Raw genomic sequence first — 60,948 nt, forward strand, 5'->3', positions numbered from 1 at the left:
GCATGTGTTTGTGGTGCGATGGTCAAATGTCAAATGCGACAACTTCAAAGCAACACCCAACCAAGACTCGGTTCTTCTGTGAAGCTTCTCCTCCGTACGATGAGGCGACCTGTGTGTCTTGGCAACGCGCGTCACATTTGCAACATCCTTCATGCATATGCAAATACGCAACAGGATGGGAAATTAAAGACCAAACGCTGAACTGTAACGGCAAAGCAGGCGGCGATAGAGACAAGGTCTCCAAACCTGAAAGAGAGAGAGAAAGAATGATAAAGTTTATGTGTGTTCATCTATCCGATGTATTGCCAGTGCCCCGGCAGAGGTCTGCAGGCACTTAAACTAGGACCTTATCGGAATTAAAACTCTGTCGCACCGCGGGATCGGGTCGATCGGTAGATATAGGTGGCACCACACGTCCGGACGTAGACCCATCTGACTAGTATGCCTTGCCTTGGATTGACCACTTGGTTGTGCTACACGATTACACGAGTGGCTGCTCGATCCAGCACACTGTCGCCCGGTGCCTGGCGGCAGCCGGCAGAGTCAAAGTTCACCCCGTTCGATCGCCACAAGACGTGCTGCATTCATTTAAATGAGAAATGAGATCAGATGGAACGGAAAGGGGAGGGAGGGGATGGGCACACAAACAAAACTGCGGGAGGAATGGGCACGGAACGGCCACCAACTACACGCAATAACGTGATAAAGCACTTCGGCACGACCCATATGAGCAGCGCTGCTTTGTGAGTTTAATTCCGAAGATACGCGAACACGGTATCGCGGCGCTGTTCTTAGCACACACGTATGCGGTGGCCAGGCGAGAGTTCATTAGCTTATGACATTGTGCGGCGCAATGAGTTGACAAGAAAGTGGCGACGAGAACCGGGGCGAGATCGACCCAATCATACTGCGTCAATAGATTGCGCAACCAACCACGGACGGCTGCGCTAATTTCCACGCCGTCTGTTGGCTGTTGAACGGTGTGTGCGTTGTAGCAGCATCCCTTTTCCGGTGTCGATCCTGCCGACCCGCAGCATTTGGCCGCTGCGCAAGTGCCTGTCAAACGTTGTAGATAATTTAACGGACATCGGCAGTAACGCATGTCCAGCAGGACACGTCAGGCGCGACTGACGGTTTCGGGCACCATCTGTTTTCAGCACAGAAACGGAAGTGTCTCGGTGTGGGCACGCGTCCTCTCTCGCGTCTTGACGATCGGAAGATCGCGAAGATCCAAAGGCCCACGGACGATGGGATGAAGGTACGGGTCGAGAAAGACGGCAGCGTCTGTGCGTTCGCCCGCAGCTACGCAACGGCGTTGACTTTACCGACCCTCATTTGCAGCCGGTACAGCCGGTGCATTGCAGTGTCTAGCGAGGGCAACGGATTCCACACCGACGTCCGTTGACGCACTTCCACCTACGAGCGAGCGTTTTGCTAAGGACGAAAGGGCGCGCGCGCGCAAGCGCCCGCTTACAGACACTCTCATCTTGAGAGGGAAAAGCAAAAACAAAAACGGGCGCGAAAAAAGCCAAAAAAGGTGGAAGTAAGATAAAGGAACGCACCATAAAGAAACATCGACCCTAATCTTCTTTATTCCTCTATCGTAACCACGCTAATTGTAACTTCGTCGTTGCTTTTTTATCCCCTCACTACCCTGTTTCGCCCTACGCTTGCTATATTCCGCCGTCTGTATATCCTTCAGGTTTCACCTTTCTTGCGATCCATTTGTTTTTATTTTCCCTCTGCTTTTTGCTGTTGTTGGTGATCACCATCCATCTCTTTACATTTAGAGACACGGGCTGTGTGTGTGTGTTTTTTTTTGTTTCTCTTCCTTTATTGCCCTATCTTGGGATCGCTTCCTTCCAGAACTGGTGGACGATGCGCGTCGTTAAGCAAACGGGCAAACACACCGGGTCCCGGTCTGGCGAAAGGTGAAGGTGAAGTGCACGTAGAAAGGGGTTGCTCACACTCACACATGCGTGTATGTTGTGCGTTAAGGGGTAGAACATATGGCTCTAGCAGAGGCTGACTTTCTGTGGGCACTGATGGTGCAATAGGGAAGCGAGCGAGACAAGAAAAAATACAGGAACAAGCACACCGAAACACGCGATACATCTCCGCACTAACCAATTTCCTACCGATTGATACTAGACCGATTGTTAATCGTAGTACGCGGAGGGGTCAGTCAGGATGTGTGTTGAAAGAGAGAGAACAAGAATGAAAGAGAAGGAGAGCGCGCGATAAAAAAACGCAAGCGACGTGAAAGGTCCGGCTGATCCCCGGATCCGTTCGAGTGATTTCGATCCTCATCTCAACAACAGCTCGTCTCCGACGACTAACAGCTGCCCGCGGTAGTTACAGCGTCCGCGTCTCCTCCTGTGCGTATGTGTTACACCTCGCGACGCGTGGACCGCGACGACAGTCTGGGTTGCAAACCTAACATGGGTAGAAGTCCATCTGTTTGCTTTGGGGCCGTAACTTCGCTGCTTGCTGGTGAACTACGTTAGCAATTTATTGTCGAATTTACAGTATGCGAGAGTATAGTACTAGATGCCTTCTAAGACTCTACCGGTACTGAAGAGCGAGTTGCTCGAAGAGTTGTGGCCGTACAAACATAGGATGCTCACTTACAGGCAAACGACGTCCAGAAGTTTTTCGTGCCGAGTTCTCAGATAACATGTATCTCCGGCTCTAGTGTACCAACCATTCCAATCAGCCACCAGCCAGGCAAATATTGACTCCGATCTGGGCAAAGAATGATGATAACACTGAGAGAGAGAGAGAGAGAGAGAGAGAGAGAGAGAGAGAGAGTGGCTTCCCACTGGAGATGATGGAAGATTTCGATCTTATGCAAACAACGAAACAACACACTGCATCAAACATCCAACAGTGTTGCGGAGTGATTCCCAAAAAAACATAAAAATCAACATTACTGGAAGAATGAGATATCATGCGTCTGAAAATATGTATAGGTAATATCTGGCCATGGCACCCATGGAGAATGAAAATAAGAAAGAAAGAAGAATGTTAAAACTCAAACTCCTGATAAGCACTGATGTAAGCGGTTGGAGGGTTGGGAAACATTTTGCCGTCCACACGTCGATTTTTCGTCTTCCGTTTTTATTGCCCGGGTGACTAATCGCTTGAGTGGCTTATGTTGTTTCTTGCGTCAATGCAAACAGAGAGACACTTGTATGAGACAGAAGAGTGCCAAAGAGACGTACGCGCACATTGTCTATTACTTTTGCGCATCTTCCGCTCTATCCGGAATTCCAACCGGATCGGAAGAAGCAGCCAGCCGTGTTGGACGAAGCGGATATCGATTGCGCTCCGTAACCTTTTGGAATGATCGGGTCGGTCGAGAAACGATCTCGGAGCAATCTAGAGTAAACACTCTAGACAGCCTCGTCCATATCCATCGGGTCCGACCGAGCCTTTTCCGGTCGCATCAGACCCAAGGTTCGTTATCGAGGCTCGAGCCGGAACGGACGCTGTGTTTGCAGACGGCGACCATCCCGTCCGCTGCAGTGCCGCCAATTTGTTGCTCGGCTTGTTGCCGGTTGGTGGAATGTGAAAGATATGACCTTCGCGCGGTGACCGGATCCTTTGTGCAAGTTATGTCGTGGAGTTGCAGCTTAGGTTTTCTTCTTCTTTGGCACAACAACCGTTGTCGGTCAAGGCCTGCCTGTATCATTAGAGGGCTTGGCTTTCAGTGACTTATTTATTATAGTCATAGTCAATCCTACATATGGGGACACGGTCTATTCGGGGCTTGAACCTATGACGGGCATGTTGTTAAGTCGTACGAGTTGACGACTACACCAACATGCCGGCAGCTTCAGATCAAGGGTTGGTAAAACTCAGCCAATTGTGGCCCACGAGAGAATCTGTTTAGCCCGTCAAAAGCCTCAGATGTTGGGACTTAGTTCGGACTAAACGGCCGCTTGGGGTACCGAACACAAATAGGGCCAAAGCTCAACGTCCACAATATTTCACAAAAATATTGTATATGCTTCAGAATTGTTACTCAAGTAGACATGTTATTAAACTACAGAATTACTTTATACCTTCAATGATCCTCTTCTATCCTGTTTCAGGTTGTTTAACCACTTTTACTATCTCTTTGATTTCGACTCCTCTATTAACTCTTTCCGTAACCGTATTTTTTCTTCTAATTCTCTTTAATTCTTCTTCTTAGTTTTCATTTACTCTCTTTTTTCATTAAGTTTATGATAGTCTCTACGCTCTACCTATGTTTTTTTTATTTTATTTTTTTGCTAGGTCAATACTAGTTTAGTTAGGCTTAGTTTTTCATGTTTATTTGTTAGTGTTTAATTAGTTTTAAGTCTGTTTTATTTAGCCTTGATGGCGGATATTGGATAAATAAATGTAATGAAATGAAATGAAATAACTATGTCTTTTCCCGACAGTGCGGTTGGATGATACGATTGGCGGACACCTGTTCTGTGAATGCTGTCTCTTGCTAATGATCGGGAATAAAACTGCAGTATAGCAGTGAAATAAATTGCTCCTATAGAAAATTATTTATTTTTACATTATGCAACTCTATGAAAAAATGCGCTTGAAATACCACATAAACATCCGAACATCCAATAACTCTATCATCGGAAACCATTCAAATTTAATCAATCTTTACAGAATGGTTTTCAATTTTTGAAATTTTAATCTTTTTTTCATCTGCACAAATGACGACTGCGTTACAACTACTCATAACTTCTAAATAAGGACAAAGCATAAAGCTTACTCATTTAAGACAATAGATTAGTTTGGACAAAATCTAGGAAAGTAATATTATTTGATTCTTTCATATTCATTTCATTTCATTTCATTTATTAATTCAATATCCGCCATCAAGGCTAAATAAAGCAGACTGAAAACTAAATAAACCCTAACAAATAAACAAATAAAAATAATTCATGAAAAACTAAGCCTAACTAAACTAGTCTTGACCTAGCAAAAAAAAAATTAAAGAAAAAAAACATAGGTAGAGCGTAGAGACTATAAAAACTTAATGAAACTTAGAAGAATAATTAAAGAGAATTAGAAGAAAAAATACGGTTACGGAAAGAGTTGAAAGAGGAGTCGACATCAAAGAGATAGTAAAAGTGGTTAAACAACCTGAAACAGGATAGAATAGGATCATTGAAAGTATAAAGAGTATGACGTGTTTCAATCGACAGAGGATCACGAGGACGAAGGGAACGAGAGGGAACATACAACGAGATGGACGAGAGTAAATCAGGAGCATCAGTATCAGAAAGTAATAAGCCACCAATAAAACATGCCTGAGACACTTGGCGGCGGAAGCTTATAGAGTGAAGATTGAATAACTGCAATCGCGTTTCATAGGGAGGTAGTGAGGTAGCACCGAACAAACGACGAAAAGCAACCCTGGTAAAGAGGCGCTGAAAGCTTTCAATTCTCGAACAGCCATCAATAGTAGGAGGATTCCAGATGATACTAGCATATTCAAGAAGAGGCCTTACCAGGGCACAATTCAGCAATTCAGCAATTCAGTTTAAATGTTTATAAAAAAACCTCTGTCTTGGTGTACAGAACAATAATATTCATTTAAGTTTCATGATTTTCTTGCATTAGTTAAATTCAGAAAGTATATTAAAGCCTAGGTTATTTCTAAAAATAGGCAAATACAGTTTATAAATTATTTGAGATAACTTCACACCGCAATAAAATAAAAATATTTTTGCACGAAACATATATTACTTCATATGGTAAATGTCGACAGCGATTTTTTACTTTTGGCTGAATAGAGCTGTTTTCGACATATATTAACTATATTTTTACAAATTTATCATTTACTAGTTTTACTGGTTTGTTCGGGAGTAGTTTCATTTCAGCAAAATGCTCAAAGAAAGGTTTCATGAACTTATTGAGAGAATTTTGAATTGCCCAGAGTTTATTTTCATGTGATGTTTTGGTTGATATGGCATCCAAAAACAACCCTAGTATTACATATCTTATCCCAAATTTTTATTCCAAATAGGCAACTCGAACACACTTGTTTTACTTCTTGTAAATTATTTAAGGTAAACGTTTAAATTATTTTTGAATATTTTTGCAATGGCTGGTTTTCGAGAACATATCTGAATTCTCGAGTTTATCCACAAATATACTTTCAGCTCCTCTTCTATGGTAAATAGATTAAAAGTGAACAATGAGAAATTCGTGAAAATAATTGAACAATACATACTGCTATATGCATAGAGTTTTTTGTATTTTATTCGTTGGAAGCACCATTACCGTATTAAAGCATCACATGTCTATGCTTTACATAACAAATAACAAAAAGAGAAAGTTTTCTGTACAAACTATGACCTACACGATTTATAAATTTCCTCAATCCAGCTCAATACAGTAAAGTTTTCCGACCCCTGCATTAGATCGTAGCCAGTTTTTTTACATATATATATATATATATATATATATATATATATATATATATATATATATATATATATATATATATATATATATATATATATATATATATATATATATATTTTTTTTATAGAGACTTTGAAGAAAAGTAGATAACTCGATAAACAAGCATTACAAGTATGCGGCAAAGATGTACCTTGAACCGTTTCCGCTCCAGAAACGGATGACATTGCCGATGGCGTTCGTGCTCTGCGGGCTGTCAAAGATGCCCGACCAAACACACGGCTCTGTTAAAAAATGTTGCTAACTTTAATAGACAAAATATTGAGCAGCTTGCGAGTGAAGACATTGTCTACAGCTCACAAAAGCTCACAAAAGACAAGACGCAAGGTTCAGGGACGCGTCCGTTCATCCACACTAGCTCATTCTGCAGAGTCCGTGCTATCGTTGCAGTACGCTGGTGGGTTTGTTGTGATAATATAGCAAAGTAGAACAGACTTCAAAAACATGCTACCTGTGACCTTTATAGGAGCGTTTTGTGTGTGCAATGCAATGAAAAGCAAAAGAGAGGTAGCATCCAGCGAGATGGTTCGCACACACATCCATGCAAAAAGATACAGCACCTTTTCCCCCGGATGGGAGTACTTTCCGGTCTGGGACATAGAACGTGCCTAAAGCCATGGCCCGGTTTGTCGCTGGACGCTTACCAGCAGCGCCTACGCGTGCGATGTGCGTTTCCTTCAACCTCGCCACGGCGACCGTTCTCAGCGCTTGCATTCCCCATTCTAGTGCGTCGTCCATTTGCACTGCTCAGGCCAATGCAATAACATAGGGTCGTTGTTTTGGCAACAGCGGACAAAAAGCAGCACGACTACCGTTTTCCCGCCGGAAGATGTTGCTTGTTTTGCATAACGTGCCTGTGCGCACCAGAGAAAATCATCAGAAGGTCTCGAGGCATGGCGTTGGATGTAGCTGTTTCTCCGTCGCCCAATAATGTTTTACCTCGCGCTACCATGCAGGCATTAATCACGCGACAAAAAGAAAAGAAATTTCACTTCACTTCGGCACGCATCGGCTCGTTACATCAGCCCGTGGGTGTGACGCAGCCGTTCCTGGGGGAGAAATGGTGATGATGATGATGACATCCGCCCTTTCAATCGGGCGTTTCGATCCTCGGCCTATGGATTTCTCCAAACCCAAGTGTGGCAAATCGCGAGGAAGATGGGGGCGGAGGAATTCATTTATGCAGCGAGCATCACATCAAACGGTCGTTTTCGATCGTGCCATATCGTAAAAGCTCGCATCCACCACCCGCTGTCTGAGCCGCGTTAGACGTGGTCCATGGCCTGCCGTTCGAAGCCGTCCATTTTCGGAGACTGCTTACGGTTTTTCATCGCGGAGGGGGGGGTGTATGTTTGCGCGCGCACGGTGTCCACGACCTGGCGGAGAAAGAAGCTGAGGAAACGTGCGTTCGAAGACATATACAGTGCATACCGTGCAGCACCTGCGCTACGCACCTGATCCGGTCGGGGCCGGTGCGAGGCGTGGAATCTGACGCCGTCGCCATCGGCGGATCATCCTTATCCGCCGCAGATTACACCAACCGAACGGGGAATTTCGAGGGGGGAGGAATTAAGGTGACCAAAGTAAGCAAGTGGTAACGAGGAACCGATGAAAATAAGCGAGAGAGAGAGAGAGAGAGAGAAAGAGAGAGAGAGAGAGAGAGTGCGAGTGGAGAAAGGGAAGAAAGATTGAAAGAAGCCAACACTCTCCCGAGGGCGACTCATTGTGTAGGCGGCTCACGTGTCCCCAGCCTTTTCTGGGCTTCTGGGCCGCCATCATCACCATCATCACCGGCTCCTACAGGCAAGGTGAGCGAGGGTGGGTTCAGCCGCGGTTTTATGTCTTTAGTGTTGCAGCCGATTTCCCTTCCAGCAAATATTCGCGTCGGTGAGGGTGGGGTTGTTGCGTACGGCTGTAGATGGTCTTCAAACGTCTCCGCGTGTCTGGGATTTGTTTCATATTTCAATTACTTCTGTAGCCTAAATATCTGTCCTACTAATGTACTAATGTACCTTACTTTGGCTGAGGTTGACATTTGTGAGCTTATCGATCATCTTCAGATATCACATAAAGCTACACATTAACAAATTAAGCTAATCTTGAAATTTTACCGACTAATTGAACAAGTATTTGGAAGAGCTTCAATGTTAAAGTTTCCACTATTATCCAATTTCCAGTAAAGGTAGAGGAGCTCCACGATTTTAGGGACTCACCGATTCGGCTTCGGAACAAATCGATGCGAACCTGCATCAGTACGTTTGAGTAAAAGCATCACGCAACTGTCGGCTTTCCCGCAAGTAGCTCCATAAAACACAAAACAATGAAAACGAACTCCACGGCGGGGGTGAAATATTCATCGTTGACATGATCAAGCGGAGAAGTAACGAAACGAGCGTAGTACTGTACCTGTCAATGACCTGATCGAAAGGAGAAGATTACCTCAAGCAGCTTAGGCAGACACTGCAGGCTGTGCCGAGGCCGGGAGCTGGGGCCGTACGTTCCGTGCAGGGAATAAAATACACAGCACCCGAAGCACCAGGAGAGGGGCAAGTGACGACAGGACCATTCTCATTTAATGCCATATCCTTCCGCTCTGTGCGGTGCGGTGGTGTACCTTGACGGTCTTCTCGTGTCTGCCAGTTCCAGCTCAAGTGGCTTCCTGTTGGTCCGGGTTCTCTCCCCCTTTACTCTGACCACATGGACAGCGCAATGGGCGATAAACAGGGGAAGAAGCGATGGTAGAGAAAGTTTGACTAGCGACTGGGAGAGGATTGTCCCCGCGTAGTTTCCCCGGGACACGATGAAAATGCAGGAACCGTGATGATGGTAGAGAGATGGAGAACGGCGATGGGTTCCCGGTCTACCCTGAGACGATGTCTCCGAGCTTCCGGTCGAAACACAGCGAAGACAGCCATGCGAAGGTAAGGTGTGTGCCGTAATAAATTCTACACGTTGTACGGTTTCGCTTCTACCGTGGAGGTTAGATTTTTTTTTTTGAGTGTTTGTGACGTACCTTACCATTCGAATTACTTACGAGTACCCATGTAGGTGTGTCACTTACAGGAAGAGGAAGCGAGAGGCAGATCCAGTGTCCCTTGTATAGCTCCCATTGCTACAAGCAGCTGTGCCCGGTGCACGGTCGGCAAGATTTGCATACCGAACGTATTGGGCCATTACGTCAGGAGCTCAGACGCGCACGAAATGCTCACTCAACCCCGTTGGCCGGAATTATCAACGAGACGCTCGAAACGAAAGGAGAAGTTTATTGACTTTCTTCATGCGCCGATTGATTTGGTTGATGCCTAAAGGCTCCTGCAAGCTCCCAACGGTTGAATCCGTACCATTGGAGTACCAAGGTACAAGGTACTTGTGTACTTGTGGTACTTTGTGTTTTGTTTCTATCGTGACGCATGCACAACGTTGATCCCTTTCTCTATCTGTTCATATCTACCTCGGCACCTCACCCCGCTCACTACACTCTCCTACATCGGCTCTATCGGATCCTACCATGCAAGAGTTATGCTCGGTAGCTCTAGGCTGCGATTTGACGATTAGCGAGTTAAATGCACTTTTAACGCGCCCAAATGTGCAATACACAAGTAACTAAATGAAAAAAAAACAAGGAAGGTTCATCGTCCGTCGCCACAGGTAATCGCCCTCGCTCAGCGTCTCTCCTTACTCGCCGAGAGCGCACACGTGACGATCACGCTAACGCCGTATGTAGAGTTGTGTGCTATTGATGTTTGGCAGGTGGCGTGAGTGAAGATGTTGGTCGGGAGGAGACCGGGGGTGGGATTTGCGAAAGAAGGTGAGTTATGCATGCATGCATGCATACCTTGGAAGGATGTGTGAAATGGACGTGGGCTGTAGGAGTTAACTAATTGTCTGCTGGACCTAAAAATCGAGAGCAGTCCGGCAGGTCCTCCACCTCACGCCTACACCAAGGGGAAGGAGAGGTTGTTGGTGCAAACAAGGAAAATGGTTTGAGATTGGCTTTTGTGCTGGTGGCAAGTGTACGAGAGCTCTGCAGCAGCAGCAGCAGCAAACACCAATCGAATACTTGCAGCTCGGAGTAGGGAGTTATGCTCAAGCGGTAGTTAGGCGATTGCACCGCAGAGTTGGAGTTGGATGCACTTAGAAGGCTTACCAGCCGAAGTTGAGGAGGGGCTAGGCAACGGTACAGCCGTGCGTTCGTGCATCGTTGCACGAGCCCATCAGCTTCCCAGTGGCCCTGCCAGCGTGCCTGGCAGCGTGAGCATTGGCGTCCTCTTCCCTTTCGCTCGATGCGCGTGGCCGGCTTTTGCGTGATGAGCGGCGAAGGGTGAGCAGCAAAGCCTCGCAGCAGCGACATGAAGCTGAGCGAGGCAGCGGGTCCGAGTGAGACCGCTAGATTAATCGAGGCGAGCGTACGGGGGCAGGCGAAGGCCGCACCATGTTGCAGCAGATCTGCGGACAACTCGCGAAGGGTGTAGGGAGGTAGCTGGCACCAAAGAGCAGCAAGAAGTTGGCCGACTGTTCGAACAACTCGAGCGTGCGATATGCGCCCGAAAGCGAAATTCGAATTCACTTTCACTTCGAACAAGTCGGCGGGAGGAGCGGCCATCCGCCGCTCACCCCCTCTGAGGCCTACCAGTATGGTTGCCCTCGCACGAATCTGCGGTAAATTGCAAAAGTGCATCATCCGATCCGATTCACCGATCGAACGGATCGATCACCCGCGCACTGAGGGGGATGAGCATGCATGTGTGTGAGTGTGTTTGCAAAATCGCCACAAGTAAAAGGAAAAGCGAACGCGCAACAACACGAACTACGGGCGCGCATCGAACATCGAACTGCGCCTAACTGAGGCACAGTAACGTAGCGCTGCGATGCACACACAACGCGATGCGAATGAAACCACACACAACTAAAAGGCACTAAAAAATGGCCTCATGATATCAAGACCGTCCCAAGTTGGCTATCGAAGCTCGCTCCCGGGCAAGAAATTGGAGGATGTGCACAGCCCCCCGCGCCTATGCGAAACGCGACTCCTGGAGACGTCCTCTAGCGGCGGCAAATCTTGCTGACGAGCACCATCGGAGGACGCACGCTCAGAAGGTCCAATATGTAACACAGCTCTTGCTGCCGCTGCTCCCATTTCTATGTGCACTGTGCCGCGCGTGCACGTTACCTAGTGCATACTAAACTTGATGCCAATTGCTGGAAGCATTTGCTCTCATACGTCCGTTCAGTAGAAGGATTTGATGTTTCTGGTGCGCTGGTACGAGCTTTGCCACTATGAAATTTTTCGGGATGGCTCTTACCTTGGGCAGTTAGCTCAATCAAGCCAATGAAACGTTAAACCATCAATTTAAGACACTCTCGGAGGCAACTCTGATTCAAAAAGTCTTACCCACTATTTTAACCACACGCTTCACTTCAAACTTTAAGCCAAACTGTTGACGTCTGCGTACGCTAGTAACGGTCCATGATTAACCGGACAGTTCCCCGTGTCACCATTACCGAAACCAGCGGCTGTAATTTAACGCCGCTCTCTGCCCAGGATTGTTTTCGGTCAGGCAGACCCGCCAACAGATGCGCAATGCTTGCCCGATTTCGCGCAGGTTGTAATCAGATCAGATCCAAAATCCCAGCTCATGGACTTGGAGCGTTTAAAGAATGCAGGTGAAAGGTGTTACAGTACAGTCTTTTTTTTTTATTTGTTGAGGTGTATCTAGCACAATAAAGACACCACATGTACTCAAAACAGCCGCAATCGTTAAACTTCAGGCTGTTGTTCGTCCTTACATGTAGCGCGTTTCTAGTACCCGTGGCTAAAGTAATTAATTTTCAATTTCGGTTCGTTTGAGCGAGTTGACTGTATATTGAGCATGCTTATTAAAATCCGATTCGGCTTCGGGGACGGTTTTTTCCGTCTAGGCCTTGCAACCGTTTGCGTTGGTAACTGCTGACTTCTTGGGCCTCCTATTGAATTGATCTATGACGGTGGTGATTTATAAGTTCTTTATCGGATATCCGTTCATCTCTTACTGCGAGTAGAACCGTTGGTAGATATATCTCTCATCTTCAATTACTGTCGAAGCTCCACAGCTTCAAGCGTCACGAAAAGGCACGCTTCCAGTGCACTGCGCCGCGCAACAAAAGACCAATAGTAGCATCAGATCGGCTCAACACCAGGAGCCGTCGGCCTGGTGCAGCAAATGGGCAGCGGGCGATAAACTGGCCGACGTTGTGTACGTGACACCGATCCGGGTGATGCTTGCCGCGCAAATCATGCCGAAATGAATTCTTAAATTCCATTCACCACGAGCGAGTAGTGTCCGTGCTGTACCGCCCTGCTCCTGACCCACAGTGCGTCACCATCCAAACTCTTACCCCGATGACCGGGAGACAGCAAAGGTGTAGAAAAGGTAAAGAAATGCGGAAGAAGGGGGCTAGAGATGATGGTTTTAATGGTATGGAGAATGGGAGGCTAACCGATTGGACCAAAACCGTCGCGAGATGTGAATCCGTCTCTCCGAACGGGAGACCGGGCGCGACGGGCGGCTTCCATCCAAAAACTGTCTCTTACGATACGTGCACGTGATTGCGTATGCCGGTCACGGCCTGGAAGCTACCTGGCTTTTCGTGCCATCCATATGGTGGGTAGCCGAGAAAGTACACACTGCCAGAAAACGGCCTGGCATGAACGGCTAACCTCAAATGCGAACGAACCACTCAACGGGAATCTTAGCAGGGGATGTGTGTGTATGTATGCGTGCGAAGCTCATAAAATAAGGCAACTCAAAGAAAGCATCGAACGTACTCCCGGGCGTTTGCGCCCGTTGGAAGATCACGATCGCGCATCACATGGTAAGCATAAACGATCCGGCCCGGGGGTCCAGTATGCGCTCGAAGTCGTGGGAAGACCATCCGATCGGCTAACGCGGACATTGTGAAGGCTTCTTCGTAATGCAAGTCCGATCGCATCCGGAGCGGAATGTTTTATTGAAAAAAAAAACAAAAAAGAAACTCCAATTCCTAGGAACTGCTCCGCCAGGAGCAATCTGAAATCCAACGTGCCCGCGTTCCCGCGCAATGGACACATTCCGCCAACGGTTCTGCATCTGCCATTTTGTGTCCGTTGCGTACGGCCGCTGACCAGTGTCCAACGGGCGAGTTTTGCATCAGCAGCGTGCGGCAGGCGGAAGGCATCGGCATAATCACATAAAATAGGGCAAACGAAGACGACCGAACCATCCCGACCCAAGGCATCATCTTGCACAACAACTTCCCGAAGAAACATCCTGTAAGAGTGAGTAAAAAAGTACATCTTCTTTTTAAAAAAGGGGTCCCGTATACCAGGCCAGAAAAGGTCCCACTCTCGCTTTCCGGTGATTTGTACACCTAACCTTACTTCCGAACCGGAAAACATAGCGAGACCAAAGCGGACCAAAAAAAAATGCGGCCAAAGATCCCGTCGCTCAGGTAGTCCTGTAGGACAACAGGGTGCATGGCGCAACCTTTGCCGCGTCCTCAAGCGTCTAATTCTAATTGCGATATAAATAATTGCCGCATCCTCGCGGGGAACTGTTGGCCCGGGCCGCTCGGCCGTTTCCGACTGACCCCGACTGGTCAGGCAATTCGGGGCCGCGACCCCTTTCGGCTTCCATCCGCTTAATCCGCTGTTTCTTTACATGCACTCTATCTCCCTCACTCACTCTGTCTTTCGCTGATCCGCACGGAAGTTTGCCGCGCGGTTGATCGGGAAGAGGGAAAAAGTGCACACAAAAAAGGTACACGGGATTAGACCAGCAACGAGAGCATCTCTCGGGATCCCTAGTCCCTCGGGGTCAGCCGGAGGTCACGCCTGACCCCGTAGTCGGCGAAGGGTGATTGAGTGCTGTAAACGACCAAGTTTAAGTACGTGCGTAGCAGCCTCGACCCGCGTTGGAAAAGCTGGGAAAACTGGAGCAACCGTGGACAGTGGACAGTGTCCGGCTCGTAGGTTTTTTTTCGACGCCCAAAATTAAAAAGGTCCACGAGGTCCGAAATGCCGACCCCTTTTTTTTTTTTTGTTGGTTGGCTGTCGACCAAAAGGTATGTGAAAGTATTTTGTTACGGATGGCTCGGGAAGTTCAAATTAATTTAAATTTTGATTGAATGATCTGTTGCTTGTTCGTCCCCTTTTACCGAACCCCGTTCCCGCACGTCCCCTCCCCGTCCTGGATGTTGGATGGCGGGGAATGGGCATGACGCACTGCATACTGAGCAGTGGAATGTTTTGGTCGGCGGCCGAACTCATCGGTACGCGCCTCATGCGATATGGAACAGATTTCATATTAGCATTCGCAGTTATAAGTTAGTTTTCTTTCGTGAAGATGATGTTTTGGAGCATTCAAGTATAGTAAAAACTGTATTTTTCATGGCATTTTTAAGAAGAATTGTATATGGTTTGGCTATTTATTCTTTGCTATGATTAGGCCACACTGCATCAAGATTCATCTACCTAGTTGCATCAATGACGCCTTTTATTATTACGCGACGTCTTCCCAGTCGGAATAATCAAGGTCCAGGAATCCATGCTAGAAAGGGTTGCCCTTTTTACCTACCTGCGCTCGTCGTCCGCACTCTACCTGAGCCACGGGACGCGTATGCAAATATGCATTTCTCCGTCCAACGAGCACATCTTTGCATGGCTTCGATCCCTCAGGATATACGACACGGCATTAGGAAACGTCGCGGCGAAGCTGGTCGGGTCCATTACTGGGACAAAGGCAACTGCCCAAAAAAAAAGGTAGTCACAGCTCCGCTGGTCAGTTCTGCCGCTGACCGATTGGGACCACAGGCGCAAACAAGACGGGTGCGCCCAAAACCGTTTACATTAGCGCCCGTCGTTTTTTGGGATTCTGCTACCTGCGTTGCCGGATTCCGAGCCGATCATTGCGCGATTTTTCCAGCAACAACAACCCAAAATAAAAAGCAGTACGCGTGGAAAAAAGGCTCAACCGTCCAGTGTTGGGCAATTTTGGGAAACAAAAGACACCTTGGACATGGCTGACCCTGGCGGAAAGCCTGGGAAACGGTATGTTTTCTCGAGGAAATCAGCTGATTTACTGGGTTGGTGTCAGTGAGCGGCCAGAACCGTTGGGAAGGCTTGTAGATAGACACACACACACACGAGGAGAGAGAAAGAGAGGAGATGGTCACAAAAGAATGTAAGGCGAAATTAAAAGAAACTGGACCACGGCGGTTGGTGCGATGACCAGTGATTGGACACACAAACGGTCAAGGCATGGAGGCTTGGAGAGGGCGACAACGTGGTAAGGAAGCATTTAGCCGTTACACTTTTTGGCCGTTACAGTTTACAAAGGTGTACATTTAATCTAGAACAGGAGCAGCCTGATCGCGGCCTTCAGTTAGGATCCGTTTTTTCTAAACGCGTTGATGTCGGGGCTTCAGAATGACCCTGAGGAGCTGGTAGTGGTGCGAATCAATCAGCCAAGGAGCAGCGAGTGGCAGGGTGTAGAGTTAAAGGTACTGGGTGGTCTAAGAAACAGCTGGCTCCGGTCCGGTGTAAAGGAAGCCGTTTCGCGCGCAATGCCCACCAACAGATTTGCCTAATATCCACATAAACTAGAACGAGATGGTTCCGTTGGGTTTCACGAAACATCTTCCTGATGGCTAGTAGGATGACCCTTGGAGTTGATTTGTAAAGCACCCCGATGACAGCTACCATTGGTTGGGTTGGTTGGGAGATGGTCGAAGAAGAAACTTTTAACGAATTTTAAGATTTTTTATTCTAAGCCGGAATGAGGCTTCTAAAGATCAGTGAGATCTTTGAAATAACCTTATTGTATTTAGTACGCAACCTAGACAATATTACATGAAAACTGGAGGAATTTCTCGAGTTTGCGCTGTTGTTCTTTGCACAATCAAATGAACCTTGAGTGAGATTGATTTATTTGTCAAGTTTTGCCGTTTGGCCGTTGCAAATAAAATGCTGAATGTCAGCGTTTTTGTGTGTGTGTTGCCCTTCCATACGCTTCGTGTCTGCCATTACTTCGCCGAAAACTGGGACCTACTTTTAGAGTGAATCATATCGCGCTCAAGCAAACGACGCATTAACCCCCCCCCCCCCCCCCCCGGGTGACAATCTAGAACGGAAACCGCGCAACGGGGTTCGGGCGCCTAATGTAGATCACAATTTCGCCAATGCGGCGAGGTACGCCAGTGGATAACTGATACTCCGCGGTAAGAGGAGAGTTCACGTGTGTCGGCCTGTGTCGGTGTAATCACTCACAACTTTGTCGTCATCTTCTGCGAGCCGTGAAGACAAGAAACAAAGAAACACTCCCTCATCCAGCTGTCAGTGGAGCCGTAGGGAGCGGCAGCGGTGTTTCAGCCTGGCGGGATCTTACCAGCCCGCTTCTTTCCCTTTGCACATCTGTTGAACAAAGGGGGGGTTGAAGGGGGAAGCGGGAAGAGTAGTTCGGTGAAAAGGCGGCTTGCCAGGTACCAGGGCAGCCACCGGAACACCGGAACAGATACGGAACAGCTCGGAGCACGCGGAGTAGAACCGGCAAGAGAACGCGGCCTTATCAGCGATTCTCCCACGGGAAGAGAGCATTGGGCCCGCACCCACCCAACAAAACCTTTCACGTTGCGGGTGGTAAGACCCGAGGGGGAAGAAGAATGTATCGATAGGCAGGTGCGAATGGGGAAAAACTAAGTAGACTGAACCAAAAAAAAGGAAAAGAAAAGAAACACCTCCACATCGTATCTTGCTCCAGCGCGCGCCGGTGGCCTAAAAAGACAGTTTCCTGGGGCCTAGGGTCGAGAAATCAGTCAGCCAGCAGCAGTGCGAGGCAGGCGCTGATGGGGGACGGCAGAAAGCACCGAAACGAAGGGTTAGTGGGCTTATCAAAGCAAATGTTTGCATATAATAAGACATACACCTTCACCTTATTATAAGTGTGCACTGGGAGGTAGAGGAAGCGAACAGCAAGCAGGGGACGACTTATCTACGTTGCGCTGTTGTGCTGAGTGTGTTCGGGGACGTCTTCTCTTGTCCACACACCGACGCTCACTCGCTCGCCCGCTCTCATGGGTAGGGGTTGCGGTGACATATTGGGTCACTTCACGGTGCGCAACCTCAAGAAGCCTCAAGAAGCGCGAATAACGCACACTGTTATCAATTCTAATTCTCCCGCTAACGGTGTTGCGCGTTGTTCCGCACCCGAGGACATCCCGCCAAGGTAATGCCCACTTTTACGAGGGGGCATGAAAGGGGGGGGGGGTTGCCACCAATCAGAACATTAAAATGCATCTAATTAAGGGCGACCAGCAGCAGCACGCCAGAATGGGGTTCTGCACGGTTGCATTGCGGAATGCGCGCTGCCCCGCAAGGTGCAATGCTTTATCGGCGTTGCTTGCAAACGGAAGGAAGGTCTCGGTGCAGAGGAAAGTACGGCACAGCCCAGCGTGCGATATCTTGCGCGAGAGCTCGCGCAGGACTTCTCGCGCAAACGGGGCTGTGGGAATAATGCTTGGTAGCAGACGCGTATTGCGCGTGGCAAAATGTCTGATGTGCATATTATCGCAAACAGGTTACAGACTGGGTGTAGGTGACACACACCTATCACACAAACGCGAACGCAAACGGTTCCATCGAAGACATTCTCTGCGCAAGGCGAATGGAAATCATCTCCCAAAGTAAACCAACTTTTTACTGGCCGTTTTGCGTGTGTTGTTTTTTGCTGACGCTCCTATTTACACACGGTTCGATCGACCCCGATGACCATTCAATGGGGGTCGGTGCCCTCACTCGGTGCTTCTGTACATCTGCGTACAACCTTCCTATAATGTAATGCACGTTGATTGCGCGTTTGCAGCGACTCCAGCTACACCAGCGCGCCCGTACCGGGTCGGTTTTCGATTTCGACACCGTGTACCATTGACCAGTTGGCAGGCTGCGGCTTGCTCACTCACTCACCCCCTTCCCTTTCCACTAGTGTCGGTAAACGGCGTGCTAAGATTTGCCTGCCACATATCATCCATAAGTTTCCAACTTTGCTCAAAGAGACCGTTTTGTTTTTTTTTTTTTGCGCTTAAGTCTGATTTCTGTTTCAGGCTACTTCAGCTGTGGAAGGGAGCTTACTTTCGTTTTCTACACACAACATTCAACGCGAACCCTTTCCATCCCCTGCCCTTTCCGCCCCGTCCATTCGCTCGCACATCATTCCGCGCATGCTCAATCATAACAAACCAATAGATTGTTTGCGCATGGTAATTAGTTTTATTACCCCTGCGGCAGGCCATAGCGCTCACCAACACTCATCAAAACACAGCAAAACTCACTCGGGTGCAAATCTGGTGTAGGGTGCCGGGATGTGGTCGGTGTGCCAAATGGAAGTCAAGATGGCCGCACTCCACGAAGAGGATCCGACACTGACTCCAGCAGCCCGCTATTGCTCGCTACTAGCAGCTGCACACTACTACACCCTTGCGCTCGGGGTGGGTCATCTAACCGTGCAGGAACTGGACATGCCATCGCACACAGACACATACCAAGACCGCCAGAGGAAGGATGCCACCAGTAGCGCGCTCGGTCCACCCCCACCCCCTGCCTGCGATCAGCTTTCGAGCCACCGCCGCTGGCCCCGCTGGCGGCCGCCACAGTCACGGCAGGCGATTATGATAGATGGCGGCCAGTCACTGCAGGCGAACGATTTACCACGAACGCTGCTGTACCAACACGGAAAGAAGAAGAACATGAAGAAGAAGATGGGGAGTTTAACAAATAAGGGCCAGCTCGGCAGGAAAGGGCAGGAGCGCGTACGGGCAGATTGAGAAATACGACTCGCGCCAGCAAGTGAATGTATCGAGCGTAAAGGGGGGAGGGAAAAACATCAGGTGCCTTGCAAAAGGTGTGCGCAAATACAAATCGGCGAGTAAGAAAATTGCTTTAACTCCATAAAAGAAGGAGAGGATGGAGGGAAGGGTAGGAAAATCGCGCAAATCAACGCAAAAATTGAAGCACCGATCGCAGCCCATCATAGAGGGAGGCGCGAAGATATTGTCGGTGGCAGTGGCGAAACCAAACAACGAGACGCGACGCCCAGATATTAAGGGGGCTAGAAGGAGAAGGGTGGAGAGTGGAGGGGGGGGGTGTGGAGGTGAAGGGTGGTAGGAGCGGTGGCACACAGTGACTGACCGCCAGGAAATGCCGCAGTCAGCGCGATGCGAAACGAAATCGAGAGCGTGTGCAGCACAAACAACTCCAACCGGGCAGCGGCCACAGGGAAGGGCTGGTCCTCCTCCCCGCGTGTCGGCAGCCTCTGGCACTCCAGGCTGCCTGGGCGCTGGACATGAAGGTAAATTCGTTTTTTTTTCTTCCTCTTCTTCTGTTGTAGCCGTTTTTTTCCCATCGAACCCGAAAAGAAGAGGTAACAGAATGAAGAGCGATGGCTACCGGCCACCTAACACACACAGGAATCAGGACAGCCGACCCTTCAACGAGAGCGATTGGCAGCTTCAAAGTGTCGCGCAACTGTCCCGCGGCTGTCACAAAACAAACCTACCTACCCTTGCCCTTGTCCAGCTCCCTCATTACGAGTGATAAAATGATCCCGAATGTCAGCGGACGGTTTGCGACAGATTGAGCGCTCGGGAGATGGAGAGCGAACGCTGAGCGGCACACGCAGCACGGCACGGCGGCAGCTCGTTATCGCTCGTCCCCGGGATCGATACGGCAGGTGATGAGTTCATGTGATGTTGAGGTTGCACGCTCCCAAGTGGGTGTGGGGGATGGCGGTTTGTGCGGTTCGTTTTTATCAAATGATTTCATCATGTTTCGACGTTTGCAGCGAAACCGGGCTACCTCCTTGATCTCCCCTCCTCCCCACACATGCACATAGTGGAGAAAAACGGGGTGGAAGGGAGAAAGAGAGAAAGAGAGAGGAGGGGGGGGGGGACTGGTGACAGATTGGTACAGGGCGTGACATACTCCACTCTTGTAACATCTAGCGGGCTCAGTGATTAGAAGATAATGGCATCGATTGGGAGCAACACCCTTCTCGTGGACATCTCTTCCTCCACCGTACCCCTCCCCCTCCAAAACGCTACATTGATCCTCCTCGCGTGCGTGCGTTTGCGTGTAGCGAGCATCTTCGGGCGGCCTGGCCAGGGCGTTATCAGACAGCCGTGTAGACGCTGTACGTGGGGACAGCCCCCTGCCCTTCTCTTCACTCTCCCCCTACCCGCTGCCCCCTCATGGCCTGACAGGAACGAACGGTCCCCCCACAGTTCGACACCCATCCCGCGTTATCCATCTTTTACCATCACGCGTTTCGATTGGTTTCGCCAGATAAGAAGCTCTGAAGCTATGTGTGTATGTGAATGTGTGTGTGTGTGTGCATACCGGCGAAGTGAAGCTACAAACAAGCCAGGGCCCGATATCGCCCCGAGATCGATGGGATGTCCATCAGCGTGCGTCCACAGTCCGGATCGCTCTTGCGCTTTTTGTTAACGTTTTTTGAGACACTCGTCCTTCCCCCTTGCCCGCATCACAAAAAAAGGCATCCCAGACCGGTCCCATCGTCCGGTTTGATGTCATTACAAGCGAGCTGGAGGGCGCGAGAGGGGGAGCCTTTGCGCGCCTGCTCGCTTAGATCCAACACTTCCGGTTGCGTCGCCAGAAAGGTGCGAACGGCGGGCGGCACGAAATCTGTGCGATAAGGCACCTCGATAACGATGTGTGTGTGTGTGTTTGTGTGCCGTGACACTGATGACACGCTAACGATGGTTTGGACGGGTGAGCGATTGAGATAGCTTTGTGGGCTCTCGCGGTGGGACGTTTTCTGAGCTGGACATCCGTCAAACCTTGGGGGCTCGAAGTCTAGCCAGTAACTTTTCGGGGCATTGGTGCCTAACGCTTCGGACAGCTGTTGCGGATGGGTACAACTTCACCTGACGGCGACATCGCTTAAGGGGTGGACAAAGAAACGTTCCTTCGTAAGGATGCTGCACTTGTTGCCCCAGCAGGAAGATGAAGCATGCGACTGCTGTTGCCTTCCCTGTTCCCTTAGAGTCTAACGAGGGCAATAGGCTCGAAGTCATGAAAAAAATTGATATACATGCTTTACCCACTGCACTGGCTGTATGATCTCATGAACAATCAAAAAGAAAAACAACATACGAGGGAGAGCGTGCGAGAGTCAACTTAAACCCAAAAAGGGGATTTCCTGACTTGGCAAAGGCTTCCTTTTTTTCCCTGCCATACTCCGGAGACGTGCGAAGGTGGATAGAAATGCTTGAGAAGGTGCAGAGAGAGTGTGAGAAGGAGAAAGAAATAGAGAGAGAGAGAGGGCACCAGAAGATACGCATATGACGCCGCGCCAGACGATCTGCTGCATATGTGTGTGCTGCCAGACGGACAGACGGACAGACAGACAGACCGGCAGGCAGGTTAAAAGGTCTTCCTTTTCGATTGCATCCGCTTGCCTTCCTCCCCGATCACGCTGCCTATGTTCTAACATCCAGCCGGATTGCACCGTTCGCTTCCTTGCAGGGCGACGGACGCATCCCTTACCTTCGCACAGGTCGTCCGATCGATTTCCGCTCGATCGAACTTCGTTCGATGAACTACCGATGCCCTGTCGCTCAACCTCGAGCCGACCTTGTTTCCCGGGTTTGATCTGCTTTTTTGTGTTCTGTTTTTTGGGGCAATGGGGAATTTAGAGCCCCTGAAAACCCCTTTCGTAGGGAAACGGATATCAAGGATATCAGTTTCGGTGTCAGTTTCACAATCCGAGCAGTGCGGTTGGCCTGCAGTCGGAAGCGAAAGACACAACACACCGTCCGGTCCCGGCGTAAAGAAGTGCCCAGGATGTCCGCCGCCCGGTGAAACATTGAGCAGCCAGAGCTTCTCCTGCAGGCTCAATTGCCGGTGCAATCATCTCCCATTAGATGGCGGATAGCCCAGTGTCCGGTGCAGGCTCCTCATCGGCGCTCACTAATGAGCTCACCGGTTGCAGCAAGTCTCCGCCGTTTGGCAAAAACGGTACCGGCGAACGGGTCAATTAGTCGGCTGGAACGGTGTCGCGCCAGGGCGCCCAAGTGACAGGTCCAGGGAGCGACGGCCAGATGCAACCGATACCTGGGCCTCTCGAGAGTTTGCCGAATGTCGGGGTAACTCGGGGCGCAGAGCAGAGCCCGCATCCTCCTTGCGCCTGGGGCGTAGACCGAACCACCGCGTCTACTGACCCGCGGCAGGTCGCATGCAACGGCGGTTCGGTCACGAGGCGTCGCGGTTGTTCTCACGAGCACTTCCCCCATGCGGAGGAAAGCCAGTCTGCCCCATATCTGTTGTTACGCAAGCGGCTTGCCACAAATACGTTGGATGTGCAAACGGCAGCCGGTACGCAACGTTCCTGGAAGTGGTACATGTACTTATTTCTTCTCTACCACTGCCTCCTTCTCCGGCACTTTGTGAATGGGACTGGATGGTACGGGCAGTCGGATGAACGCCACAGCACACGGCAGCTTGTGTAGCTGATCCTAGAGTCCGTAGAAATGGGGGGGACTGGGGGACGGGGGGATAATAAAAATAAATCTTCCGAAAAACGAGTGAGGCCCCGTTAAGACACTGGCACTGCCACCGCGAAAGGTGAAAACGACTAAACGAACACTCGAACACACGGGCGAGATGTGTGCGTGTGTGTGTGTGTTTGCTCCAGTTCGACATACGGCACCAGCCCCCTGCGGGGCGCGAAGATAGCAGTGGAGTACGGGATGAGGCAAATTCTGAGACCCATGGAAACTTCTTCAGCACATCTCCTGGAGGTCGTGAGGCTGGCCGTTCGTGTGGCCGTGGCCGCGCAACGGTCGAGCAGCATTACTGGAAGCGTCAGCCGAAAACGGAAACGATTCACCGTCGCTGGGGGTAGTTCATTTACACGACCGAGGACTCCGAACGATGCCGAGAGATGCGGAGAGCGCGCACGTTCGAGTGTCAACGCGATATGCAAAGGTGATGGGAGCGGGCATCCCAGATTCCAGAGGCGAGGCGGAAGAGGTAGTCATAAAAAAGGCAACCAAACAAAACTCTCGGATGACTTTTGGAGGCAGATCGGCAGATCTACGGATGCGACCCGTAAAGAACATATGCACGAAAAAGCAAAAAAGAAACAACTACAACATCTCTCACATGCATACACCAATCTTGACAACATTAATAAACACATAAAAAACAACAACAACAACAACAATACACCTCCATGATAGCCGAGACCCGTGCAAGAGGAGATGACCGCAGCAGCAGTGGCCCCGAGACACTTTCGCAAGCATCTATGCCGACCGTTTCGCTACCCTGCCTCCCCCTCGCAGCTATACCTATACGTGTGGACCAGGCCAGAACGGTAGTTAGTTAGCGTGTGTTGTTTAGTGTCGGGTTACATTTTCCCATAAACGTAGCGCACCGGGAAACCGGGGTCGTCCGGTATCTGCACGCATAATACCCGTTCACCTCTGTGGTCCCTCGACGCTGCAATCGCCTGGGATGTGGAATGCAGCTGGGTCGGATGCACCCTAAAAAAATACCCTGGATAAGCCGGGCAAGAGCAATCCGCAGAGCAAACGAAACCTGCTGGCTCAGTGTCTGTGGGAGTGTGATACGATCCAATCGCGGATTTCAGACACCTGCGCGGTGTCTCATCTGGTCGGTCGGGCATACAACCGCGTTGGAAAGTGAGTGTGTTAATGAAGAAGCAGATCATCGGGGATAAAAAATAAAAGGTGGAAAAGAAAAAGAAATCACAACCGAGACTTAGAACACGCAACATTTCGATTAGAATTTCTTTCCCAACATTTTTGTTTCCTGTTTTCCTTTTCACGGGTCATCGTTACCACAAGTCCTCTGTCTGGATGATCTTCGGAGACTTATCATGCTTAATCACGCGTTGCAGCAGTTGCGCGTTGCCTCTCGACAGGGTCCTTGGGTAACGGCGTCGTGTACGGCTACTTGGAAGGATTCCGGAGCCGAAGTTGAAATTGAATATTCATCCCAGGCGAGATAACGAGTGCCGCTGTACAGCGCGACCACTCAGCGATGTGTGCCCGGAATCCTGCCGGAAGTGAGGGTTATGTCATCACGTACCGGTGATCTGCTCGCAGTGAACGGAAACTCGGTGCGGAGCGGGTGCGACACGCTTTCGGATGCGGCTAGAATTTATGAAACTTGCCCCGTTCTGTTGTTCGCTCTCTTCTGGCCCACACCATTCGCCTACGACAGGTAAAGCGCACAGGTAAAGCACACTCATTGCCATTGCCTTTTCTCGCCGTCTGTTTGTGCGTGTCCTGGTGGCCCTCCCGGTCGCCGGGTCGACGGCCGATGATGTAATTAATATCCGTCCCGACGGTCTGGAGAACGGAGAAAGAGAGAAGCCACCCCGAGACTGATCTTTTGGATGGGGTTTGGGGAAAATAAAAAGAAAGAAAGAAAGAGAGAGAGAGAGAGAGAGAGAGAGAGAGACTTGTGGAAAACTGAAGGAACATTTGGCTTCCCGGTTCGGTGTCTGCTCGCATGGCATCTTAGCGTCGGGGGACGGGATGGACATTAGCATAGGAAAGCTTTACGGTACGGTGATGATGTGATGCTGCTGTACCACACACGAAAAGGGGTAAAACACAAAATAAAATAAAAAGTTCAGGATAAACTTTCCCACAGAGCAATCGAACGGTTCACGGGGGTACTGGTGCTCGATTGTTTATTCCTTCCGTTGTTTGCCGTGAGGTTTAGGTACATTTCAGATCCGACGTACAATGGCGTGCGGGTTTTGTTTGTTATGCTAAAGTATTGACCGGTCAGCTTTTGTCCAGCCGTTACTTACAAAACCCCTTTTCCTTCGTACGAAAGGGCCGCCGGTTAGACGTAAAGAGCCAAGGTTGATTATTGCCAATCTTGTATTTGGATGCGTACCTCCATTGCCTGGGCACAGCAAGTTCGCCGAATACAGTTGATCTTGCATCATCCCAAAGCAAACACAGCCGTTCCAGAGGTGTCTTACCAGGCAGGCTAATGTGTCTGGAAGTGCGGTAAATGCTCATTTCCCTGCAAGCCAAAGACGGCAGCCAATCGTGTCAATTGTGGCGCGCTTCGATTGCCCTCAGACGTATTAGATTCGGTCGTGTCGAGACGGCAGTCAGCATCTTCGGACACATTTTTGTCCGTCACCTTGACCCAGGTACGCACTCCCGCCATCGCCCGCAAGGCCTGAAGGATACGCCGCCTGTCGCCTTGCACATCTTACGTTGACTGTGCCCTTTTCCTTCCTCTCGATCGATTACCCACCGGTTTCGGTGTGACCATTTAAATGGCGCTAAAGGCGCTAGCGAGAACCATCCCCGAGGTGTGTGTGTGTGTGTGTGTGTGTGTGTGTGTGTGTGTGTGTGTGTGTGTGTGTGTGTGTGTGTGTGTGTGTGTGTGTGTGTGTGTGTGTGTGTGTGTGTGTGTGTGTGTGTGTGTGTGTGTGTGTGTGTGTGTGTGTGTGTGTGTGTGTGTGTATGTATGTGTGGTTTTTGCGGGCCCAAAACTTTGCGCCCTTTTACAGCCCTTTTGCATCCTGGCGCTGCGCTTCTGTGTACGTTCATTTGTGTGCGAGTGAAATGAACGAGAGCTGCAAGCGCACGGGTGAATCACCCGTCCCGTATGCCCAAGTTTGCGTTTGCGAGAGCGAGCGGCCGAGTGCCCGCGGTCTCTTTCGCTCTTGCATGCTACCCCCGTGCGATCTGCTACGCGCAGCGTATTATTTCTGTCGAAGCGAGATGGCACAGCTGCTGGGTCCTGCGAGTGTGCGCAGGCACGCATCGCCCCAGCTCGAAAGAGCGTCAATGGGAGTGAGCGAGCACTGGAAGATTCATTCTCTCCGGGCGCGCACGGCGAGAGAAAGAATCGGTGTGCGGCTTCAGACGATGCGGCTGTACCGCGGGTTCATCATAACTGCGAAGTCAGTCGTCGAGGCAGCATGCGGCAACGATCTGGTGCATAAACACTGACTTCGTGCAACATTGCGATCGTGTACCGTGTGTGTGTGTGTGTTGTGTGATGTCCTTGGCGAAAGTGTATCTCGCAATGTAAGAAAAGAAACCAAAGTGTGTGTGTGTGTCTGTATGTGTTTTTGTGGGTGGGTGTTGCAAACAAATTATTAAAAAAAAAACAATAAAAGTACACTAATATCTTCAAAATACGTAGTGTGATTTTTGCACGCTATGTTGACAAGTTCGTTTTGAACAAGACAGTTTCGTTTTGAACCGTAGTGTTTCTTCGTAGTGTTTCGCCCAGCCGGTCCAGAACCTGTGGCTGCGTGTGGTGCCTCAGTGGTAGCTCATTTTTCCACGAATATATTAACACCTGTTTGCGACCATCCACAAAGGATCACGCTGCTCAATTTCCGCACACTCAACAAACAACTGCCAATCAACCTGGGTGTGCTCTACTCACCATCCACTGCAAACAAGTAGGATGGATGGAATCGAGCGAAGGGGCGACCCCAAAACATCTAGACCGATATTTCCAGGAAAATTCACCAAAAGATTGTAGAGTGCGTGGGTGGCGTGGGGGGGGGAGGTGTGGGGGGATCTTGCGAGATGTGATCGTTGCATTTTGTCAACCCGGTTTGCTAGAATCGATCTTTTGCAAAAAAAAATCTCCATCCAATGTGTGTGTGTCTTATCTGCAATCAACCGTGCTTTGGGACATCTTCGTGTGGAATTGTTTTCAATTCCAAAGAACATCGCTGATGGAATGTAGCTGGTATTCGAATTTATTAGATTGTGTCCAGAAGCGATGTATTGAGTCATCATGCTACTCCCGGTGCAGCGCAAGTGTTAGTCGGTGTGAATCGCAGCGAATGGACACTATTGCGGTGGTGAAAATTGTGGCACGCGGCGACAAAAAACAAAGAAACATGCAAACTAGACTCAACATGATTTAGCCTCCCATGTACGCGTGTGTCAGTATACATGAGAGTGCATCGCAAGTGGCGTTGGCGAAGCGCAATCGCGATCAGATCGCACAGCCGGTCATCGCAAGTGAAAAGCGTTGATCATAACAAGACGACTGGGCCCCGGGCGTGTCGTCTCGAGTGCGCTCGACCATTAGTGCTGCAGTGAACTTCCAGTGAGGTCGGTTTAGCGCACGTCATCGTAGTGACAAAGAATAGAAGAACATCTTAAGCAAAACTGGAAGTTCCCAGCGAGAAGGGACAGTTTCCGATCATTCACGGCCGCAGTACCGCACACGCGCGAGGACAATTAAGATTTAGCCAAACAGTTTTTGGTGGAACACAGCACCGAACAGTTTGCAAAAAGTGTATTTATTTTTATTTTTTCTCAAATTTCTAGGATATACAGTGATCAAAATCAACTACTTGTGTGTACAGTAATTTAGACTGGTTAAAAAAAATCCTCCAACGGAAATAGCAAAGTATTGTGTACAGTGTGTTGTGTGTTGCTCATCTATAAGCAGTTTTTGGTCGTGTACAGAGGGAAAAAAAAATACTCGACCTAATTTAGTGCACATCTGTGAGTGCCCGAAGTGCTTGTGATTATTAGGAGGGTTTTAAAACCCCCTTTTTGCCCGTTTTCGGGCAACCAAACGTTGAAGCTACTCCGCCCGAGACAGCGTCACCTGGTGGCCGGTACGGAAAGCACGGCACCGCTCTGCGCCTGGCGAAGCCGGAGTCGTCCGGTGTGCGGCGGCGGAATTCAACTTTACGAGTGTCTACCGCAGGCAGTGGGGTGCAAAGTATTGCGATCGTTGGAAAGGGCAACCTTCAATCAAACTGAACACGAAAAACAAACGCCCCCGTAAAGGCGTACAGATCAAGAGACTAGCAGCGGTTCTTTCCTGAGGTCCTGCTGAAAGTGTAAATGTGTGCGTGCTTGTTTATGAGTGTGTGGTGTGAGATTGAGTTCTGGAAGAAAGTGGCTGATGTGTGCGGCGTTGCTTAGATAAGAGGTAGGTGCAGAATTATGTATTGTAAGAAAAAAGTCGATGTTGCAGAATATTCCATCGGAATTTGCATTTGGATGTGGTGTGATAATTCCGTCCCATTTTTTTTTTTTTGAAGGAAAACAGGAAGCTAGGGTTAGGCTACACTGGGAATCGTGAGCGGTTAGGCAAAGCGAAGTGGGGATTCGGCGGTTTCAGCGATCGATAAGCTCTCTCCCGTGCTGGAGAATAGTTCTCCATCTTGTCGATACGGGCGCACTCTTGCTGCTGGCTGCTATCAAGATGTTATCAACAAGGGCTTCCACCTTCCCTTGCCTCATCCGTGTGCATCACATTCCTCATCAACTGGGATGGGGAGGGGGCAGTGTATGGAGGTTGGTTTAAAGAATTTTCGAGGCTGAAGAGATTGCAGGCAATTGATAAGCCTGGCTGAGATAAATGCGTGGATTTTGAACGCGGTTTGATATGTTTTTTTTCTTGTGTTGGTTTGATTTTTCAACACTGTTTTGCTTCTTGGAGCTCGACTTTGCGCTCCTGGGTGAGAGCGACCCGTGAGAGTTTTTAGACTTTGTTTTGCCATGTATGGACATTGGCCTATCTGCTTTCGCATACTGCCTTGCTTCTTCCCTTGGATCTCGTGCCTAGCCTCGAATGATCCCGGTGTGTGTGGGGATGTGCTCTTAGTTTTGCGGAATATGCGCAGAATGTCCCCGATGTCGTCCTCCTCCTGTAGCCTGCCGTCGTCTGTCTTAGTGTGGCGAGAGAAGAGCTTTGTCATCGTAGAGCTTCGACCTATGGAGGAGTCGAAATCTTCCTTCTCATCTTACCGCACAGCGTACCTTTTCATTGTCCAATCTCCTGGGGGGCTATTGTCTTTCGCTCTTCGAATTCCCTTTTCATCTCTCCCAGCAATGGATGTGGTGTGAATTGTATCACTGTCGGTCCCTTTTACTCGCGTCAGGATATCAGGGATCATGAAAGCAATGTGATTGAGCTTCTGGTTTGCTTCACAATCTACGCAATTGGCCCTCCATTTGACTGGTGCAGCAACGTTATAACTAGTTACGCCTTACAGTGGCGCTTAGAAACCTTCCGTTCGATCATGCAAACAATAAGGTTGGTTTTATTGTTAAATTACTACGGCATGTGTTTGAGAAGTACATCAGGGATTAGTTATACCTGTGAGGCATGCTACTCTACTCACTATACATTGTTTATCGCAGTAAAGTTATGTTAAAAGGATTGTTAAACATGTAAGTGCAGGTTTTCTAAGAGAAAATCCTCCAAGATAAGGCGATGCTAAAATTGTAGCACGTCCTCTCGGCGGAGTTTTCCTTCTCTTGGTATCTGGGCGAGCACGTAGATCGATATTTCGATGACGACGCAAATCTCGCCTTGCTTCCTGGAAAATAAGGTCACCGATGCCGTGGGGGATACGATTGCAGCTGGATTCGATGTAGCCTTGGTTTTTGGCTTCAGTGTGTTTCTGTTTTTGTTTTCTTGGAATATTTGAAGTCGTTTAATGATTGAAGCGTAGCTCGATCGAACGAGGCTCACTGCGGGAAAGGTTGGGAGTGTGGACGCACTGTCTAGATTTCTCTAGCAGCGACCACCAATTTCATTGATCATTCATTGCCAGTGCGTCACGACACACGGCAGGCGAATCGAACAAAACCGCAGCAGCAAATGGCATAATCAAGGTGTCATCTCTATCCCCACTACTCGTATCGCTCTTTCTCTCTCTCTCTCTCTCTTTCTATCTCTCTCCCTCTCTTTCTCTTTCTACTTATACATCTCTCTCTATCTTCAATGATTGTGCCAGCGTAATAGCTTCTCCATTGCGTTTTGCAGCGAAGGTGGGCGAATTAAACCTAAGCAAAGGATTACCGGTAGTGGTTTTCAATAGTGTACGTCCCACACATGCAATTATGGTGCACATGCGCGAGCGAGATGGAGCGGCATGATCTCGCCAGGAACCGCTAAATAGCGCTTAATCAGCGGCCTGTGCAGCGGGATAGAAATAGCCACTGCTGCTACTGCTGCTGTTGCGCGCAGTAAAAGGGAAGCTCGCATTGCTCGGTAGAGGAAGTCAGTGGGGTAGAGAGTTTAAAGCGATCCAGTCCCCCCTCTCACCCCAACAAAGCGAACGAAGCTGCCGTTCGTGTATTGGAAATCGAAGCATCTGTGTGTACGCGAAGGGAAGCCAGCAATTCATGTACCGGACGGTCACGTTCTTCACGATTGACAACTTTGCGTGACATTTATTTTCCACTGTTCCATTCGCCCCCCCCCCCTCCCCTATCACCCTTCCGCTTACAGCTCACCGTCTGGTGTTACCGAACGCTGGTTTCTCCTTCGACATCTTGCTGCCGGACAGAAGTGGGGATGAAAGGTGGAAGGGATTGGGCGGTATGCCCACTTCTCTCGAATGCGAAATGGGAGATGCGACCGCAATTACTGACCGGTGTTTCGTACGTAATCAATGACTGGAGGAAGATGGCGATGAAGATGATGATGATGATGAAGATGAAGATGATGATGTTGGCAGAAATGGACGGAGGGGTTGTCCAAATCGATCGTTCATCGATCTTCAGGTAATGGCAAAAGCAAACCGGCAATGAATTTCCAGTACACTTCTACGGGCGTCCTCTTTGAAAATGCGTATGGTGTACTCCGGGGGAAAAGTTATACTGATTGCTTGGGGAATCGTTTTGACAGCTGTCAGCACATCCAGGGCAGTTGGCATTACAGACAATGGTAACAATTACATGCTTTCTCCCGGTACGCTATGTGGTTGGGCTGTTTGCTGACAGCTGTCAAAATTTTGTTAACTCTTTAGTAGCTTGCTCGCATGTATATCGTTTTTCTATATTTATATTTTGTATATAGTTCAACTGTAAAAGCTATACGTATAGGATACTAATGAATGTTAAAGGTGTTCAAAAGTTTTGAACCTTCACTGCAGAGGCTAATATTTGCTCCCGTATGTACCCTTGGCTCCGTGGCTCATCCCTTGATTTTTCTCGTTTTTGCCATCTTCAATTTGTATTGGACACGCTCTTGCATTTTTATTGTGCGTTTGATGTTTTTCCTCCTTCAATCGCGCTGGAACTCGCCAAAGATTGATAATTATTCTCCAGCCGATTCGTGACACACCCTCAAGAGTCTCTTTTGAAATCCTCGGAATGATGGTGATGTGGATCGACCACATTGGAGATATGTATGTCGGGGCCAGAATAGAAGCATTCTGTGGCTTCTGATTTCGCGCGTACGTCAACCCCTCGGACCACGGTTCGCACGTTGTCTTTTTGTCCGTCTTACGTTTTCCTTCTTGTCTGCATGCCTTGATGGATGGTCTTCTCGCTTTAGTTCATCCTTTTTTCTCAGTTCCATCTCGCCTCCAATACACGACCCAAACAGGTACGGCAATGGCCGCTGTGAACAAAACGGCACGATCGTTGGTTTGTCTCGATTTGCACACCTCTGCGATACAGCGCATTAGTGTGTCGCTCGTCATGTCATTCCCACCGCCGTAACAGACAGTATTTGCAGGATGGGGAAAGGGTGGAAGATCTTTTAAGCCAGGTTCCATCCTACCCTACCTCCGAAAGGCGCGAAAACGATAAAACAAATCGAAAAGTGCCCCGCGACACAGGCACCCGTGGCGGCTGCTCCATGGCACTGCCCAATACAGCAGGGCCTCGGTAATGTCTGAAGTCTAGTCGTTTTATGTGTCTCTGCATACTAAGATCCATTTTCTCCTCTTCACACACATGCACATAGTGTGTGCGGGGCGTTGGGGCGTGTTGAAAGCTTACCAATTGATTTCCGGGAGTTTGGCCATATTCCCGGAGTAAGGGAAGACAATCCGTATTGCGCGCGCGGATCTCGCGTTACATCCGCGACGGCCCTATTCTCCTGCTCGTCTTGTTGGGTAGGGAGGAGGTATAGGGAGGTGCTCTCGCTGTGTGGCAAAATGAATTTAATGGATAAACTCATCCATCGTGCTCTTGACGAGTTTGCCTCATTGCCTGTGTTTCCAGAATCACTCTGCAAATAATTGAACATACGAACCGCGGGGTTATGTTGTGTCCAAGTAGCCCTATTCTCCATTATGCTTTCGGATTGCGGAAAGACGATGGTAGGGTACAGTACAAATACACATCACATTCGGTCACGTTTCTTCATTCACATTAAGCTCACGAGCTTAAAATATGTATTTCAAAGTGCTTGTACTACGTTCGACTTACTCACAGTTATTTTTGCTCCGAGGATGTAAGGAACATTGAATCGGAAACAAATGGGTTAATTTTGGTGGATACCTTGTTTATTTTTTTTCTTAATTTTGCGAGAGTGGACTTTTTCTTCAACTACTTAACTGATGGTCGCCATCCTTTAGGAGAAACGAACCTTGGAAATTAACAATTCGCCCGTTATGCAAAATTGAATTGTTTCTTAAAAGCGTCTCCAGAAAAACTGCGCTTCGTTATTTTTTTGTCAAACAACTGGCAAAGCTTGAGGGGTGGGGGGAGCTATCCGAACATTACCTTCTTGTTATTCATTGGTATGCCTGTGCATGCACGGCATACCAGTCGCAAATACATCTGGGGCCTTCTCGGCTCTTCGTTGTATCTCTAGCTTCATGCCCGGGCATCTACCCAAGAAATGTGTTTCCTGTTCGGCTCACCTTGAGATGTATCTTCTCGTATCGTTGAGGTTAGCTGCCGTTAACGAACCAGCGAGAAAAGCCTAACTGACAAAGCAAGCCCGAACCCCTTTTGTATGTGAGTGTGTCTGTATGTGTTGTGCTCCGTTCGGCACAACGGCTGCTCCCGCGATGCGTAAAGCGGGTGATTAATAATAATGAAGGAAATTTATTTTATTTTGCTGTTCTCCCCAGCGCGGAGATGGGACGTCCTCTGAACGAGAAGACGCTCTGCGCGACCCTCGCTGAATGTGTCGTTTCGATCATTGCGTTTTTCCTGTGCCCTTTTCCATATGTTCCATGTGCAAAAACGGAGCTAAGATATGTGCCTGCAGGTACTAGATCGGTTCAGAAAAAGCCTGTCTGAAAATGGAAAATAAAGGTTAGGCAGTTCGGTCAATTCGAATAACGTGCTCCAAGCTACAAGCTCTACGGTGCTCCTCTACACGCTTGCTAAATGACGCTCTGATCTCTCACCATCTTACGTTGAATTTTGTGGAGCATCACGTTGACTTCGAAATTCTACCAGAGACTACAAAAAAAAAACTTAAAAACTCTGTGGCCATCTGCTCATTGGGTCTCCAGTTTATCGTGTCTGCTCGATCACCTGCATCCCATTTCCTCTTGCCTGTTCGGCAAGATACGGAGAGACAGAACAGAACATCTCTTCTTCATCCCGTACCAAAGAAAAGGGGGGGGGCATGGTTCAGTGGTTTCGCGCAGAGCCATCAACTTCTTCCCCGAGCGAAAAAAGGGCTGCGCGCTCTCTTGGGAAGCCTGTTTGTGTCGGGAATCTTGTTCGCTAGGAGAGGATTGGACGAGGCGGGGCTGTGGGAGGCAAGGATGCTTTCATGTGGTAGTTTTCAAAAGAAGCTTGCGCGTACTGAACGGTTAAGTGAATGGATGATGGTAAGCAAGCGACGAACGTACGAGTGAAATTGAGGGTGCTCAGTGTTGTTGTCCGCCGCGGTGGGGATGATGTTGGCGTATTATGGCTTTTGCATTACTGCCAAAGCCTTATCCCTCTCCCACTCTTTCTCTCTCTCTCTCTCTCTCTCTCTCTCTCTCTCTCTCTCTCTCCATCGCTCCTTTGTGGGGCCATGGAGCTCTATCGAGCCACCCTTTCGCTTTGTTTTGCTGTAAAATGCGCTGTAAATGGGCATTCAGGTGGAAAACAAACCAGCAGCGCGCACTGTCTCAGCCGCGTATACGCCAAGGGAAATGCTGATGCACATTTTCCACATTCCACAGAGGAAATTGGTGTGGAAAAGCGAGAATGAAACTGAAACTGCAAGTGCTGTCCTGGAGGGAGCGGGGGAAAAGACTAGATGAAAATGAAAATAATTGTGCGAATGAAAATGAAATTTTTGTGAGAAAAAGAAAAAGGAGAATGGGATGAAAAGCGAAAAGAAAGAAGCAACGTAAGATTTTGCGTTAAGGGCAGGGCATGGAAATGGCCTTGAAATACGAAAAAATGCAACATTTTAATAAAATTTGACATGTTTTGTTCTAAAAAAGAAAACATTACATGTCTTGACAAATACACTTACCATTTCAAGAGGTCGATGGTCTGATTCTCTTAACAATAGTGGTCTGCTTTTATTTATTTTTTCCCTTCCTTTCCGGGATTCTCATCACGTACACACCTACCATTAGTTTTACTACGGATCTCGTTTTCCGATTCTCGTCTTGCTCACAAAGGTTGGTAAATTTTGGATCGATTTGCCGTTCGGGCACATGCTTGTTAGGCTCACAGCGCGTTCGTCGGCGGTCTTGTCGAGAGCTCCCTTTTCCCTTTATCTTCCCTCCGTGTAGCACTTACGGACTCTACTGCTAGTAACTTGATGTGTCCCGTGGTTTTCGGTTAGGCTTTTCTTCTCCTTTCACAGGAAGATGGCGTCCATAAGAGACAGCAGCAGCAGCAGCCTCTTCGGTTGACTGAGTTTCCCGTTTGCGTATTCTTCACGTGGTGGGGCTCTCGGTCTCGGTAGGTGCCTTTGCTCGCGCGCACGCGCTCTCTACCCTTGGAAGAGGGTTTGGGATGGGAATCGCGAGAAGAAGTTTTTGATCACATCACACAAACTTACACACGTACATGGTTTCTCTCTTTCCCTCTGTTGTGTTCATCTCGGGCAAGCTTTCGAGAATCATACACACAGAGACGACGATGATGATGTTGATGCGCGTCCCAAACAATGATCAGGATAGTATCCGTTGCTGGTGTACAAAGTGTACAAGAGATGAAGGTTGCTTCGTTCTTCCACCCTTTCTTGGATCATGATATAGATGTTTTCTTTGTTGATTGAGAAGAACAGCGAGGAAGAAGCAATTGGCAAGACATGGCATGAAGACACCAGTATTCTTGCAGATGTAGACGGGATGTGAATGTGATTGTAGCCAGTTTCAAGATGGCTGCGCTGAATAGAGGAGACGCAGCACTGAGAGACGCATCGGTGTGTAATCATTGCTTTCTGGAGATCAGACAATAATCTCGTTGCTGATTGCTCCGTTGCGCTTAGAGGGGAGGAGGGACGCGCGCAAAAACAACACGCTGAGACACACCGGGAAGATCGTTTGGAGCGATTCTTCTGATCTTTCATTCCGCTGTGGCCAGGAAAGGAGGAGACGAAAATGTAAAAAAAAAAACAGTGTAGAAGAAAAGAAGAGGCGACACGGTTGACTGCTGACTTTGGTTCGGGAAATTAACGCAATGCAAGAGGTTGGGGAATCTTCCAGGCCTCAAGGAGTTCACCTCGGGAGCTCTTCAGTGGAGATGGAAGGTTACAGGTGCGTGTTGCGCAGGCATGGGGAGGCGACGGGTAAAGCGAATTGATCTGCTGCTAGGTAGGCTGGGTTCGCTGAAGCTACATCAATTTCGCTCTTCTTTTGCCCATCTTCTTTGTTCGTTAAAATTTTATGCTTCTCTCCTTACGGTGTGTGTGGCGTCATTCTTGCTCTTTTGAGGGCTCCGTTCAGGTTCAGCTGCTGCTGTTTCTTCAGCAAGGGAAGATGATTGTTCCCTCCAATTTGTTGTACTGGTTCAACCAGAAGATGAAGGTTTTCCCGCCTCTTCAGTATGTGTGCGCGTGTGTGAGTCTGTTGTGCAGCAAGAGTAACTTCATCACTTTCGTGAGGAACCTATTGAACGAATTAATTCACGTTTCGATATGAAGAATTCTTGTTCTGGCGCATTTTTGGGGAGTTCAAGAGTGCATCAAAACTCAGGGACGTGAGTGAGTGTGTGTACACGCGCACAGACTCACACACCTGTCATCCGTCCTCCGGGCTGCTTTGCAACCCCGGTTTATGATGGTGGCCGTAAGCGATGAACAATAGTCACACGCTGGAAGACGACGCCGTACGGGCGTTAAGCATCGTCACACACAACAAACAAGGTGTGGGACAGGTGCGACATTTTATTCCATTCCTTTTTTCTGTTAGTCAATTCGCCAATATCGGACACACAAAGTCGGACAATAGTGAATGATGAAATGTTCCAAAATGGAGTATCTTCACTTGAGTTAATAAAAATGTCGGGATGGAATTAATGAGTGTGAACCTTGGGAGAGTGTAGATATTTTCGGGAAGGATGCCCCACGACAGCAGACATTTGAGACACTCGTGTAAGCAAGATTAGCAGCAGGTTCTAGACAATGGACTGCTCCAATAACTCCATATTGCTAAGATTGCTTGAAAGGAGATTTTCATGTTGACCTAATGTATCATCCACAATGTTTCCACATGTGTCCATATAACTTTTGTTCTGTATAAGTGGTCCGTATGTGTATCGGGGGACGTACTGATGACAAAGCAAAGACACACAACGAACAAAAAAGTAACAGCAGAATCAAATGACGGTAACGTTAGTACCGAAACGTGCTGTCATCATCATGTGTGTGTTGCTTGGCCTGCTAGTACTCACTCCCGCGGTTTGTTCGTGCTGATGACAATGGAAGAGCGACTTCCACTTCGCGCCCCCTCCCGTTTTCCACCGCACGGGGATAACACATCCGCACAAATCCTCTTACTTTCGACATTGCCTCCCTTATTTTTTTTTCTTTTACGGGGAAGGGGGTTCATCATTTCGCGCATCGTTACCCTGCCAGCACCTCCAGCTCTTCTCCGGCTGGTGTGGGGGCTGGGCCGTGGAGGCGACGATGTTGATGTGATAATGCTTTTGACGCATTTTGTGTGTTAGGTGGGTGATTTCCATATCAAGGGAAGGTGTTGCAGACAGAAGTAGGGAGGAGGCAGCGGGTGTCATTTAACGGCTGCTGGATATGTGCTAATGCGCGACGAAACCCATCAGTCCCTCCACACCCCCCCCCCCCCTTCCCCTCCTGGAGGACGCCTGTGTCATCTTCGGTAGTCAGGTATTGGAGGAATAGTTCACTCATAAACCATGCCAAGCTGGGCAGACTATTTTAGGACAGAACAGAAACAAACTACTCATTCGCCATTTTGGTTTCAACTTCCCTCCGCACGTGGGTGGTTTTTATTTCAACCCAGCCAGGGCAAATCAGGACGCAGTTGGTACGGCTTCCCTCCTCCAATTTGCTCTGCGGTCTCTGTGCATCCCTCTGTGTGTATGTGTGTGTGTGTGTGTCTCTCAGATGGGAACTGAAAGCCATACAAAAGAGGCTGAAATGTGCGCTCCCCTTGCATTTTGTATATGCTCTAGAAGAGAGAGAGAGAAAGAGAGAGATTGTGACAGAGAAAGAGAAATATATAGAGAGAGAAAGAGAGAGAGAGAGAAAGAAAGAGAGAGGTGCAAGAGAATATCATCCGACAGGCCACCTAGGAGTTGCCGATCGATTTTAGTTGCTTCTATCCCGCACACAACCCGAGGACGTAACACGTGTGTGTGTGTGTGTACACCCACCAGCTTTTTGTACACACGAGAACGATCCGGTGAGAGTTGAAAAGATGAAGCTACATATTCTCTTTTCCTCCCGGGTGTGGGATGGGTTGTGCGCCTTGCATTACACCCCAATCCTGCTGTCCCGACCACCCTGTTATTCACAATCGATAAAGTGTAAAGCATGTGTGATGACACCAGCAGCAACAGCAGCACCAGCAGCAATGAGAGACTGTGATTGGCTTTCTTCGAGCGCACCAATCTCAGCCAATCGTCAGGATCGTCTCTAGTTTCGGCGAGGGGTGCCGAAGTGAGATGAGACAACAAAAAAGATGGCCGCCAGGCCCAGAGATGATGATGGCGGACGATGCGCAAAGAGCATCGCCCTCCTTGCGTTATGCTTATTGGAAACCCCTGCGCAATCCATTCCAATGATTTAATGTGTTTCATTTCCTGTGCTTTTTTAATGTTTGTGTGTACGTGTGTGTATGCTCTTTGGGAAAAAGAATGATCAAATTTGTGTGTTTTTTGCGTTCCTTTTCTTTACCAATCCCTTTGTTGTTTCCTTTGCATCTTCGTTTTGGCGGAGCTCTGCTTGGGCGCGCTCTTTCTAGCGCTTTTTCTATCGCTCTGTCTCACTCTTTCTCTACCTCGCTCCTTTTCTATACTCTTCGGCTACTGCCAAGGGATGGTTGTGGATGGTGACTCTGTTATCGATCCAAACTTCTGTGCTTGATGGTGATGCTTTGTGTGCAAGGCCTGTTCTTTTCAGAGTTGCTTCTAGCACCCTCTCACTCCCCTCGCAAACACATACACAGCGAGCGGCACACCCGGTGGAAGGCCGTTGCGAAAAAAAAACAGGCGCCCCCCCCCCCGCCTCTATTTGGTTTTTTTGTTGTTGTGCTGCTCTGCTGCTGCTGGAGCCTAGCGAGAAACGGCGGAATGATGATGCGCTCTTTTGCTGTTGCTGCTGGTCCCTCTTCACATTGACCTGCGCACACGGAGCCTATTTCGGAGCCTTTTTTCAGCAGCAGCACCTATCACCACCGCGCTGCTCGTGCGATGGCGGGATGGGAAGATATAACAGTAGAAGCAGCGCCCGCTGTCTGGAGGGAAAATGGAAGAGGCATTAAACCTTAATCTATGTGGCGCGCACTCCTCGGTGGCCACTCGGTTCTCCTGATCCGTGTATTGGCTGCTTGCTGTAACAGTGTGTGTGTGTGTGTGTGTCTGTGTGTGTGTTTGTACTATAGGGGCCGTGCTTCGAGAAGATGGCACGCATTTCAACTCAATTTCGTGATTTCATTAGCTTAAAAGCCGCTTATCGGACGACAGACAACTGACATGCCCCTCCAGGGTCTTTCAAACAGAGGCATAAAAGGCAGGCGCACAATTGATGAACAGAGGAAGACGATATGAAGTTATGTTTCTTTAGCAGCTTTTAGTTAAAAGAATTTAATTTCCCAGTCGTTAATTTCTATGCTCAAACCATTTCAATCAACTTTCCTAATGTTCTTATCTAGGCAATAATGTATTTCTTTAAGACATATACAAGTTTGCTATATCGCACCAAACGTTGACTTTAATGTGATACAATTATCCCTGAAATCTAGAAAACCCTACCGATGTGGAGTTGGATGCTATAACCTGCTGCTAACTATGTTCGCAAAAAAAACTCACAACCTTCTCCTGTAGTAGTTGGGACCACTACCCATCACCTCGCTCCAACATCAACACAATGGTGCGCATCACCAAGGATTCCGGACCGTCTACGGACGGTTAGAAGGCATCGGAAATGTTTCGGGCGGAGGTTTTAGAAGATTCAGTGGCCAAGAGGGTGGCAGAGACACTTACCCCATTATTGGATGCGAATGGAGTAAAACGAAGGAGGAAGTATACGAATCGTTCGTACGAGCGACTGAGACAGGTCGCCTGTGTGTTTATGTATATGTATGGTATAGGGATATAAATTTTACGCGTCGATGGAGGAAATTCTTCACATTTCTTAGGCAATATTTCTTGCCCCCCTTTCCTCTCACAGCATATGCTTTTTGTTTTTCCTGGAAGGGACTGACATTGCGGCCATAAGAAAAGCTATGAGCTAACGAGAGGGAAAGAAGCGCGTACTAGCGACACATAAACGCGTACAAGAGAGAGAGAGAGAGTGAGAGAACCAGAGCACTTTCACGTTCTTCTTCCCTGTACAATCCCAGTGCTCCTTCATCCTTTTGCCTGTTTAGTTTTCCGATATGTTGAGGTTCCTTCATCCTGCCGCAGCCATTATTTGTGAACGCCTGATGTTCGCTGCCACGGTAACGGCTCGGAAGTTGAGTATAGGTGTCCCCCATAACTCTCTCTCTCTCTCTCTCTCTCTCTTTAAATTTTTATCTCTCTCTTTCTCGCTCTCTCTCTTTCTCTAGTATTACCTTTTTACCCTAAAATAACGCTACCAACCCACGCGTTAGGTCAAGTTCGTTCGTTGGAATCGATTGAGCTCTCTTCGGGCTTTGGCTTTTTCATCTGAACTTTCCATCCCCATTGAGCTCGGGACGTGTTTCCCTCCCCTCACCCTTCTGCGCATACCATAGCTGTATATGAACAGCTTTATGTGTCTTGCAGGGCTGTTTTGGAATGGGAATGGTGATCCTGAATGGGGGGAGGAAGATTATGGTGCAGCTTTTATGTGTGTAACACGAAAGGAAGCAGTATATGTTGATCCGGGGAAGGGGAGTGGGAGCGAAACGTGTTGGTGGATTTCCGGTGGTGTGGGTCGTTTTTTAAGCAGAAATACACACTCACACGCGCAACTGAGGGAAAATCCCATTGTGCACAGAGACAGCATGTTTAGCGTATTGCGAAGGGTACATTCTCGGAGGCGTACGAGATTCGATGGAAAGAAGATTGTACAGGGGAATATAACCCATGACTCATCCCCACATACAGCACACACACACACACCAACAGGATTGCAAACGGTATGGTTTATTTGTGTGAGTAACTGGACTGGTGGATGGGATGAATTTTAGATGGAAAACGGAAGTGGAAGAGCAGCAGAGCAATATACAGGATACACAGCGACCCTACGAAATGGGGTTGGCTGGCTTTGAACACCATCTTTTCGAGCTGTTATTGCTAAAAAGGGAGTTTTGGCTCTATACAAGTGTCGTGTGGTCTCATCTGCGCTAACACAATATCGTATCCCCGTGATAGCGAAAGAACAGTACCGAGATGCAACCCTCCGCGCGAGGGTTTCAGAAGGGAGAACTCTAAAGATAGTAGTGGCTGAAACAGAGGGTCGCAATAGAAGATGGTGGCATCGCCAAACAGAGAATCGTTGAATATTCCTCCCCCTCGTGTCGTGCATTATGTGTTGGCGTTGCGTGTGGCGCCATCTTGTTTTTGTGGACTTCCTCCAGTCAAGTACACCTGCCTGGCACCTATTCCACCCTGGGCAGTGAGCGCTCCTTCGCATCTCCAGAACTACGGAGATAACGAACCCCGACCGAGCAGTAATGGGGTGGACGAAGGACACACGACCGGAAATGAATGCTTTCTCGCTCACACTAATGTGTAATTTGTCAAGCAGTGTTGCCGCGGAGCACAGTGCAGAGGGGATGAAGACCCCACACCCTTGTGTAGTTTGCGTTGCTTTATTCTTTTGTCCTCCGCTCCCCATGGAAGTAATTTCTCGGGAAATCTCACCCATAGGGATTTACTGCTGCACGACGACAAAACAAACACACACCAGAAACACAAAAATGCTAGCATGCATTTCTGACATCCCCCTCCCCATGCCACCCATTTACACACACATATCGATCGGACTCTTGGAAAATAAAGGGGGAACCAGGTAGTGGGCGCAGAAATCCTGCCAGACGAGGAGTGCTGTTCGTTTCCCTTATACAACAAGATTTCGTAATGTCCTCTTGGTTCGTAGTGGATCTCGGTCGTTGCTCATCTGGTCCCTGGATTAGGAGAGGAAAGGTTTTGGTATATAATTTTAGGAAGCAAATGACGTAATGTGTCTTCCTTTTGGGACCGAGTAAATAATGCGAAAAGCCAGGCGACAGATGTATAAGGTAGCAGAGGAAAAGAGAAGTGAATTACGGCGAATAGGAGATGTTGAAGAATTGTTTCGACAAGCAGTCCCGAAAGACCTGTCCTAAGCTCTTGATTCCCTCAAATAACGTCTGCAATATTGGAGATTTTGAAGATAGTGCAGTCTAAGATATCTGACTGTGTCGTGTGCGAAGAGCTCCATGATATATTGTATGTGACTGGTTTGTTTGTCTTAAGCTTCTCTATATTTTCTCGCCGAAGGCATTAGCTTGTACTTACTCTGCAGAGGTGACAGTATACCGAGGCATCTAAAATCAATATTCTCAGTGTCACAGTAGTGCCTCTTGCATGAGTCTTTGCGGTATACGTTCATCTTGTCTGTCCATGAGAAGACACTTTTGTGAAGAGGCAGCAGGAAGTGGTGGACGAACTAATCGCATAATTTGATTAGGGCGCTCTGCACCAATCGCCCGGCGGAGAAGCAGGACAGTTATGGTGTCTTCTCTCGGGCGTGGGTGACTGCATATAGTCTAGGTGCCTGTAATTGTGTTTTGCTGTCATGCTTAGCTTCAAACGCAGGATATTGAAGAAGATGGCGACTGCACGAGCTTTAGTATTGGATGTTTCATCGACCCTCTCTCTACCTTTCCCTTTTTGACAGTTTTTAGAAGACAATCACCATCTTCTGTTGAAGTGGATCGATACAGCCAATTAATGGTATGTGATGGTATCGGTGTTTAAGCTCTCGAGGTCACTGTCGCTACACAATGTTTGCAATGTAACTCACGGGAATGGAGAGCTCTAAAAGCGAGAATAATATATATTAATGTAAAACAGAAGTCACGCTTATTCGATCGGTTAGGTAAAAGGCGTTGGTCTGCGCTGTGTGCGACGCAAGGTGCGGCCAAGGTTGTAAATGATTTCAGATGCTCAATCACCTTCAGAGTCTATGTTTTTTTGCTATGAGAATGGAGTGGACCAAAAAAGGTGGATGCTACGAGGGTCAGTCGATAATAAAATATGAACACCTCTCAAATTCTACCTCCTCTTTCGCTATTGATACATGATGAAATCTTGAACAAGAAATATACGAACTAAAATTGCCATGTCAAACGGTAAATACACTAGCAAACAAGCTAGAAATGATACCTTCCCAAGGGCGAGAAAAGGGACAGCCAAATGCGCGAAGAGGAAAAGGGCTAGTGAAGAAACGCGAGGAAACCCAGGTGACCGAGAGGATACAGGGGGAGCAAAAATCCGCCATTTGCCAAGAGCGGAGAGATATGCGTTCTGTTTTGCGCAGGACTTTTGAACCGTTGCGAAATGGCAACCACCATCATACCAAAGCGAGTGGAGAGTTGCGGATTGTAGGAGCGGTGGCGCTCCATACCCCACTCGGGCAAATCAAACAAGAAAAAAAAAAACACGAGGGGGGAAATGTTAATGTTCATTTGGGTCGGTTGATGTTATTTTTTTGTGCGCCAGGTGGTATTGGTACGGGAGGAGATTTGTCTTCGATTGCCGTTCTAAAAATGGAAGGGAGTTTGCTGCTGCTCTGACGCTGCCAGGAGCGTTCGAAATTTATAAAAAAGAGTGTGGACGAGCTCCTACTTCATTTTTTACACACTATGTCTGTAGAATTAGAGCAAACGGAGGAAGTGCCCATGCAATATGACCAATTATCTGAAACCTTTAAACAAGCAAAACTGTTTGTACAGTTAACTGTTATACTCCGACAAAGAAGATCATCACCATGTCCTCGATCAAAAGTATATTAACGTTTGCTACGCCGTGATGAAGATCAAGCAAAAGCGAGAATAATAATATAGAGGCCTACCTTGATATGTATACACCTTTATATACGTGCCTTTCCCATCCTCTCGTGATCATCATTAACGACTTCTCATTGCTTTATCGTGGCCACTCCAACCTCCTGCTCCTCCAATGACCTTAGACATCGGCCTGTGTGTGTATGTAATGGCGTATATGTTCCGCCTTTCGAAGGAAGCAATCGTGGGGCAGTAATCGCGAAAGGAAGGAAGTGCGAAAGGCATATAACAGCAAAACAAGAGGGTCTTCTCTCTCTCTCTCTCTCTCTCTCTCTCTATCTATCTCTGTCTTCCTCTCTTCATCTCTCGTCGATGTGTGACGGACGAACTTCTTGTGTGTGTGTATGTTTTTTTTTCACTATCAGTATTCTTCAAGGCCTCCTCTCGAGTCGATCTCTCGACTGCGTTTTGATGACTCAATGTATAGATAGAGCTGACTTTAGTTATTGAATGTAGGCTTCTCTAGAATGGGTTTATTTTTCTTCTGGGGGTTTAGATCAGAATGCCAATTCTGATCTCATCAGCTATCACTACAACGCGTGTGTGGTTGTAGTGTATTGGGGACGCGTTGTCTTTTAGGACACACTCGCCTTGAACGACTTCTCCTGCTGATGAAGACAATCAGAGTCAATCAAACACGGCCAAAGATACCGATAAACCGCCTGCAACTAAAAAGAGAAGAAACACAGCCCCCAATAAAGGTAAACTATATCTGTGGCGCGTACCCTTCTGCCTTCACCTGGCCGTTGGAGAAGACTACACGCCCTCTGCACATCAAGGGATTTTCAGTTTTCTGTGGTGGACCTGGCCTGTTTCCGTGGCAACCAATCAATAAGATTTTGCCTCGTAGGGTACACACCACGCTCTGGCAAAACAAGAAGCAAAAGCTCCAACTGCTCTCTCTCGGCTAAGGCGCGCATACATGTAGCGTGCAGGAGAAAAGGTGAGGCACGACAACAGCAAAAAGTAGAAGGAACGGACCATCAAGCGAAACGGAACGATACAGGAGAAGCAGAAAGGGATCTGAAAGAAGCGAAGCAGGCAGGCAGAAACCACCCCCGACGGTTGCCCTCTCCTGTAGTTGTTCCAATCGAATCCTGCTTCCTTTCAATCTGTTGTCATTCTGCTGCTGGCGTCGCTGTGTTGCCTTCCTCTTGTCTCTGTGCTCGTTGCCTCTGCCCGGTTTATTGCCTTCCCAACCCTTTCCAAGCGATTGTTTAAAAATGGAAAATAACCGACCGAATTCGTCGCTGCGCTCCCCCCCCCCCTCAATGCCCTTCCCCGCAACCCCTCCATTTGACGGCACCAGCAGCAGCAGCGCGTCCTTCTTTCGTGTTCGTGATGTGTCGTGTTCGTTACGGTTGGGTAATTTTATTCCTCTTCCTTGGATAGCAGCAGCAGCAGCAGCAGCTCCACCACACTCTCCCCACCAGCCACTCACACTCGACTCAGGCTTGTCACGCTGTCTCTTTCTATGCTTCTCTCTCTCTTTTTTTTTCTCTCTCTCTCTCTATCTCTTTCTTTCTCTTTCTGTCGCAGTTTCTGTTTGCCCTGCTTCACCTTTCAGGTTTTCGCTCTATATCCTCATCTGTGTTAGATCAACTCTCACACGGGATATCTAAAAAAAACCGTTGAGACCATGGAGGATCTCTCCATCTCTGTCTCTCCCCATTAGCCATATTTGTGTGTGGGGGTATGTGTGTATGTGTGTGTTCTTACGACTTCAGGGTGTACCAGGCTAAACCCGATGGCAGATAACAAAGCGTGGGGCATGGTGGCAAACGAAGGAGTAGCAGCACGGATACCAAGCTGCGTCTTGCTCTGTTTTTCATTCTCCAATCTCCAGCATGATACGTTTGCGCAAGACCAGGGAAAAGGGATGCTTGTGTCGTAGTCCGCACTCCATCCACCCTCTAATCCACCCTGCCATCCACTCTGTGTAAAGAATCTCTCGCACAACTCCCTGGCAGCAACTCCTTTTCGTTACCGGAGTCACTTTCCGCGCCATATTGTTGTATTGTGAGCTTTTGATGATTGATTATGGTGTACGTGTATATATATGTCTGTGTATGTGTTTATGGGGTGGGAGGGTGTTCGTTTCCGTAGCAGCGTGCTATGCTACTATTCCTTTGCTGTAGGGGATGATGTGTGGATAAATGGGCCTGAGGAGGCGTACGGTGGCACACCATACTGTGCTGGGTGGAAGAGAATGTACAAATAAAGCGGGAGAATATATCACAAAGGGAAAGGGATCTGACGGTGCGTACAATCATGTCATCTCGAACGAGCGAATCCAGCTCTTCGTTTTGGGATTGGATGGGATTGTCTTGCGATGCGCGCAGACACCACGCAGCGACCAGCAGCGGCAGAAGCTCCGACAGCAGCCAATCATGTGTGACCGAGCCTACGAAAGAGAAAGAGAGAAGAGAGATCAACCAGACAGCAGGGACGCTGGCACAAGCTATGAAACAGAGCTAGCAGGAGGCAGCGCAAAAGAGCCTTATTGGTTGAGCGTGTATGATGGGGAGCGACGCTGTGAGGACATCTCTTTGGTGTGCGCCAGCTGCCGCTGCTGCAGCTAACCGTACAAAGGGAGAGATTGTGTTTGCGGGGGTGATTTTTTTTTTCAGATAGATCCAGAAGCGAGAATACTCACAGTCTTCAAAAGGAGATAGCCTATAAAGGCTAGGGCGTGCATGAGCAGCTTGTTCGGGCTTCAACAAACCAAACCCTGGGAGAGAGCCATCGCTGCTTGTTACGTATCGAATCAACCCCGCAAAATGCGAAGGGTGTGTGAGATGTGAAAATGGATGGCGAGCGCAGTTGAACTCTCTCTCTCTCTCTGTATTTATCTCTCTTTCTTCCATGCGAGAAAGGCTACTGTTGCTGCTGCCGTGCTCTAGGATACAAGATCACGCTCCTCTTGTAGTTGCTCTGCGCTCTCACGTGCGCTCTCCGGTGCGCTCAGCTCCTATTTATCGTCCGGGTCTTAGCAGCTTCGGCTGCTTTCGACCTCGGTTCAGTCTGGGACGCGAGCTTCAGGTGAAAAGAACGCGCGCGTGTGTGGGTGTGTGCACGGTGTGTGTGTACGGCGGGAACGTTCCGCGCAGCAGCTCTAGAGCAAACAGGAGGGGCTCACCTACCCGCTTACAGTGACGGGAGAGTGGCACGATCCTGGCACCTGGGACAGAACTATCGCTTATGGGATACTTGGTGAAGCTTCCCGTTGATTGCAACTCCTCTGTGTACTGAAACTCCTTGCTACTAGTGAGTTGTTTGCTGTGAATAGTGTCATAATTTGATGTGAATAGTGTGGGAAAGGTGTGATTCTGTTCATTGAAGTATACCTGGAGCGTGAAATTTGTCAAATCCTGTGACTCCTGTTTAAGGAGACTACTCAGCCTGAAGTACGTAGTCCTAAAGATCATTTTAGATATATTCATGTTCTCATTCTTCGTATGCCTTGATGAGTGTATTCGTTAGTTTCAGTCATATAGTGTTTAGTGTTGAAAGAATCACTATTCTCACTCGCGCTGTGTGTGAAGCCTTACAAACATGTGCCATGTGTCAAGCTGTGTGGAGATGCATGAGTATTTATTTATTGATTTATTTGATAAACTTTTTCAACTCTAGTAATATCCAATATAGAATATTTCCTACTGCACATTACTCGTCAGTGTTTGTCACAAGAGGTGGGATTCAATTTTATGTGGAAAGTGTATCTTTGTGTGAAGGGACCAAGGTGTAGAATGGTACCAATATCCCAATGACCGTTTAGGTTTTGAAAGAAACTTAACTAAAATCCTTGCTGTATGTTCGTCATCCCCCGGGTGTGATGGCTCTTCAATCAATACGCATCTACAAGCATACACTCCGCCCATTGTATTCATGCATCCACAACAGGGACGTAGTATTACTATTCCCCGTTGTGAAGGAGGGTGAATGACTACAATCAACTACATGGGAGAAACCCCCACCCTGTTCCATCTGTAACGAATTCAGTGTAACGTACGTATGTGCGCGCAGTGCTCGGGACGGTCGTCCTCTGCAAGGCTTCCTCCCACTTCGACCCCCCCCCCCCCCTTTTACGGAGATATCCCCGGGACATTGTGTGTAAAAGTGAGGCCCCGGGAAAACAGATCCGTCATCGCCCGGCGCGCACCTACTGGCGGGAGTAGCACCCCACTACTACTACTCCCCGCGCTCCCCGCAGCCATTTTAAGGTCTTTGTGCTTGTATTTGTGCGTGTGTGTGCGCCAGGAGAGAAGCCAATTTCCCTGGAGAGCAACCCCAATATGCCCTGAAATCCTTCTTACTCAACACATCCACACATATGTGTGCTTGTTCTGATTCCAAGCGCTCCAAAAGCTCCTGAGGAGAGACAGCAGCGCTACTGGAAGTGGTGCAACACACACACGCAAACCAGAAGAGCGTCGTATGTGTGTAGGGCGGCCCCAGTGAGATGGGGAGGGAGGAATCATTGCGTGACGATGATTCATTTTCACTCTCTATCGCATCGCGGTTTTCTTTTTCCACCCTGCCCACCACATTACCGTTCGGAGAATTTTTCTATCTTGAAAAGGTTTCCTGCTCGGTTATGTTTTTTTTTTCGTCTTTATTTCTGTGGCTACGTTATCTAGCGAACCGAGCGAGAGCGCGGTGTAGTCCTCCTCCAGCGACCTGAAATCACCCGTCCGTCTTCCTCGCGTGTCTCGCACAAGCTTTTCAGGGAAGAAAGGGCGGTGGTTTTCCTCCTTTTTTACAACCTAGGGAGGAGATGGCACCAAGGTGTATCTCACTTAGCACGGCCTTAGGAAACCGCGGGATGTTTTGTGTCCACGGCAGGCTTCGTGGCTGCCGAATCGACCAACCTTTACATTGATTTTCCAATGTTAGGTCCTCCCTTTCTTGGCGGCTCGTTTGGGATTTTGGTTGCTCCGTTGCATGCGTCCTTTGTTTGGAGGGCAAAGAGGTCTGGATTGAGGGCGGGGTGAGGCCTTTAATGGAATTAAATTTGTTTTCTCAACACATTCTACCCTCCTCCGCTCCCATCCCTTCCCTGAAACATCCTGACGATGTTATATGGCTTCTGGAGATGGAGAGGCAACTCACGGATCTGAGTCGTGTTGTGTGCGTTCTTACTTTCCGGCGCATCTTCTACACTTCGCGCAGCAGGATGGTCGTCACCGCGCATTAGGGTGACATCTTGAACATTGGACGTGTATTGCAAGTCTGTTCCAATATTGAGTCACCCCTCTACTGCCTTTCGAGTAAGTGAGAACGAACGTTCGTTAGAGCCCCCACTGTGCGGAGATATGGAGAGGGAAAGAGAGAGAAAGAGGGAGCAAGGTGAGCCGAACGTGGGGACTCACTGCTGTCATCAACATCAATTTTGGTGCTGATTCTCATCAATTTACCATCCACCCCTCCCACCCATATCGTGCCCCAGCGCACTCGATGAGTGATTACCATCTAAATGAACTTCAAATTTGTAGCTGCTTATCGTTATCGCGGCGTACCCGCGTGCGATCTACTGCCGCTGAATGTGTGTTTGTGCTCAGGGGAAGGGTTTTCTTCGCCTCATCTCGCGCAGTACGTGTACCCCGCTTCTCTGTTTCCTGCGATCCCAGACACGCTTCGTACGCTACTGGGCGCTGGGTTGCGTTTTTGATAAGCGAGCAGAGGAACTCAGCCAGCACGAATGCCGGTTCGTACCATTGCAAAGCGAAAAATGCTTGAGTGCTAAAGCCCAGAAGCCAGAGCCAGAGGGCGAAAGGTAAATCAAAGGCCCCGAACGATTGTCACTGTGCTGGGCTGTGGCTCCACACGAGTGGCTGGCAGCACTGCCGCTGGCTGTGATTGTGGATCCATCCCTTCTTCTGGCTGGTGGGGCCCACTCTCTCGTGCGTGAAGATGGCGGACGTCGGCGATGATGGACTTGCTGTGCTTATTTTATACGTCTGTATGTGTAAGCGTGTGTGTGTGCGCGCGCGCTCTTGTGGTTTATTATTTTATTTTTCCAGTGTTACCCTTCGCCGACAACTTCATCATCATTCGACGGTCGTCAGTCGGGCGTTACGGCGCTTAAAGCTCGCCGTTAATCTTCAATGATTTTTCTCTCCTCGTGGCTGTTTGTCTTCAATCGCAATTTAACATTGAACGGCAGAAAATGGAGGGGCAGATATGATGAGGCGCAGTACGAATTGATTACTGGACATTCAAACACATACACACACACACACATACGCAGAAGAATTCGAGAGGTCGAGAGATACACATCACACCTTTTACACACCGCAGCATGCGATAAGACGGATGTGCACAAACGCGGCGTGACCTCCCACTGTGAGGTTTGGGGGAGGGGGTGGATAAGCGTTGGAGGAAGTGGAGGAATTGGAATTGGGAAAGATGTCGACCGAAGTGTCCATACAGTTCGAGGACACACATTCACACACCACAGAGCAAAATGGCGCAATTCGATGCAATTGACTGTACTACTTGATGTTTTTGATTTCTGTTATTGAACGAGGACTCGTGTACTCTGCGCGTGTGTTCGTCAATAGTATGGATAAAGATAAATGAGGCTTACTTATCAATTGGTTGCTTTTCTTTCTTTTTTTTTCATTTTGCTCATTTTCAGGAAGACATCTTCAACATTTCTAACAATCAAATTGAAAACATTGCAAAAAAAAAAACTCTGAAGAGTAGTAGTCCCGTTTTGGGAAGCTCACAATAATCATGGACGTTGAAAGTAGTAGCGTGGCGAGTGCTGCCCCCACGACAACTCCCATCGGACTTGGCACCACTGACGGTGGGTATCTGTGTGCGGTGGTCAAAGCCGAGCGGCCGGAGGGCACAGAGTCACCGCAAAGCGCCACAGAGCACTGCGCAGCCGATGGGATGGCGTTAGCGTCGGCGGAAGTAGTATCGTCATCATCGTCTCCGGCCGACGCGCTCGAGGTCGCCAAACATTCCGCGGACAGTGGCGATGAGGAAGTTGTCGGCAACAGCAACAACAGCACGGTGGCGGCACTGCTGACCGAAGGACACAGCCGCTTTCACCAGGCCCGACAGCAGCGCCACAGTAGCAGCAGCAGCAGCGGCGGCGGCGGCGGCAGCGGAAGCAGCAGCAATCGGCAGCGGGGCGAGCATCTGCACCAGCTCACCGACGACATGCTGCGGCGGAAGACGATGAACAACAACAGCAGCAGCGTGCCGAACAACAACAGCAGCAGCAGCAGCAGCAGCGTGCCGAACAACAACAGCAGCAGCAGCAGCAGCAGCGTGCCGAACAACAACAGCAGCAGCAGCAGCAGCAGCAACCGCGGAGGTGTCGGCAAGCGGTCGCTCGAATCGACGGCGGAGATGCTGCTGCAGCAGCATCGGCGCCAGGCCGCGGCTGGCGGCTCCTCCACGGTTGGCAAGCAGCAGCAGCAGCAGCGGCGCGCCGACGACGAGGACGAGGAAGACGCCGAGCGGACGACGCCGGCAAAGACGACCGAGTACACCTGCCCGATCTGTAACGCGGTGTCGCACACGCAGCGCGCCTTCACCGATCATCTTCGGCTGCACAATGCCGAGTCCGAGTCGGCGACGACGGCCGTCGCGTCCGCCACCTTCTGCTGCAAGATCTGCTCGAAGGTGCTGTCGTCGGCGTCCTCGCTCGACCGGCACGTGCTGGTGCACACGGGCGAGCGGCCGTTCAACTGCAAGTACTGCAGCCTCACGTTCACCACCAACGGGAACATGCACCGGCACATGCGCACCCACAAGTACCCGTCCGGGCGGGACAGCTTCGAGAGCGATGCGGGTGGCGTCGGCACCGTCGGCACTGGTGGCGGCGGGTCCTCGTCCGATGGAAGCGGCGGCGGTGGACACAAAGCTGGGCGTGGACGCGGTGGTCCGCCGGCAGGTCGTCACTATCGCAAGAAGAAGGAGGAGGAGGAGGTGGACGAGGACGAGGACGCCGACGAGGAGGAGGACTACCGGCAGCCAAAGAAGAGGAAGCGCGCCCTGTTTGATGCCGGCGAGCAGCAGCAGCAGCAGCAGCAGGACGAGGACGAGGGCGAGTTCGAGGAGGGCGACGAGGAGCTGGTCGGTGGCGGCAAGCGGAAGGCGACGCTGGGAGGCGATCGGACCGCACAGCAGTATCGCAAGGTGCGCACCATCAACAACAACCTGCTCGAGGGCTCGGTGGTGGAGAGCGGCCAGCGCTACTGCTGTCCGGTGTGCGTGCGGAACGATTTCGCGAGCATGCTCAGCCTGGAGCAGCACCTCGACCGGGAGCATCCGACCATCCCGGCCAAGTGCCGGCACTGCGAGATCGTGTTCCGCAGCCACAAGGCGCTGAATGCGCACCGGTGCAGCAACAACAACTACCAGAACATTACGCCCGGCTTCAAGGATCTCACGTTCGTCGACTTTTCCAGTGAGAAGTTCCCGCTGATCGCGAAGAACCTGTGCGAGCAGAGCATCCGGACGCCGGTGACGAGCCAGAAGTACGAGTGCGGCCGCTGCTACCGGGCCTTCCCGTGCTCCAAGACGCTCTCGATGCACTCGGCCGACTGCTGCGGAGCGGGCAGTGGAGAGCGCGGTGCCGGCCACGCCGGAGGGCGCCGTCGTAAGCGAGCACCGAGTGAGTCAGACTCGTCCGATGTATCCGGCTCGGATGTGGGCTCGGGCTACGACGGGCGCGGCAATCATCGAGCCCTGGACGAGGAGCAGCAGCAGCAGCAGCAGCAGAGGCATCAACAACACCTTGAGGGGCACCGAGCCGGTCAACAAGGACAGCAGCAACAACAGCAACAGCAGCAACATCCCGTAGACCTGCGCCGGGAGGACTTCTTCGCCAATCTGGATCTGCAGAACCGCTCCAGCACGGTGTCGGAAGCCCCGACGACGCCCTCCTCCCTGGACAAGTCGTTCTCGTCGCCAGTGCCGGCCCTGAAGCAGGAACCGCTCGCTTCGCCGACCGGTGCCGGCGCGACCTCCACCGCCCTGCCCTCCTACTACTCCTCCAACATGGCACTCTACCACGCGCACCAGCAGCAGCAGCAGCAGCACCAGCAGATGGTCGACAGCGGCAAGGATCTGGCCGACATTCAGTCCATCCTGAACGTGACCAAGCTGGGCGGAGGCGTCATTGGCCGCCAGCTGGACGGGGGCAGCCAGACGCCCCTGTCCGGCCTGCTGGACGCGGCCCTGCTCAAGGACGGTGCCGGCAGCGACAGTGGCATGTACGCCCACTCGACCGGGTCGCGCGACGAGCCGGAGGAGGCGCAGGACGCGTTCACTGCCGAGTTTCGCCGCATGAAGCTGCGGGGCCAGTTCCCGTGCCGCATCTGCACCGCCGTCTTCCCGAACCTGCGCGCCCTCAAGGGCCACAACCGGACGCACGTGTCGGCGGCCGGCCCGGGCCCGTACCAGTGCAACATGTGCCGGTACGTCGTGAGCGACAAGGCGACGCTCGTGCGCCACATGCGCACGCACAACGGTGACCGGCCGTACGAGTGTGCGATCTGCAACTACGCCTTCACGACCAAGGCAAACTGCGAGCGGCACCTGCGCAACCGGCACGGCCAGACGACGCGCGAGGACGTGAAGCGCGCCATCATCTACCACCCGTCCGAGGATTCGTCCTGTGACGATCCGCTCAAGAAGCTGCAGCTGTTCAACACGCCGCCGCTCGACGGTACCTACACGCCGGGGGCGATGCTTGCGGGCGCTGGCGGCGGTGGTGGTGCCGCCTATCAGGACGAGCTGGCCGAGGCGCGCAGCAGCACGCCGCTGCCGTCGCAACAGCTCAAGGACATGCTGATGCCGCCGCTGCCGCTTAGCTTTGTGCATCATCATCATCATCCCCTGCTCGACACCAGCCTGCTGCTGCAGACGCCCCCGAGCGGGGGCGGCGGCAACGGTGCCGGCGGTGCGTTCGGCTCAAGCGTGGCCGCCAAAATACAGGTGAAAAGCTTGGAAAAGCTGAACCAGCTAACGCCCCCGCAGGACGAGGACGATGCGCTCGACGAGGACGACGACGAGGGGCAAGAGGAAGAGGAGGAGGAGGAGCAGGAGGAGGAGGAGCACGACGGCGGCGGCGAGCCGTTGGAGCAAAAGCCGACACTGTTGGGCAAGAAGGCGTCGGCAGAGGACGCAGCCGTGCCGTCGCACCGTGCCGGAAAGCAGTCGGCAGTGGAGGCCGCGACCGTGCACCCGCGGCCAATCGATCTGAGTATGGATGCGCTCGATCTGAGCAAGAAATCGACCGTCGCTGGTAACCGCAAGGCCGCCGCCGCCGCCCCGACACTCTCGACCGACGGTGAGGAGGAGGACGATGACACGATGGCGGCCCAGCTGCACCAGCTGCGCCACCAGCAGCGCGGCCACAACGGGGTGGAGGGCGAGGCGCGCAAGCATGCGGCCAGCGGCGGCACCAAAGCTCAGCAGCCGCTGCCGAAGGAGCCGGCCGAGCTGGACGAGGGCAGGGCGGAGCTGCCCAAGCTTTCCAAGGTCAATCTCGCCCAGCAGCAGCAACAGTTCCAGCTGTTCAACGACACGTTCGCGAAGCTCGATCCGATGAACTTCTTCCAGTTCTACCAGCTGTACAACTCGTTGCAGCTGCCCTCCTTCCCGCTGCACGCGTCCCCCTTCCTGCAGAACCACATGCTGGCGGGGTCGGCGGCCGCGCTTGGCGAGCTGTTGAGCAAGGACTTTGGGCTCGGCGCACTGCCGAACCTTGCCGCAGCGGCGGCTGTCTCGGCAGCTGCCGCTTCGACGGGCGGCAGTGGCGGCGGCGGCGGCGGCGTCGGTCGCCATCCCCATCATCCGCTGCTGGGGAACCCGTTCTACCCACCGCCGCTGACTGATACGCCCCCGAACAGCGTTACCAAGTCGGGCGACTGTCTCGAGCTGGGGACGGCCGCCACCGTGCCCACGCCGAAGCAGCTGCTAACGCCTTCTTCGCCCTCGCCGCTGGCGACACCGATCGACGGCGGGAGTGGGTCGTGCGGTGGCAGCACCGGCCTGACCAACAAGCAGCTCACCTCGCTGCAGCAGCAGCAGTCTCGCGGGGCCAGCGGGTCGCCCGTCTCCTCCTCTGCAGCACTGGCGGCGGCGGCCGCTGCGGCCGCTGCTGCCAGCTTTGGCGTCTCGGCCGGTGGCGCTAGCGGTCCCGGTTCGGCCGGCGTCGGTCCAGTGAAGATGGTGATCAAAAATGGCGTCCTGATACCGAAGCAGAAGCAGCGCCGCTACCGCACCGAGCGGCCGTTTGCGTGCGAGCACTGTTCCGCGCGGTTTACGCTGCGCTCGAACATGGAGCGGCACATCAAGCAGCAGCACCCGCAGTTTTGGTCCCAGCGGCAGCGCGGCGGCCATCTGATGCGTCGCAGTGCCGGCGGCGGTGGAGGAGGAGGAGCAGGAGGAGGAGGAGGAGCAGGATCCGGTAGCAACAGTAGTGCGAGCATGGTGGCGACTGCCAACAGCTCCGTCGGTTCGCTGGTGTCCGCCCTCCAGGGCGCTTTCGGTGGGGCAGGCATGCACGGTGGCAACGCGGGAGGCGGCGCGGGCGCCATCTCAGACCAGGTGAAGTACGCCATCCTGGCCCAGCAGTCGGGCAAGGGGTCGGGTGCTATGCGCGGTAGCGGTGGCAGCGGCAGTGGGCAGGATGCGAGCCACCTGAACCCACTGCTGCACAACATGATCGTGCAGGGTGCGGCAGGACAGTGGAATCAGCAGCAGCAGCAGCAGCAGCAGCAGCGTCTGAACCACCATTACAGTCAGCAGCAGACGCCCGTCATGTCGGCTGCCCTGGCCGGACGACGCCTGGCTGGTGGAGCGCGCGGCGAAACCGAAGAGGACGACGAGGAGGAAGACGATCGGGGCCAGGAGCGACCCTACGAGGGGGCCACACCGATCGTGGGTCAACGGTACCGTCGCCGTCGCCGCCGGCTGCAGTCGCATCTCGAACAGGACAGCGAGTTTCTGCGCCGCAGCTACGACGAGACGAACGCCTATCGAATGGCACTGAAGGAGGAAGAGGAGGAGGAGGAGGACGATGAGGAGCAGACAGTAAGGCAGGAACAGCGGGAGGCATTGCTAGAGGAGCAGCAGCAGCAGCAGCACTACGACCAAGAGCACGATGAAGAGGAAGAGGAGGATGAGGAGGGTGCAGCACCAGGTGCGCTGGAAGAAGGCGACGAGGAGGACGAGGAGGAAGATGCGCAGCTCGTGATTGACGAGGAAGAGCGGGACGAGTGTGGGGAGAAGAAGATGGCGAAGATGCAGATGCAGGATGTGCCGCCCACGCCGGCCACCTCGGAGCAAGAGCTCGGACCGACCGGCGGTAGCGTTGGTCACGAGCAGCAGCAGCACGGCAGCACCTTGAACCGCATCCTGAAGCAGAAGCTGGAAGAGCATCGCTCAATCGGGGACGCTGGGGAGGCTAATAAGGGGCAGGAACAGAAGCCGACAGTGCCGCAGCAGCTCGCAGGCAAGCCGTCGAAGCAGCAGCATCAATCGTCGGCGGCTACCGGTTCGGCCACCGGGTCCCGCAAGGCATCGTGTGGCAGTACCGGCAGCGTGACCAATGCCGACGAAGCTGGCAGCGCGAGCAGCGACCTGGTGCCCGTGTCGAAGCTGCTCGACAACGCAACGAACCCCGCGCTGGAAAGCTACTTCAGGTAAGCAAATGGAAAAAAAGCTACTGCAGCAAACATCGCTTTACTAACTCTAACTCTTGATTTTGATTTCCGCTTTATGTGTGCGTGTGTGTTTTTACAGCCGACCCGAGGTGCAGGTGCCACTGTCGCAGGATCACAGCGATGAGGAGGGCCTGGTGGCGTCCGGGTCCGCGTCCGAGAGCAACAACTCCGGCACGGACGACCCGAACCCGTCGGCGGTGGCCCTCGCGCACCAGGAGCAGAAGAAGAAGTCGGCCTACAGCCTGGCGCCGAACCGGGTCAGCTGCCCGTACTGCCAGCGCATGTTCCCGTGGTCGAGCTCGCTGCGCCGGCACATCCTCACGCACACCGGCCAGAAGCCATTCAAGTGCTCCCAGTGCACGCTGCTCTTCACGACCAAGTCGAACTGCGACCGGCATCTGCTGCGCAAACACGGTGACGTCGAGTCGGCCGTCTCCATACCGGTGCCGATCGACGATCTGCTCGATCCGAAACCGGAACCGATCCCGGTGGCGGTGGCCGAAGCGATGTGCAAGATGATCACCGGCAAGGGCAGCCGGTCCGGTGCTTCTTCTTCGTCGGCCAGGACAGAGTCACAGCAGCAGCAGCAGCAGCAGCAGCAGCAGCAGCAGCAACAACATCAGGCACTTCCGGTGGGCTCCGCAGACGAAGACGACGAACCGCAGGCTGACGCTTCCAACGAGGAGGCAAAAAACGAGCCAAAAAACGAAGGCAGTGGAAGGCGGGGCAGCAGCGTGGTGTCGGGCGATGCTGAGCTACCGCCAAAGTTTGCGGGCGACAAAAAGAATGGCAGTGAGGGAGGGCAGCAGCAGGTGGCGGCGCACCGGGAATCCGAGCAGCTGAAGGAAAATGGCGACGGCGAAGCGGAACCTGCCCGCTACCAACACCAGCCGGACCAGGAAGACGAGTCCGACGGTGCCGCCCGGGATACGGCGATGGAGGAGGAAGACGAGGGCAAGGAGGATGGCCGGTTATCGGCGGCGGGAGGCTTCTCCGATCTGCCGTACAAGTGCCACCTGTGCGATGTGTCCACCGCCGAGCGTGTGTCCTGTCTGGAGCACATCAAGCAGGCGCACCCGCAGGAGTTCACCACGCTGATGGCGAAGGTGTCGCTGGAGACTGCGTCCGCGTCGGCGACCGAGAGCGAGGCGCACACCGGCTCCCCGGACGACGACGAGAGTGGCACCAACAACAACAATAACAACAACAACAACAATAATAACAACAACAACAACGGTGGCAAGTATCTCGACTATGCCAATCGGAAGGTAGGTCTAAGGTCAGTCCTTACTTCTACTTCGTGCGGTCAGGCTACCGGGCGCCAGGCCATACAGGGCCGGCCGGGGGAGTCACTGGCGCGCGATCGTCACCCAACGACGTTGGGGCATTGGGGGGAAAGCCTAAGCCATGCTAACGTATGCTTGTGTTTTTGTTTTTTTTTCTCTCTCTCTCTCTTCCAACCACCTGTTTCACATGGCACATCTCGGCAGGTTATCTGCGCATTCTGTGTGCGTCGCTTCTGGTCGGCGGAAGACCTGAGACGGCATATGCGGACGCACTCCGGCGAGCGCCCGTTTCAGTGCGACGTCTGCGACCGGCGCTTCACCCTCAAGCACAGCATGCTGCGCCACCGGAAGAAGCACTCGACCGGAGGCGGCGGCGGCGGCGGCAGTAATGGAAATGCCTCCCCCGCCTCCTCCTCCTCGTGTTCGTCCGGGCGGCGTCCTAGTGCGGCGGGCCGTCGCACCAACAGCCACCAGCAGCCGGACGTCCTCAGAGGGCAGTCGAACGGGCACGACGATCCGAACAACAGCGGCACCGATCTTACCGACGACGAGTATGAAGACGCGGAGTGCTCCAGTCCACCAATGTCTAACCACAGCCACCACCACCAGCAGCAGCAGCAGCCGTACGACTATAACCACCATCTCCACGATACCGCTGCGGAGATCCACACGGCGTCAGCAGCAGCAGCAGCAGCAGCAGCATCGGCCCCCATTATTGGAGGCAAGCGCTACCATTCTCACTTCCAGCAGCCGCAGCAGCACTCGGAGCTGATCGGCAACCTGCTCGGCATCAGCGACCAGGGCATCCTGAGCCGGGTGCTGCTGTCGTCCGCGTCCGAAGCTGCCAAGCTGCTCGGTGTGGACAAGTGAGACGCGGCTTGCTTGTTTGTTTGTTTGTTTTTGCTTTCTTTGTGTACATTACATTCCTTATCGTTAAGCTTAGCATGTAAGACACACACGGCGAAAGAAGAGGGCACAGTTTTAGCTACTACTTTTTAACACAAACGCAAAACACTCGATACATCGAAAATGACTCAAGCGTAGCGTGCGCCAACTTTGAAGAGAGAGAAAAAAACCGTTGTAGCGGTGCCTAGAAGTGCGCAAAGTATTGTATAAATATGTTTCTTTTTAACCATGGCATCTCCCGGGGCCACAGATAGCGAGCACATTAGTTGAAGTGTACTAGTTATTAGATGGAATAGATTTTTTTGTTTTATTATTATTAAAATTAATTGTGGTTAGATAATCGGAAAATGCACGCGCGTAGCATGCGGCATTCCCCTCCCCAAAAGCATAATCAAAACTAAAATATTACTTAATATATTTATACTCCTATATTCTAACTTACAACATATTGCACAGCTAAATATTATTACGCCTTGGGTTCCATTAGAGCACGTTTCTCGTATTAGGCGGAGTGCATGAAAGATCAAATAACCCAAAAGCGAGAAAAGGCACACTGATAGCAACATGCGTTGCTTTAAACGGTTTAATTTTGATAGCGCGTGCGGCTGTGTGTGAGCAAGCGTGCTATTTCCCTGCCCAAACTAATTATAACTTTTTGTTGCTTGATTTTAATTACCCTAGTAATAGTTGAGCCGGTCTGGTGGTACAGTCGTCAACTCGAACGACTTAACAACACGCCCGTCATGGGTTCAAGCCCCGAATAGACCGTGCTCCCATACGTAGGACTGACTATCCTGCTTATGGTAACAATAAGTCACTGAAAGCCAAGCCCACTTTACTAGTGGGTACTGGCAGGCCTTGACCGGCAACGGTTGTTGTGCTAATGAAGAAGAAGTAAGATAGTGACCGCGCAATAGTGTGTGAGTGCGTAAGCTACGCAACGTTTGATCCTTATTTTATCTTTTGGTAGTACCTTAGCAGCTTAGGGCGAAAATGTAACTTATTTCGGAACGTATCGAATTGTGGACACCAACAGAACATGTTGCACAAGCACACAGGCTAGGCCATAAAACAAAATGGAGGGAGAGCAGTATAGCGCACTGCTACTGCCTAGTTGGGGGTGTGGTTGCGTGCGTGAGTAGATGATCAAAGTGTCCTTTTTAAAGAGTTTTTTTTTAATATCTTATTTCTGCTGTTAAATATTTATTTGCGTTCCGTTTTATAAGGAAGATCGTAAACAAGAGTTTTTTTTAACTATTGTTTTTTTTTATATATATAAATACTACCTAACTGATTATGCTAATAAGGAATATAAACGTACTTAAGGAAAAACAAAACGGAAACATAGTCGTAAAATACATAACTGACAACAATGCAGCTATAAAGACGTTTTAAGTAAAAAAAAAAAGAACAACCAACGTGTAAATGAAATGTTTTAGCGACGTACATATAAATAACATACAAACGCACTTAAAATAAGCTCCGGAACAATCGGGATTTTGTTTTTTACTGCAAATGCTATCGAAGTGCCTATAACGTGTAAAGCGAGCCGGTAATAAGGGGATTTCCGTGTACTGATACATTTTTCATTAATTTCTGTCACCCCGTTATCCTCCTCTGCCATCATAAAGAAGTTTAAACGAAAACAAATGTAACATCTAACAATCGATTTGACAAGAGCAAAGAATATCTGCGAAGCATGTGCTAAGAGAGCCAACAAGGAACTGCTTGTTGTGCTTTGCCTAGATTTCAGGTTGTAGCAAGCGCAATATAATATTATGTAGCGAATGTGTATGTGTGTGAGTGTGTGTGGGTAGGCCTGATACGAATATAGAGTAGGTGCGACAGCGAATAACCACATATAATGTAGATTTACTATCCTACCCTCCACCCCCCATCAACGTGTTAGTGTATAAAAGCGAAGGGAATAAGAAAACACGGAAATCAACGATCCTCATCCAAGTCGAGAACAGCGTTTTTCGTAACCGTATCGAATTAACTTATCAAAACACAACCGAACTCTCACTCTTATTGTGCACCAAGCCAGCCAGCCCGGGGTTAAATAAAAGGGAACAAACATATCCTGTTTACAATGCCACAACAAAACTTGAGTAGTGCTGATGTCCTGCATAACTA

General features: G+C 50.4%; 1 protein-coding gene across 6 annotated transcripts; it reads left to right on the plus strand.

The window, feature by feature from the left end:
• The first annotated feature begins 26,473 nt into the window (after nt 1–26,473).
• Nucleotides 26,474–59,597, plus strand: LOC120905898. Of its 6 annotated transcripts, none has more exons than XM_040317209.1 (5): nt 26,474–26,645; nt 27,865–28,480; nt 50,566–56,599; nt 56,700–57,888; nt 58,111–59,597. In XM_040317209.1, exons 3-5 carry the CDS (start codon nt 50,664–50,666, stop codon nt 58,774–58,776), a joined length of 7,791 nt encoding a protein of 2,596 aa, XP_040173143.1. In that variant the 5' UTR covers nt 26,474–26,645; nt 27,865–28,480; nt 50,566–50,663; the 3' UTR covers nt 58,777–59,597. The 6 variants fall into 6 exon arrangements, with proteins under 6 accessions (XP_040173143.1, XP_040173142.1, XP_040173146.1 ...); XM_040317208.1 differs by having other exon boundaries at nt 26,474–26,595; XM_040317212.1 differs by having other exon boundaries at nt 26,474–26,595; nt 56,700–57,899; nt 58,111–58,267.
• The last annotated feature ends 1,351 nt before the right edge of the window (nt 59,598–60,948 follow it).

The sequence above is a fragment of the Anopheles arabiensis genome, chromosome X (assembly GCF_016920715.1).
Source record: "Anopheles arabiensis isolate DONGOLA chromosome X, AaraD3, whole genome shotgun sequence".
Lineage (NCBI taxonomy): Eukaryota > Metazoa > Arthropoda > Insecta > Diptera > Culicidae > Anopheles > Anopheles arabiensis.

Excerpts from the sequence above, each read along its gene's own strand:
- LOC120905898 (XM_040317209.1), top strand. The coding sequence starts at position 50,664 with ATGGACGTTGAAAGTAGTAGCGTGGCGAGTGCTGCCCCCACGACAACT. Across the intron at positions 56,600-56,699 it reads GCGCTGGAAAGCTACTTCAG|CCGACCCGAGGTGCAGGTGC; the intron begins GTAAGCAAATGG and ends GTGTTTTTACAG. Across the intron at positions 57,889-58,110 it reads TCGACTATGCCAATCGGAAG|GTTATCTGCGCATTCTGTGT; the intron begins GTAGGTCTAAGG and ends ACATCTCGGCAG.